The 72,089-nt window shown below is 31.8% G+C and overlaps 2 protein-coding genes across 2 annotated transcripts; one reads left to right on the forward strand and one right to left on the reverse strand.

Annotated features, from left to right (window-relative positions):
- Window positions 1-11,115: 11,115 nt before the first annotated feature.
- LOC101264552 (F-box protein At5g03100) lies at window positions 11,116-14,745 on the forward strand. The gene is made up of 4 exons (XM_004229224.5): window positions 11,116-12,144; window positions 12,518-12,682; window positions 13,069-13,412; window positions 14,116-14,745. The coding sequence occupies exons 1-4, from the start codon at window positions 11,206-11,208 to the stop codon at window positions 14,384-14,386; spliced, it is 1,719 nt and encodes a 572-aa protein (XP_004229272.1). The 5' UTR covers window positions 11,116-11,205; the 3' UTR covers window positions 14,387-14,745.
- An 18,903-nt stretch (window positions 14,746-33,648) lies between these two features.
- On the reverse strand, window positions 33,649-35,204 carry LOC138345656 (protein PXR1-like). Its single transcript, XM_069294739.1, has 2 exons — window positions 35,144-35,204; window positions 33,649-33,926 (listed from the first exon to the last, which is right to left on the reverse strand). Exons 1-2 carry the CDS (start codon window positions 35,202-35,204, stop codon window positions 33,649-33,651), a joined length of 339 nt encoding a protein of 112 aa, XP_069150840.1.
- Window positions 35,205-72,089: the final 36,885 nt, after the last annotated feature.

A 72,089-nucleotide genomic window follows, 5' to 3' on the forward strand; every position in this document is an offset into this window, starting at 1 on the left:
TAGACACTTCAATGTATTGTATTTTTATGTATTTCCAATGCAATTATATCGAAATGTTGCTATTATGAAATATAAATTTGTTTACATTTGTTTTCAATTATGATTGATGATTATTCAATAACATTGTCAAATTATTAACATTTTTAAATATGATAGAATGTACATGTAATGAATGATTTTGTTGAATTTTGATAAATAATGTATCTGATACATCATGTGTGTAACTTAGCTTTTTCAGTATCGTATTTCCATAATAATGCTTCATATGTTGTGTTAAGATTATCAACTCGAAAATCATTTGAAGTGATGTTGATTTCGTTACTAAGGAACTCAACAAAAGCAACTACAAAAAGTGAATCATCATGAGAAACATGTCAAGTTAATTATATGATACATAATTGTAACTACAAAGTATCTTAATGTTTAGTTGATACATAATGATAAAAAAAAGATTAACTAATTTTCATAAATTGATAAATTTGACAGATAATTATAATTGATACTAAACGTTCACTAGTTGAACATGATATAGAAATTGTTCGACACTTAAAAATACAAATAATGAATTATAGTAGTAACTTGCAATGTATCTTCTGTGTGTATTTGATACATTTTAATATTAATTTTGTATATCTGATATACACTCTAATAGTGCATGTTTTGAATGATACAACAATTAACATTATTTTTTGTATCAACAACTTCACATAATTACAAAAACTCCACATATGATACAAAAATGTCCGCTATTATTGAACATCATTTTTGTATCAGTAATTTCAGAAAATTACAACAACTCCTCAAATAAAGAATAATATTAGTATAATTTTCATAAATCTCATAGTGTAAGACCATAAATTACATCTTATCAATTAATTTGATATACATTATTTTATCTATAGAATAATAAAATTTATTTATCAAGTGTATTTATTGAGTAATGTGTACAACACATAATTTTCTAATTTAAATAAGTCTGAGCAAAAATTAAACAGCACAAATATATAAAAACAATTGATACATAGAAAATTATACAATTTGAACACGGCATATTGAGCGTGATGAAATTGTAATGTATCATAATATTGAAAAGAAAACATTGTACATTAATTTTTTTTTAAAAAAATAACTAGTACATTAAAAATATGAATCCATATAATATATATATATATATATATATAAAAGAATGAGAAAAAAAATCAACAATCTGATCTGTTTCTCCTTCTCCTTCTCCTTCTCAACATATCGATAATATCATATTGTTGATGCATTGTGGTAGTTTATTGAATTCACAGTAAAAACTTTGTCAATACATTGTCATAGCAAGTCTACGACATTTTGGAGGAGGACGAGATGAACCCCAAGTTCTCATATTAGTATTTAAAGAATTTAGTTGAGTAATCCCAATACTAAATGAACTCGTATGTATTAAGAAAATATATGAAAAAAAAGTTAGAAGAACACAATAATGGAGAAGAAAAAACCTTACCTATTCACATGTTTGAAATTGATTAACTTGAGAGAGACAATCCTTTTGAATATCAAATTAATTTGAAATTGTAACTGCTAAGAATGTGGAGTGAATTTAGGAAGAGAAAGATGAGTGAAAATAGGAGTAGTAAACGTGAGTTTTGGCTAATTGATTTTATGTATCTGAAAGTTTTAAAAACTGAGAGAAATAAGGGATTTATAAAATATTTCAAAAAAGTAGGGAAAAATAGAGAATAAGTTAAGTAAAGTTGTGTATATAAGTAATTTATCCTTATTTTGTATCAAATTTAACTTGACTTCAATTAACTGAAATTTGATAAAATGGAGACAAAAGAAATTATAAACTCAACTAATTATCTAAGCTTCTTAACTTTAACAACACAAAATAATTATTTCGAAAAGGTTTTAATCAAATTGATATCACTGTATAAGGAGATGGGATGCATACCTAATTAAAATTTTATTTTGTAGTAAAATGATTTTCTAAATATTTTAAAAAAAGAAAATTATATAAATCCATATATTTCAAGTATATGGAGATATATTTTATAGGGAAAAGGGAAAATCGCCCTGAAAACGATTTCTAAAGTATTTTTGATTTTTTCAAAATAATCACTTCAAATTGTTTGATTGTTTGAAGTTGGAGAAGTTTGAAAATTAATTAAATTGTGGAGTTCAAAATTGGGTGTCAACACATACTTATATTTATGAAAGTATCAATTAAATTTGGTAAGTGAAATAAAGTTATTAAGTGGATTTTGAATTAGTTATCAAATTTGTATCTGAACATGAATGAATGTGTCTTTATTAAACTGTGTAATATATATCAATATGTGTGCACAAATACTATTTAAATAAAATTATTTGTAATAATGTATTTTGTATTGTTCTTTTGTTTTTATTTATGTATTAGTATATTCAACCTGATCAAATGACAAAATATATATGGTGTAATTGCAGCTATGTATTAGTTTGTTATTCAGATGATTGTTGTTGGGTATTGAAGGTCTCTGTTAGAAAAAATTCAGACATATTCAAAGTGAGATACTTTAATAGTGAACATACATCTCTGTTGAGGGAGAGGGTATTAAGTAAGGTACAAGCTATTGTTGGGTTTGTTAGTAGTGTGACAAAACCAAAATTAAAGAATCATTAAAGGAAACATACTCCCAACGATATAATTGATGATATTAGGGTACTCTATGGTGTTGAAACTTCTTACTAGCAAGCATGTCGGGCTAAAGAACGTTCATTGAAAATGATTAAGGGTAAGCTGCTGATGGATATAGACAGATGCCAAGATACATATATATGCTGAAAATATGTATCCAAATTCATATATAAGGATGTACAAGTCGGAATACAACAAATTTATGTATCTTTTTATATCATTAAGGCTAATGATTAGAGGATTTGAAAACTATAGGCTTGTTGTTGTTGATGATGCTTCACATCTTAGCAGAGCTTATCGAGGGACATTTGTATCAGCAAGTACACTCGATGGAGCAGGTATATCATGTTGGTTAGGAATTTATTTGTTTATAACTAGACGAGGTTTAATCAATAATGTTTTGTGTTTCTATGTTAAGGTTGCATATTGCCTTTAGCTTACAGAATTATTGACACGGAAAATGATTGTTCATGGACATGGTTCTTTCAACAATTTAAAAATGCATTTGGTGAGAGAGAGAAAGCATAAAGAAGAGTGTAAGTATTGTTTATCCAAATGTTCCTCATTTTGCATGGATATGACACCTCTAGAAAAAAAATTTGTTCAAACTTTAGGAGAAGCAGGTCCATTCTAAGTGATCTATTTTAATTAATGGCAAAGGCTTATAGAAAAGAGGATTTTGAAAAATTGATGGCTAAATTGAAAAAAGTATATAGCAGAATAAAGAAGTATCTTTAAGATGTTGGGTATGAAAGGTGGTATATATCTCATGTTACAATGAATCGGGGAAGAAGGATGACTTTAAATATAGCTGAATGTATCAATGGTTGCGTTGTTGATGCACGATAACTACCTACTATAGACTTTTTAGAAGAAGTTAGAATTCTATTTGGTTCTTGGAATTGCAAAAATCGAGAAATAGCTTCTTATTCAAAGGAAACATTGGGGAGGAGATTTGAAGAAATATTGATTATAAACGCGTCAAAAAGTGCAAAAATGAAGGTACATATTTGTATTACAACTATTATGTATCTAACTTTACTTCTAATTATATTATTGTATATACCAAATGAAAAAACGTGTGATATATCTCTAATTTGTAAACAATTGCAGGTTGTTGCATCTTCTGAATTTATTTTTTCAGTGTATGAAGGTGGGATAAGATACATTGTTAGTCTTGAGAGAAAAAAACTTGTTCATGTGGTAGATTTCAACATGACGAGATACCTTGTCTGCATGCAATGGCCATTTTGAAGAAGAAAAATATTATAGATGTACATCCCTATTGCTCTTATTACTATAAACATGATGCACTAATAAATACTTATGCAGTTTCAATGGAGCCCATGCTAGAAAAAAGTGGGTGGACAACTCCAGATTGTGTTTTGGAAGAAGTCATCTTACCAGCAAGATACAAAAAAATGTCTGGTAGACCAAGAAAAAAGAGAAAGAAAAATTCAGATGAAAAGCTAACAACAAAAACGAATTGTTGTGGACAAGAAGGTCATAATATAAAAACATGTATCTTCTTTTCAAAAGATTCTTGATGAGTATTTTTTTAAAAGAATATTTATGCTTCGTGTGTACTACTTTTCTGGATATTTTGAATTTGATAATAAGATATTATCATTTGGTGTTATTTTAACTTTATATAAATGTTACAAGATACAAAATATTGAATGATACTAAATATATCGAATTTGATTGTTGTATATCAAGTGAAAAATATATTGCATCATATGTTGAAGTATATAACACTTAAGTTATTTAATAAGTGATTTAGTATTATTCACATTATATGTCAAATATAAATATTGTATCTGATAACAAATATTGTTAGTTATTATGATTTAGATCAAAGTTATATGATTCAATGATACTAAATATATTACTACATATACACAATTTTTTTTGTTAATAAAATATGTATCATATACTCAATAATTTTATGGATATTGTGTAAATGATAATAATATAGTATCGCATGTTGTGATTTACTTCAAAGCTACAGCATGTTAATATATACTAAATAAATTGAAAATCAATTTGTTTAACAAGTGTATAAAATATAATATCTTATATTTTATATACAATGGTTTTATTGTATCGGCAATATTGGTGTAAATCATACTTATAAAAAATAATTTATAAAAAGTTATTATATACTAAACTATATATTTGGAGACAAAATTTAAAATTGAAATACATTTCTTGACAAAGTATATTCTTCAAATTAAAAATTACTTAGCAAGATTGTGTTGAAAGGAGAAGGGATAATTTCAAACTACTAATAAACGTATCTTCAACACAATAAAAATCTAACTATTCTAAATTAATTATTCCACATTCTGATGATGTAGTGTAGCCACTCTTTTGCCTTGTAGGATCGTCAGTTTCGCTAACATACTCAGCCATGATTTTGTCCATATCATACTTCCATAATAGTTTTCCGTATCTGTTGCGAAGATAGTCACTCCGAAAACTAATAGATGGAATGTTGATTTCATCGCTCAAGTATTCAACAAAAGCAACTATATACATTCCACAATCATTGCAAACAAAAGTAGATACATTAAATAGTGAATTGAATGTGTAAATAAATAAATTATTTTATAATACTAACAGGCTATCATTTTGTTGTTGCATAGAGTCTTGAGCATATTCCACCGCAAAGGACTGTTGTGGACCCAACAGTTCACAGTTTCCTTGTCTTTGTACGTCTCCAATGATGCCTAACTAATTCTGTCCATTTTATCAAAGAAACCACTATCATGTAGATAGTATGGGGCATTACATACAACTGCTATATCTCTTCGAAATGAAGTCTTTTCCTTGATCCCATAGATGAGTCATACACTCATATTAACCTTTTCGAAATGAAGTCTTTTCCTTGATCCCATAGATGAGTCATACACTCATATTAACCTTTTCTTTAAAACAACCACAGTCAACACCCAATGAAAATCTCTACCACAATTAATCGGACTATAATCTCATCTACTAGATGTCACAGTAAAGCAGCAAGGATCACAAACCCATTTATGCTTTTATAGACCTTTCATAACCAGATACAGCAACACCACAGTCAATATGTTCTTCTGTACTAAGAGTTTTATTTGTGAGTGCAATAATACCTCTTGTATACAATGTTGATGTATGACTTGAAAAAATAGTAGACCATAGCGTATATGTATTGATCCAAGCTTCTTACTTTGACTTCTTGCGTAGATAGTAAAAAATTACATCTATGTGCTATAAAATAAAGGAAAAAAACATAATATATAATCTGCACAATCTGAAAGATAAGCGATACATTAAAGAAAAGAAAAAACCAACTAGTGATTTAATATCTATATTATATGATACATTTTAATATTGTACCATATACATAATTTGAATGCATAATGTACCTGGTCAATCCAGCATTTCACTGAATATGACATAGTATAAAATCAGTTCTTGTCAACAAGAAATGCGACAACAAAATTCATATAGTCAAAATCAAATTGAGCAGATTTCCTCTATATTTTTCCTCGTCATATTTCCTATTAGAGTTATTAAAGTTAAAATGAAAATAATTTAATAAAAATGATATTATAAAGATACTTTATTAAGAAAAACTTACTTATTCACATGTGTTTTTAGGAGTCCCTTTTGTTTCCACTCTAAGAACTCTTGTATTAAACCTGACGAAAGTTGATATGTGATGCGATAATCATCAAATGGAGTGTATGGCGGATGTGATCGTCTATTTTTTCCTTTCCCTAATCAATTGATCCAAAAGAACTCACGTAGAGAGACTACAAACCTTTAGAGACATTCTGTTATGCTGAGCTAGAGTTTTATTATCAATATTTGGTGCTGGATCATTGACTGCCAACTGAGTGGGTAGCTGAATGTTCGATAGAAAATCATCACTCGCGATTAGCTGGAGTGGGGTGACTACACTCAGTGGTTTGACATTAATTAACTGATTTGGAAGTCAATGTACAAATGCATCTATGACTGCTTCGATTTCGATTGAAATGGAGTCCGATGTGGTAGAATTCTATGTGATGTCAGAAAAATCACAAAAATATTACAATATAATAAAGAAATTATGCAACATCATGCAATTGTTATCATTTTTTAGTAAATAAATTATAACCATACCGATATATCAACAACTACTGAATTTGAAGCATGTTTTTTGACTTCTTGTTGAATTATATCGGCACCATGATCCTAATAAAGAGAATATCAGATGCTTTTCTATTTTTTTACTAAAATAATTAATATATAGTAATAATTAAACACTTTTTACTTAGCTTTTTCTTATCATGAATTATCACATTCTTCGAAGGATCGTTATGGTGTGTTGTGGGTAGAAGTATAATGGACTGTTCCATTGTCTGTTCTTTAATGGATGTATCGTCCTTCTGTGTTTGCAATAAAATTAAAGTATATGTTAGTATAAACTATTAAATTGCATGATACCTCTATTAAATATATTATCATACACACTATTAATGTATAAAGTACAGCTAGTGATACAAAAATAGCAACGTCTATTTCAAAAATTAAAGTATCAACTACCAAACAAGATACATTGTCAAAGTATTTAATGGATTGAAAAACATAATGACGCATGTGATACTAATTTAAGTATCAAATATCTACGTACCTTAAGAAAATTTTATTCATAAACCTTTTGATTTTCAACCTCCACAGGCAGCTTCAGCAACATTATCAACAGTTGCAAAATCCATTTGCATGGATGAAATGGTTTGTTGATCAAAGTTATCAGAATTGGGTTGTGGAGCAACATTCTCATTCTCCACTTAATCATCCATCATCTGTGGCGATGAAACGCCTCTATTTATCCTTTATTTTTTAAAATAATCAATGTGACATAAAATTCAAAAAGGATTTAAAAAAATCAAAATACAGTCTTTTCAGTTTTGTTATCTTTCACACCAATAGCTTCTAACAATTTTGAATGATTTCTTTTAGTTAACACCTTAAGATCTCCAATTTTATTATCAAGAGCTCCAAATTTTTTGTCAACCTAGAATCAAATTAAACATATTTAAAAAGAGTAAATAATGAACAAATAAATATTTAAATCTATTGTTTACTTATATAAAACTTCATGTAAATCTTTAGATCCTTAATTTCTGCACTGTCCAAAGTTATTTTTTCAGAGAATGTATATTAATAAACGCCAGATACATTATCAGCTTTTTTAAATTATGACATTGGAGTTTAAAATGACTGGTTTGGTTGCTCATGTGGTTGTGTGAGTTTAGTCAAATCATACTTATGTGGATGTACAATATTTACTCTTTTGCGAGGTGGTGGGGTAGATCCTGCAATAGAAACTCGTGTTGATCTTCTTAACAGTTGCTCTGAAGGTTTTGATGAGAATTTTTCAAAATCAGGAACCTCCTCTTGTTGCACATCATCATTGTCTGGAATTGTGAATCTGGTTGAGTTGGAGGTACATGATTGTTATCCGATAAATCTAGTGATGTTATTTTCTCGGAAGTTGACTGAATGTTAGAACAATCAATTTAAACAAACAAAAAATGAAACACAGTGACAACCAAATTAATAATGTATAGTTTACTTTAAAAAATGAAGTATAAATATTGTATTATAGTAATTAATTCAGTAAAAATAGATTTCATAAACATATCAAAGTTTGGGTTTTGAGCCATAACTTTCCAATTGCACATCCTATATATACCGTTTTCTTCTTTAACAGCAATATCGTTATTTATTACAGATACACATTTGAATCCAGACATTAAGTCCGTATGGGAGTTCATTTAAACGATAATTTTTTTTGTGGGTTTGTACTTTTTTATAAAAGATTTCATTAACTTTTCAAAGACAATTTCTACTATGAAGAAATCTTCAATAGGATTTGGTGCATTACCAAGTTGGAAATATACAAATGTATAAATAAAAAATAAGATATCCATCTGAAGGGCATCGTCGTTGTTGTCCCAATCACCTAGCATAAAACGATTTACCAGGCGTTCTTTATTTACATTATAAATAGGATTAGGAAAATATCTTTGCACTAGCCTACTAATTTTCAAATCTGGATAAGTAAAATCTTTGATATTCCCTTTACATCTCAAGCCAGTAATAATTGCAAACTCTAGGATAGTAAATATCAAGACATTCCCTTTGGCATGACGAATGTGAATTTCTTTATCAAAATTTCTCTGCTGAATCTCTAACAAATGTAAGCACTTTGTAATCTGACCTTGAAAGTTGCACTTGGGGATATTTAGGTATGGGGCAAATATAGTCTCGTTGAATAATTCATACCTTGATCCTATTGACAATACTACATGTTCAATAAAGTTGAAGTTGTAAGTAGGACCAAACTTTAGAGTGTTCTTTGGAATATGTTTTAATTATATAAATCATATTCTGCAATTAAATATATAATTTTTATCAATCTCTAACAGATAAACAATTGTTATATTATTACAGACATATAGTGATGTTTGCTTTAATTGATATTAAATAACAAGAAGAATAGTACAAAAAATCAATTATAATGCATCAAAAGTGACATTTGATACAAATATAAATTCTCGTAACCATTTTTATTCTTTTAAGTATCATATAGATAATTATCACTGAATATGATGCACAGTACCAAAACAAACCTACATGCCAAAATGAAAATTAAACAATTATCTTATATACATAAATGTTCAGGTTATTTGACACTAATTAAAAATAAAACATAAAAAATACACAAATTTCATTAGTTGTTATATAAAGTGAAAAAAATAGAAATCTAATTATTCATGAAATAATCAATACTTTATGACAAATTAAACGTGATTTGAGTATTAAGTATCATATAAAGAATTATCATTGAAAATAATTCACAGTACCAAAACCAACCTACAAGCCGAAATGATACTCAAACAAGTATTTTAGATACACTAATGTTCATGTACAAAACAGGTACACAAATTTCAATATTCCTTATGTACGTGAAATAGTTAATACTTTATGAGTTCTCTTCACTTTTGATACAATAACAGTAAATAAACGAATACGCAAATAATTAATGTATATTGAAAGATCTATAAGCCAAAATGATACTTAAACAAGAATATTAGATATATTAATGTTCATGTTATTTAATATTAAATAACAACAAAACATAAGAGATACACAAATTAAATTATTGCTTATGTACAATGAAATAGTTTAATACTTTATGAGTTTATTTTCACTTTTGATGCAATAACAATAAATAACAAATACACAAAGAATTAATGTATCTGAAAACAACTGCAGATTTTAAAGATGATATTTAAATGAAAAATAAGAATCATCAGATTAAAATAAAAGATACGAATATGATAAAATTGTATATCATGGGTAGTGTTCGTCAAATAATGGGAGGGGCAATCTTTCTACCCCCTTTCTTTGGGGTTTTCGAATCTTTTGAAGTAGATGCATGTACTTTTTTTTAATTGATTTTCGCTTGCTAGAACTTTGATTTGTCATAAATATTGGGTCATGCAACCTTTTAGAACTCAATTCTTTGATGTTTGCAATTCTGAAAGCAAGCCGAGACGGTTGATATACAATAAAAGAAAAAAAATATGTGAAAATCACAATGGAGAAGATGAGAAAACCAAGTTTGAATTCTAAATCCGATTGAATAGTGATACGATTCTTTTGAAATTCAAAGTTATGGGAATTTGATAACTGAAATGTTAGTGGGATAGATTAAAAACGAATTTTTGGAAAATGAGAAAGGTCTGTTTTTGCTTCAAAAGTAAAAAGTATCCGGTTAAGTATCATTTGGGGGAAAGAAGGAACTTTCGTATTTTAATTAAAAAAAATAGAAAAATCAGAAATAGGTTTAAGTAATATTATGTAGTTAAGTAATTTGTCTTTTATTTTAATAAAGGGCTTAATGCCCAATTTTAATCCAAAAAAAAAGGTGTGAGTGGGGTAAGAAAAAACTTAAGGAAGAATTAGAGTTTCGGAAAATAATTTTCTTAATTTTGGAAGAAAAGTCGTTCGAAGAAAATTTCAAACGTTTAAGCTAATCAAACATAAAAAAATTTAAAAATATTTTTCAACAAATATCTTCTTTCATACCAAACACACCAACAAATATTTTCTTGGGAAAAGGGTAAAAAATATCCCTCAACTTTGATTTATTGTTTGATTTTATCCTTCCGTTAAAATGAAGTTAAATTTATCCTAGCCGTTAAATTGAAGTTAAACTTATCCCTCCCATTACTAATTTTACCAAAATTACCCCTCTCATTACTCATTTCACCAAAATTACCTTTTATTATACGAAATCCCAAAATTAACCCAATTATTCGATTTTTTTAAAAAAAATCCTATTCCCTAATTTTAGCCTTTACCCTTTTTCCTTTTCTTTTATCATATGGCTAAGCGGTCATTAGTATATAAATAATTTTAATTTTAGGCAAAATATAAACATATAACTGCACGAGTGAGAAGGGCTACCGAAGCGGGAGTAGAAACACAAAAGAAAAATCATGGCGGAAGAAACCCTAGATGATCGTCTGAGTGACTTGCCGGACTCACTTCTGCTTCAAATTCTGTCTCTTTTGCCGACGGAGGAAGCATTCAGAACATGTATTCTCTCTAAAAGGTGGCAGTATCTCTGGACTTCACTTGATTCTTTAATTTTCTCTCCTAGACGCTTTTGGGGAAGAAACAAAGGATTTCGATCATTTGTTGACTATGTATTGTCTCATTCTACTGCTCCCAAAATTACTAAATTTGAGATCCACTGCAGTGGCCTGCATAGCTACAAGTCTCAAATAAGCCAATGGCTTACTTTTGCTGTTAAAAAAAATGTACAACATGCTGTACTCTATTCTCCTCCTCCTTCCATCATGTCTCAATGTTTTTTCAATTGTTCGTCTTTGATATCATTGTATCTTGCAGAAAGTTCCTTGGTTTCTACTGTTGTTATAGCTTGGAAGTCTCTAAAGACTATAAAATTGGAGGAAATGGTGGTAGTTGATGCTGAGATTGAGAATTTACTATCAGGTTGTCCTGCATTGGAAGCTATAGTGTTTAATAATGTTGGGGGCTTTCGTCATTTGAAAATCAATTCGTTAAAGGTAAAAAGCTTGAAGTTGGAAGGTTATTGGGTGGATGATGGTGGTGAAAGTGATCACTCATTTGAAATTTGTGCCCCATATCTTCAGCATTTGGAGCTTTTACATGATTTTCATGATTTCAAGTGTAGTCTTGTTGATGTATCCTCTGTGGTTAATGCTAAGATAACTTTCGACATTACATGTATCAAACATCTGCACGATGATTATGCTCAATATTCTGATTCTGATGAAGACGATGAAGACAGTTGCAGTGATTATCATCAAACTTTTAAGACCCTCATCCAAGATTACCTTCAAAAGCTATGTCGGGCAACTGAATTAACATTCGGAACTTTCTTCACTCAGGTTGGTGATTTTTAATTAGTGCTCTGCATACAGGGATGCTTTTGCTTAGTGTTGCAAGTTATTAAAATTACATGATCTTTCTAGAGCCCTTTATTTCTCTGATTGAATTTTAGCAGACAGTTTCAGAGTGTAAACATTATACAATGGAGAACCTTTGTGCGAATTTCATCAACCAATCTGGACAAATTACAGAAACTTGTGGGGACTTTTGTGCCTTTCTGCTATCCTTTGTCAGCTTTGGAACTGTGTTATTCTCTTTATCTTATCCGGACCTAGAATTTTTGTTAGATTTTGTAACATCATTTCTTTGCTGTGAAGTGCTTTCTTTATTGCTTCCCCATTGTTTACTAGTTTCATTGGGTTATTGTACCAGGTCCTATGCATATTGCTGTTCAAAGGAGTGCCAATTCCAGAATTGGAATGCAAACATATAGTGCTGAAGTTGCATTTGGAAAAGTTTAGTTTGTATGGGGCAGCTGGCCTTTTGCGAGCCTCGCCTCTTGTGGAGACACTCAACTTAGAAATAGAAAATCAGCCTGTAACTTTCTGGAACTTCTTCTTTTCGTCTTACATCTATTCATTTAAACAACCTCTCTCCCCCCTCCCTGCAAATTGTTTTTGAAGGATAACTCAAATATATCCCTTAATTCTCACTAAGAAGCTTTGCTTTTGTCATTGTAAAGCTACGCTTTAATATGGTTCTTCTTGCTTTCTTTGAGGCAAAGGCACTCTGAAATGAAAGGGATTGCTGTGCTATCACTCTTTTATTGCAGATATCTATGCCACAAAAAGTTATGATACACAATCATTTCCAAGCACCATTCATGTCTGTTAGTTTTGAAATTTTTCTGCACTAGACGTACTGTGAAAATCATATTTTTAGGTTGGCTTGGATTGAGTCCTGACTATATTCTTTCTCTCCAGTTTCATGATTCCAGGTGCTATTTTGAGAGAAAATATTTGGTCAAAGGTGATAATATTGATTTGCAGAGTTATAATTCAAGCTCTGTGTGTCCCAACCTAAAGAATGTTGAGATTGCCATCTCCTCTGGGATGTGCATGAAGGAGCATCTCAACTGGGAATATATCAGGAAGTTTTTCAAACTTTCAATGTTTTTGTTAAAGAATGCAGTGGTTTTGGAGAAGTTCGTTATCGTTTCAAAAAAACGAAGGTGTGAGTTTTGTGGAATCAAGTGTCTGTCGCGATTTTTATCACGATTGGCTAGTAATCTGAGATCCTCTGCTGAGTTTGTGATTACCTATCAAGAGTGAGCTTTCTATAACTAGACTACAAGTATTTTCGTTACCAATGGATGGGAATTATAATTGTGTTGTCCTCCAAATCCTGTCTTTTCTTTGACCTACTTTATTTACGAAATTGGTGCACTATGGCCAATAAAGTGAATCTAATTTTTCGTAAGTGACAACTGCGATCTTACTGAAAATAATCCAGGCTTCTTCATAACATTGTTTATGTGATCTGTTCTTTGAGCATCACCAACTAGAAAAGCTACCTCAGGGAAAAAGAAAAAGGAGCTGGCTCAGTTTTGCTGTGAAAAAATGTGGAACATCTTATAGTCTATTATGATCCTCTTTGTCTATTTACTGAATCTTTCTTTACCTGTCCAGCATTGAGAACATTGCATCTAGTAGAAAGTTCCTTATTTCTAATATATATCATAGCGTGAAAGTGTCTAAAGTCTAAAGAGCATAACTTTGGAGGATATAGTGATAGGGGATGCCGAAATTGTGAAATTACTGTCAGTCTGTCCTGCTTTGGAAACTATTGAGTTTCTTAAGGTTGGGGATTTTTCATAGCCTGGAAATTAATTCTTTCAAAGTAGAAAGCCTGAAATTGTAAGGTTATTGGATGGATGATGATGGAAGCGAAAGTGATAGTTCCTTGGAAATTTTTGCCCCAAATATTCACGATTTGCTGCTTTCACATGATTTGCATGATTTCACGTGTAGGCTTGTAGATGTATCCTCTGTGGTTAAAGCTAAGGATAGTCCTTGTCAAGATTCTGATGATGAGGAAGACAGTTGCAGTGATTATTATCAAGATTCTGATGACGAGGAAGACTGTCCCAGTGATTATTATTATCATGATTCTGATGATGATGAGGATAATTTTGATCTAGATTTTGATGATGATGATGAGGATAATACTGATCAAGATTCTGATGATGAGGAGGATAATACTGATCAAGATTCTGATGATGATGAGGAAGACGAGCCGTGATTATCATCAAGGTTTTAAGACCCTCATCCAAGATTACCTTCAAAAGCTGAGTTGTGCAACCGAGTTAACATTAAGAACTTGTTCAACCAGGTTTGTGATGTTTGTCATTAGTACCCTGCATATCAAAACAGGGATGCTTTTGCTTAGTTGTACATAACTTGGTGCTGTCAAGTTATTAAATTACATGTCCTTGCTAAAAAACTAGAGTCCTTATTTTTTCAGATTTATTCTAGCAGACAGTTTCAGAATGTTACTATTATCAGATTTAGTCATTTTCAATCCCCACCAGAATGTTCTCATTTTTTCCACCGAGTCAGATGTTAGTCACTTGGCATACAGCTTGGAAGTCTTTTGATTTACATTCCTGTCATCACAGCCTTGCTTATATTTCTCTCTTTTTCTTCTGTACCAATGAATTGTTAGTTTTCTTGTGTTGCCCCTCAAATCTTGTCTTTCTTTGATCCACTTAGGTGACAAAGTTGATATAAGATAACCAGGATAATGAATCTAATTTTTCACGAGTGACAATTCATGACAATAATTTAGGCTTCTTTCATAATATCGTTTTGCCATCTGTTATTGAGCATCATCAACTAGAAAAATCACCTCCGGGGAAAAGAAAAAAAGATCTTCTCACAAGTTGCAGTTTTCTGCCCTTGTCAAATCGAACAGGGATCCTTTATCTTTTTCTTCTTAACCCAAGTTTAGAGCTCTTTGAGTTTGACATCTCCTTATACTCGCAACTTGCATATCTTTTATTTATTTATTTATTAGGTATAGTTCTATTCATAAAACTTAGCAGTAGAAATGCAAGTTCTGATCCAGTGAATTTGAAAAGCCATGTAATTGAAATGTTAGCTTACTATTTATCGTTGATGAAATCATACAGTCCTGAACTTGTCAATGTAACTACTGATTAGTCTTTTTATAATAATCCTACCTTCATTATTATGGGATCGTTGCATAGATGTATGAAATAAAACTCTTACATACAATAGTTTACATTACCATTCCAATTTTAAAAAAGGACAACAAAATCTTTACATAACCTATACAGCCTCCAACAAACCTACAAAATAAGGGGCTTTAACGATGTTCTCTTTCTTCTTATCTTCATCGTTATTGTATGAAGTTGACCTCCATTGTTGGGTATTTAAGCTTGCAAATTTGATATATAAAATAAAGGGTTATGAAGCAATTATTTGTGGCCTGGGCTTGTCAGGCTTTGTGCCTGAACTGCTGTTTGTGCAGCAAACTTTCTTGTGATTGTGAGCTCAGGGTAGTGGAGGAGCTTACCAGAATTACTGCTCTTGGAATTGTTTGACAAGAAATTAGCACACAAATTCAGTATTCATGAATCCAACAACAGAAGCTCTTTTTATTTCATTCTTAATTTTTATAGAAGAAATACATGTTAGCCAGGACGTAAGAATTAGCTTGCGAAGTTGTATCGAAAAACGATTTAGATATCATACTAAAGAGTTCAAATTGCTAAAACCCAAGTTCATGAGAAAATTCTCAATTTTAGAATGTTAACTCAATGATTTGATATTAAAATCAGAAAATAATAAATGGTTAATGAAGGGTTGATTGTAAAATTACTTATATTTTGGGGAATTAAATTCTGCCAAGGTACTTTGTTCTGTGGCAAACCACACGCGATCACGATTCACAAAGAAAGAATTAAGTCAACTCGCTTTGACCTCCACGGTTGTGGCAAAGTGTAAGTGCTCACGATCAGCGGTAGCTCGACAATGTCAAAAAAGATATGTGTTTTAGATCCTAAAATTTAAGCGGATTCCTTTTTAATAATAGTAGGTTATAGGTTATTGTTTTTAACAAATATTTTAATACTATTTGTAGAAAAAGTAAATATTTCATAAAAAATAAAGGGATAATTGAATGAAATTTGACATACTTGGAGTACTATATCTCATGAAAAAATAATTTAAAATAAGAATGATTATACTATGAGATGAAAACTAGAAGAAATCAATTATATAAGTTATTAACAATTTAAGTTTAAGACACCGTTTGATTTTTGCCTTAGGCCACTAATACACTTGAGCCGCCTCTGATCATGACGTGTACGTGATCGCAAAAGAAGATCAAGACTCATAATTATTTGAATGGACCCTCGAGATTTGTTTGGAATCATGTGCACACAAATTAAATATGTTACCCCACTAAACTCGACATTTCTGGCCTATTGGAATTATCAGAACTTGGATACGAGGTTTTGCTGACCCAACACCCATTTGAGCACCACTAACTAATTTTCACCAAAAAGACCTAAAGGCCCTTAGAACCCTCGAAAATTGAACCAAGATCTAGCTAAGCCTAAAATCATCTCCAGAATCTAATGAAGTCGATAGAAAACGAATTCGAGCGTCCAAACTCTAACTGTTGACAAATTCAAACGCTGGTCTAAATTCGCCTAAATTTTTTAATCATGGGCTCAAATCCAGGTAAAAGCTTTGGAATTGAAAACGACAACACTACTTAACCAATTTTGCATTGTAGAGCTGATGAAGCTAACATAATTTGATTTCGAGACTCGTATCTCTGAATTTTGACAAAAATAACATATATTAACTTAAAGGCATAATACATAAATATACCGTTTAAGTCGACATCATTTCACATTTATATCCTTCAACTTCGGGTGTGTACAAGTATACACTTAAACTTGTATAAAGTTGAACAAGTAGATACATGATTTCTATGCGACATAATACACATTGGACACCACGTATGATACAAATTGTTATGTAGGATGGTAATGTAGGACGTGTGTGTTTATTTGTTCAACTTTGTACAAGATTAAGAGGTCGTTTGATAGAGTGTATTCGCAAAACAATGCATGCATTAACCTTTTGTATTAGTAATCCTTTGTTTGGTACATTATTTCATAGTATGTTTGCATTAGTTATACACTCTATTGTGAATTGAAGAGTGTGTTTTTGGAAAAGATTGCAAGAATATAGTATAAATTAATATAGGTGGGACCATGAAATTTTATTATTTTATAGAGATATTATTTAATCGATGAACTAATATTTATTAATTTAAAGAATAGTTTGCGATTTGAGGAAGGTTAATTTTGATTATCTCAATACCATTGTATCTTACTAATTTATGTATCATGTTTATCGATTTCAAATTAAAAAATATCATACATAAAGTACAACGAATACATCAAAATCATTGTATCTTATTAATTTCAAACGTTGTGATAATAAGAGCTATCATAGATTAGAAGGCTATGGAGTGGGAAAAAATGGTCCAACAAAGATCAATGTTTTGGATGGTATCAATTATGCAATTCCTGTTTGAACAATAAATGTTCAGACAATAGCAAATTATTTTTAATACTGTAAAAATCATTTGGGAGATGCAATCTCAGAAAATTTGAATGAACCTACTTATGAAAATGTCATTCATGAACTTGAGATCATAATTAATGATCTCGGTTACCATAGCAAAATGTATGTCAATAACATGTTGAATTATTCGAGTGAAAGTGATAGTTGTTCAGAGGTCTAGAGTTTAGAAGAAATTGTGGATACAATCGGAAAAAACAATATTGATGATGAAGTTGAAGATGATATTGTATGTTTGGAACCAGATACCCGTAAGGAAATACTTATCGCATCTAAAACTCTTCACAATTTTATGGTGTAGTACGAAAAGATAACACCAAAGCTCTTGCATGCAATAAGAAAAGTTAGAGATAAGCTTCAACTATATTTAAATTTTAATAATAAGCAGAACACAATATAATCATATTTCATTAAATTGTCTTAGATATATTTGTACTTTAAAGAATTATTAATTTATGATATTAATGGGATCATATATTTATATAGGGGTCTTCTGAAAATATATTATCTTATCGAAGTTGGTAATTTTTTTCATTGCCCAAGTCGGGACCGGAGGAAAATATTATTTTAGAGAGATTATTAATTTATAGAGTATTAATTTATAGAGGTTTTACTGTACTTAACTTAAAACTTTAATTTACATAACAGTAGTCTACATTTTTTATTTACAATATTAACATTTTATTAACAAAGCATACTACATAAATATGACTGTTAATTTGGTTTCAGCGGATAACTATGCTCTCCAACTTTGAGTGTATACAAGTGGACATACGTGTCATACATACATAATACACGTAAGATGCTACGTAGAAAATAAAATTGTCATGTAGGGTACCGCATAGGACAAATGAGTTTATTTATTCAATTTTATACATGTTCAAATACCTACTTGTACACACCTTAAATTAAAGATTATAATTATCAAGCTGACGTTAAATTAAAAGTTATGTTTATGTATTATGTATGACAACTTATTAAATATGTATATCTTCACACATTTTATACCTGTTTGCTTGGGTTAGTGACTGATATTTTGGAACTCATAATTTATTAATTTTACCATTAAGATTATCAACTACAATTATAAGTGAACACATTTTTTAAAGATTCTTTTTTCTCTTTTTTACTTAATATAATTAGTACTGTAAAAAATATTTTCCTCTCTTCAATTACGTTTTTTCTTATCATCTTTTTAGATTTTGATGTTAATTTGTAGGGAGTGAAAATGTATCATCTAATTAATATGGTTTCGATCCTTAGCTTAAACACATTTCTTATTAATTTCATTTTATACCACTACTATTGGAAAAACTTCTTTCTCTCTCTCTTTAGTTTCATTTCAATTATTATGAAAATATCTCTTTTTACTTCTCTCTCTTCAATTTTGGTCGTTATTTTAATTCACTGATTTTTATTTTTTTAAATTTTTTTGTGAAAATTATACAGCATATGATCAAACTATTGTTACAGAGGACTTGTTTAGGTAATTAAATTGTATATTTTAAAGTTTTTTTACCTGTATTATTAATACCATTTATCTAGGAATAAAAATGCAAAGCGATTTAACAGATGCATTAGTATGGTCAAAGACTCAATTATACCTAAAAATCACTTTTACATCTTTTCCATCATATTGTGGAGGGAGGACAATTTTATAAATAAATATTTTTATACAATGCATATTATATTTTATACACCAAATTAAACAATGCATAAGAAATAATCTGTGCATAATACAAGAAAAATTAATACAAACATTACTAAATACATTCTACCAAACGACCCCTAAGAGTCTATTCACGCATACAAAAATTAAAGGGCATAAATATAAAATGACCAAATTAAATAACATATTTATGTATTATGCATAACTTAAAAGCTTTCGAAACATAAAACTTCCAAAATTCTCAAATTTGAATCTATCTTCAAAACCAACCTCATAAACTGATTAAACATAACTCGAGACAACTATTGAGAGGAACAAAATAATAATTTTTTTAAAAAATTACAAAAATGACCTTCAGAGTTATTACATTTTACCTAGTGGGGATAAATATTGTATTTTACCTTAGAGAAGATCATCCCTTTTCTAGGGGTGTACAAAATCGAACCGATTAATAAATCGAATCGAAAAATATTATTGGGTTATTGTTATTGAGTTATTGGATTTTAATGGGTTTATAAAAAAAAAGATATTTGTTTATTGGTTCGATTTCGATATTTACTATTGGGTTATTGGGTAAATCGATAATCCATTAAGACGGTAATAATACTTTACCCTTCCTAAATATTAATATTTAATATATAACTAGTCATTATAACTATATCAAATTATTAGTACTCTACCCACTTCACACTAGACCGCTTTACTAGTCTTTACTATTTACTTAAAACCTAAAGTTCGTAGTTATAGTTATTTGATTAGTTTTATTTTTATTCTTCTTGAACTATTTAATTTTAGTTTTACTTTGTAATTGTAGGTTGTACCTTTTGCAAGTTTGTAAAGGTCTGTAATTTGATTAACATAATTTTTTTAGGGAAAATGCACAAGTACCCCCTCAACCTATGTCAGAAATCCCAGAGACACATTTATACTACGCTAAGGTCCTATTACCCCCTGAACTTATTCTATAAGTAATTTCTACCCCTTTTAGGCCTACGTGACACTAACTTGAAAAAAAGTCAATCAACATTGGGCCCACAAGATAGTGTCACATAGACCGAAAATGGGTAGAAAATTATTAATAAAATAAGTTCGGGGGGGGGGGGGGTAATAGGACCTTAGTATAGTATAAGTGTATCTTTGAGATTTTGGGCATAGGTTAAGAGGGTACTTGTGCATTATCCCAAAATTTTATACTATGTTTTTTGCGGTGACATGTAGTTATAGCCTTCGTACTATATTTTCTTTTATAAAATGCAAAGTCTCATTATATTTCTTGTTCCATTATATCAAAGCATATAGAGAAATGGGAAGTCATATAATATTTTACAAATATTTTTCTTATTGGGTAAATCAAAAATCAATAAATGAAAATCAATAAAGAATATCTTATTGATTTATTATTGAGTTAACATATTAAATAATCAAATACTAATAAACCGAATCGATAATACATAAAATCGAACTAAATCGATCGATACACACCCCAAAGAAAAGCTCTTACCAGTTACCTCCACGAGTTTTAGTTAAAAGGTTATAGAAAAATAGTAGAAGATCACAACAACCTCAGATTACTTTATTTTGGCAAATTGTGCAAAAGTTCAACATGTTAATTTTCTAAGTTGTTCAAAAGATTGGTGATCTTGAATGATGCTTTTGTTGTGTATATTTTGACAATTGATATTAAAGCCTTTTTATGTATATAACTAGGTTTTGACATTATCACAATTATAAATAATGCTTCTAAGCTTTGGAACAACCTTTTCAATAATCGACTGTTGTAAGAAAAGAAAGTAAATTTTAGTAGGTTCTAAGAACATTTCAACATAAATTAAATGATTTGACATTATCACATATCTCAAGAATTTTAAATATCTAATGAATCATTAAAAATATCTTGAATCATTTTATCTTTTACATAATTTATCATATATATGTTTGATGATATAATTGTCTTGTTAAAATCGAGTGATGTTATTATGTAGCGATTAACATATTTTTTCTACTTTCTTGTGGATGAAAAATATTGAATTAATAATTTTATGATTAGAATAACGTCTTGTTAAAAACAAATTACGTAAAAGTTTTCGATAATCAATATTAGTTATGAATTAGTTAAGACCGTTAAAAATGTACACCCAACAATATAAATAATTATTTTTATAGACAATCTACTTGTCTAATGTCAAACATTCACCACTTGTCGTTATTATAACCTTGTTACTCTAACAAAAATTATAGAAGGAGAAATATAATTCTGAAACAAGTGCAAAATAATATTGTTAACCCTTTTAGAAATTAATTTTTCATTATACTGTTGCTTTGCAGGCTAGATTCTTCATCAATTCAACTTTACGACTTTTTCAGAAGTATGTATATATTGTTGTTGCATTATGAAAGTACAAGTAGATCGAAATGCTAGATTCTAAACTCATGTGAAAGAAATATTCTCGATAATTAAAAAATTAAAAATGAGTCTAACCGATATAACACAAATTGTTGAGCAATGACTTGAGATATAAAGTACAACAAATTTATGTTAATAGACATTTTTTTGTAGCTTAAGATGTTACTTTTATTTAGAGCAGACTTTGTTTCATATTCTTCAAATTAAGCTTGCTGAAAATAGTCAGAACTCACACCAAATATATTTATTAGAGCTGACTGAGAAGGAAAAAAAGAAAACATTAAAAGGACAAAAGCTTTGTCCAAGTGAGATCATATACTTAGCAAACGTAAAACTATCAATACAATTTTAAGGAGACAACAAAACACCGAGAAGAATAAACATTAAAGGGAGTAAAGTATGAGATATCTAATGATGATGACAAATCATTCTAACAAGAAAAGTTCTCATGTATACCTTAAAAAATTGACTAACACTTCTATCAACTTTCAATCCTTAAAGTACTCATAATATCCATTGATAAAATGTAGTAAAATAGATAACAAAAACATAAAATCAAAAAAATATGGACACACAAAGTTACTATCTCACAGAGGATTTTCTAAAGAACACAAAACTCATCCTTGTATGTGAAGAAATGACATTGTTGACGAAAAAAATTAGAGATTTGTATGGTATTGTACCTTCAACAATTCTATTAGCAAAAACATACTTGAATACTCAATTAATGTTTATTATTTAATATGTACTAACAAATACTAGTAACAATAATATTGCAGAAACATAAACAAAAAAATTTGAATTATGTACCAATAATAATAATTAATAATCTAAACATAAATTAATGACGGTAAAAACATGCCAGGATCTACAACAATAGAATGAAACAGAATAGAAAAATTCTAATTCACTGAATTCACAATGTCTCCTTAAGACAATAATTCCCCCAGTACCTGAAATTTTAACAAACCTCTCAGAAAACAATGGTGCCAATGAGTCATTCAACAGGAGCAAAGAACATAATTTCTTAATTGTCAAGAAGAAGAAGAAGAAGAAGTTCAATTTTTTGGTTGTATTAAAATGAGAGGAAATTGTTGTATCTATAGACAAAAACGATAGTGTAAACAAATACTTATTGTGTCTTATTGGAAAGGTCACAACCTTTCATAAAAGTCGCGATTTTTTAAAAAATCATAACTTTTCGTAAAAATCACAACTTTTCATAAAAGTCACAACTTTTCATGAAAGGGAAAGACTAGTGTTGAAAAAATAAATTACAAAAAATCCTGATTTTTAATGGCACCATGTAGGTTGGTCTAGGGCGTAACTCTTCGTAAAAGGCGTAACTATTCATAAAAATCACAATTTTTTATGAAAAGGGAAGACTAGTATTGGAAATAAAATAAATTACAAGGGAATCCTGGTTTGTGGTGGCACCACATAGGCGGGTTTAGTGTTCTCTTTTATATATATAATGATAATTTCTTTTATAAAATATAAATTTATGATTGAATTTTTGTATTTGAAAAATGTGAATTCATGATATGAAATTTCAAAATAATTTTTTTTGAAAAATTTGAGATTTTATTTTGAAATGACATCACATAAATTTTATCTCATGATTTCAAATCACGGAATGAAATCACATATCCAACAAAATTTATGAAATATCCATTACTTTAACCACTTCTAAATCATCTTATCAGATATAATCATTACTCCCAACAAACAAAACTATTATTACTTAATAATAATAATATCCATTATTTTAACCACTTTTAAATCATCTTATCAGATATAATCATTACTCCCAACAAACAAAGTTATTATTACTTAATAATAATTATATATTTTTTAAAATGAATAGTAGTGTACTATAACTCATATTCAATTTTTTTTATTATTGAACTAGAGTCTGATCAATAAAATATTGTATTTTTGCTATAATAACTTAGCCCTTAGGGATAGTTTGATTATTTAGTGCTACCTCCGTCTCATTTAATATGAGGTGATTTGACTCGACACAGAGTTTAAGAAATGAAGGAAAAATTTTTAAAACTTGTGGCCTAAAATGAATAATAGAAAGTTGTATGAGTATAAATCATTTTATTAAGGGTAAAATGAACATTTTAAAGTTAAATTGTTACTTATCATAAAAATGTGTCATTCTTTTAGAATCATATATTTATATAAAAGAGAACCCTAAGCCTGCCTACGTGATGCCACCACAAGCTATAATTTTGTTTTAAATTTATTTATTTCCAAAATAGACTTTTTTAAAAAAATGTGAGTTTTATGAAAAATTGTGACTTTTAGGAAGACTTACCCAAAAATAATCATCCTCTCTCATGAAATGATGTGACATTTATGAATAGTTGTGACTTTTATGAATAACTACGACTTTAATGAAGGGTTGTAACTTTTACAAAAAAATTACTTTTATGAAAAGTTGCGACTTTAATGAAGAGTTGTGACATTTATGAAAAGTTGTGACATTTCCAAATAGTCGTAACATTTTGGACAAGGCACAATAAATATTTGCTCACACTACCATTTGTTTTCAATAAATAGAGATGTTTCCTCTCATTTTAAAACAACAAATATTTTGAACCTCTTTTACTTTTTCTTCTTCTTCATCACAATTATATATTTGTGTACTTAGCTCCTGTTGAGTGGCTCAGTGACACCATTGCTTATGTTAGAGATCATGGTATGTATTTTACCATCATAAATTTATTCTTATGACTCTTCTACAAAGTAGTTTATATTTTTCTATCCTCTATTTTTAATTTAAAATGTACCCTAGGAACTCACAACTATTCTACAACATTACAATGATATTTTGAAATCGAAGAGCAAACTAGAGTTCATTACATGATTTGCTATATGTCTGATTATGTTTACGCAATTTTCATTTTTTAATTTTTTTGCATTGCTACAAATCATCTAACTTTTAGGTGTTACTGCTATGCTTATTGCTGCGTAAGTGTAGGAGATGAGAAGTTGTTTTATTACCTCCTTTGCAATGTGATTTTTGTAATTTTTCTTGCGAATAATGTTGATAATAATCAACTTCAGCAAGAGGGAATCTCAACTTTAGGAACAAGTATTTGAGAATGTATGTCATATAATTGTTATACGAGACGAGGTATATCACATACATTTTGCATCGTCTTCGGCTATACAAGATACCTTTACTGTAAATGGTGTACAAAGTAAAAAACATAACCATCATGAGTAAACTTAATAAGGATCATTACAAAGTCTGTAAACATGCATATGTAGTGAAGAATGATATTTGGAGTTTCTTAGTTTACGTACTCTTTTATAAGTTTTGCTCTGTCTGAATTTTGACAGTTGATGCCTCATTGAATTATGAAGGCAGATTGCTCTGGTTGATAAGTGATTTTCCAGGACGTAGTTCTGGACTTGGAAAAGCATGGGATAGTTGTGGTCAGCTGTAATTTCAGACAATCAAGCAAGATAACAAACAAAAAGAAATGAAGGGCAGTGAAATAGTGGTTGGCATATAAGCTGACATATGCAAGGAATTTAAACAGTGCACTTGAACCTTTAAAATTTGAAGGAATAGTCACATTTCATGAATCTTGGAAATTTTAGTATCCTCGAGTGACGTATTGACTATTTACTTTGCATTATTTTTAACAATTGTAAGACAGGTAAAATGATATGTTTATTTCTCTTTGTTCAATGTTGAAACAATGAAGGGTAGTTAGAATTTCTCTGTTTGTTTGCTCTTTTGTAGTCTTTGTTATAAAGGAAGTTACAATGTTGGAATCTCATTAATTTATTAGGGCAGATTGTCGCGATAATAGGTGAATTCACATGCCGTAGGTTTTTTTATTATAAGACTTATTAATAATTGTTTAGTTTTGTTTGCATGTTTTTTTCGTATTTATGTTGCAAGTTCAAATAAAGTCATAGTTATTCGATATATCTCTCTTCTCAAAACAGTATAACCAAATAGACTAAGAATGCAACATATTGGCAAACTTTTGTAAATTCTGGTAGAGTTGTCATAATCATTTTCACCTATGCAACCACACACAAACATTTGTGTAGTAAATTAAGGACATTATTTCCAAATTAACTCATATATAATATAGAGGAAGATAACGAAAACATTTAAGGCAAATAAAGTATTTTAGTAAGTGAAAATAGAAAGTATTTGTATTGTTTAAGTTTTAATTGAAATATTTCTAGCAAATGGTATTTTCGGTTATATATGAAAAGAATTAAGATATCCAGTGCTTTACCACATTTTAAAAGATTCATTTGTTGCTTAATAAAAAAAATATACACTACAAGTTGAGTACTATTTTACAAGTGGGAGTGTTTAATTAACATGGAGGAGATGAATTAATGCATTTAGATACAAAGACTCCAAATCAGAGTATTTATTAATTTAGCATTTGAAATCAAGCTTAAGTGTTTGTCTATATATTATCCCGCAAAAAAATAATGACGGCAGTGTGATAACATTCTAATATTCTATCAAATAAAGGTCACAAACATAATGCAGATTGTATTTTTGTAGTCTATTTTCATGAATCCGAATTAGTCAGACCCAACATAAATAAACATGTTTTTTAAAATTAGATTAAAAATTGCAAAACTTTACATGTTTTGAATGTATTGCTTGAAACCAAAACAAGTAAAAATGTCTTTTGACAATACAAATTAGTATCATAAATGACTTTGAAGGACTTGTTGTGACGTCAATTCAAATGGTCATACGTTATTTTATTAAACTCAAAAGATATGTAAGTTAATAGAGGTAGTTTACCACCGCGCTAAGCGAGATTAGTTTACCTAGTATGTGTGTGTGTGTGTATATATATATATATATATAGTTATATATATATATATAGTTATATATATAGTTTTCGTTTTCATATCAAGAATAGGATTTTCATTTTCTTCCTCGTCGCTTCGCTCTCTCCCAACCTTTCCTCTAAGCTTCATATTTTTTATCTCTCTCTCTCTCTCCGGTACAACCTCTCGCTTCGCATGAATCTCAGATCTCTCGAGTTCATGGGATGTATTGATGTTATTTTATTTCATTAGTCTTTTCTATTCTTTATTTTTATGATGCAACTAATTTGATTGATCTTTGGTTTAACCAAATTTTGGGACTTTATCGTATCTTTAAATCAATGAAATCATTAATTTTACAATATACTGGTTGGGTAAGAATGTGGTTCTTTGAAATATATATCAGTACTCTAGATCTAATGAATGAGTTTTGTTTGTTTTGTTACTTTTGATATGATGTCAAATGCAATATTAAATAGAATTTGTAATGATGAAAATGATACCATGTTGGGTGTGAAAAACTATTGCAAACATGGAGACTTACTTTCAATGCAAACTTTATGGTAGAAAGACAATCCAGGTTGAAGATTTTGATCTTGTCCACGCTATCGTGTTTGTACATTTCTACACCTTAGTGTTTGGAGACTTGAGATCTATTTGTTTTATTTTTTTAAAATTAAATCTCTTTCTTTGTGATGTGTATTTTAGGATAATGCATGCAATTTCTCTAGATAGAGAAATCGTGAGAGATGTTGATATACGATCCAAGTTCATTATTCTTAGATTGGGGAAAAGAATTAAGGAGTCATATTAAAAGAAGTAACGAATGAGTAATGAAGTGGAAGAAGAAGATCAAATGTTGTAACATGTGGAAGCTAATCTTGGTGTTTTTTTGTATTATTAAGCATTAATAAGAAGAATATTGTGGAGGATGGAAAATTCTAATGTAGTTGTGTACAACAATAAAAATTATCATAGCTGTGGAAATAAATAAACGTAGTTTTGCATTCCTGATCCAACATTTACTTTTTCTTATCATAGATGTTTAAGTAAATAAATGTAGTTTTGTATATGTTGATACAAATGACCCTTATATAGCAATGTTTGACCATATGAGGCATATGTTGCTACACATGAGACATATGTTGCTACAGATGCCTCAAATGTTGCGACATATCATTCCTATGTAGAAATATTTGATAATTTGAGGCATATGTTGCTACATATGATCCATACGTTGCTACATATGACCCTTATGTAGTAATGTTTGACCATATGAGCCATAATGTTTCTACATATTAGACATATGTGGCTACAAATGCCTTAAATGTTGCGACATATCACCCTCATGTAGAAATTTTTGACAATTTGAGGCATATGTTGCAACATATGTCCCATATGACACTACAAATGACCCTTATGTAGCAATGTTTGACCATTTGAGACATATTTTGCTACATACGTTACTACAAATACCTCAAACGTTGAAACATATCACCCTTATGTATAAATGTTTGACAATTTGAGGCATATGTTGCTACATATGTCCCGTATGTTGCTGAAGATGACCCTTATGTAGCAATATTTGACCATTTGAGACATATTGTTGCTATATATGAGACATATGTTGCTACAGATGTCTCAAATGTTGAAATATATCACCCTTATGTAGAAATATTTGACAGCTTGAGACATGTTGCTACATGTTACTACATATGTCACATATCTTTCTCTCAATATAACATTATGTACTTCCTCTAAATATACGATAAAATAACAAAAGTGATAAAATAAAGAATTATCTTTAATTACAAAGGATGCTATAATCTCCAAATTACTATCCCACATCCAAAACCCTTTGTATTCGAGCAACTATATTGTCACACAATAGGGTAGTAGGAGGTTGAATTTCTACCCTGGAAGTTAAAAGCTCAATGAGTGCAAGCGAATATGAACTACACACGTAGTTGGTTTCATTTTTTACCATGGGATCCACTCGACTTTTAAATTCCCATGGTTCATTGAGAAACTTATCTGGCAAACGCCTATCGGCTTGCTTCAACAATCTGGACAGCAACTTGAAGACAATTTATATGTGTGTCAAAAACTCAGATGACAATCATAAACATTCATGAGACCTTTGTGCAAGGGGATCTCAAGAGTCACAAAATGAGTTTTGTTCAGGTTCATGACTGTCTAAATCCTTTTTGCACCAATCCAATCTATGTCTCCAGGATATTTCCTAATGCCCCTGACATATTCAATCATATCTTCATCCAATTCAAACACATTAATTAATTGGGTCATGCTTCTGCCACCAACTATTGTTGCCTCCTCGCTCAGTTGCTTATATATTTTTTTGAAGTCGGTATAGAAGCTGAGATTTTATCTTTAGAATCATAGTACTTCGGGTATGTCACATGTCTCTCCCGCATGATGGTTAGGATTTCATCAATATACTGAAATAGAAAATAATGGTGAAGACTAAAGAAGAGTAATCATTCAGAAGATAAGCAAACGAGCATCATAAATTGCTTATCATGTTCCTGATATCTTCTCCACTAAAAGTATGCATGACTTATTATCCTTCCGTCTTTTCAAGTCCAACACCATGGTTTTATTGGCTACAGACACACACTTATAAACATTAAACTTTGTGTACTCTAGAACTTCCTCACATTCGGCCATTGGCAATACTCCAATGATCTTCTTTTCAAATTTTGTATTGCTTTGGCAAATAATTTTTTCCTCCTCTTGGCCCGTGGAGTTTATGGATGCCGAACATTCTTTGATAGAATGCCCTTGACCTCCCTCTTTTTTTTATAAATTCATTGACGACTTGACAACGATAAAATCTTCATCTTTTTCTTGCACTTCTCACAGAGAAAGCCACAACATCTTCTACAAGAGGTAAACCCTTGGTCTTGTCCAGCACCAACACCATCACTACCACCACCAACCCTATCAAAAACAAATAATTTATTAACAACTCTATCTCTTTTGATGGTTGTTTCTCCATCCAATTCCATTTTAACTCTGTCCCCAACAGGATCAAATAAGGTTTCAAACAACCCTAGAGTAATTATATATGACATTTGCAATTCTATTGAGACAAGCCATGGATGCACGACCTAAATTATAAAAATAAGTCATATGTAAGAATAATTAGGTCATATGTTGCCACAGATATGTCATATGTTGCTACAAATGAGTGATATATTGCCACAAATGTGCCATATGTTGCTACAGATGGGTGATATGTTGCCACAAAGGTGTCCTATGTTGCTACAGATGTGTGATAGGTTGACACATATGGGCATCATAGCAACATTTATGTCACATGTCGCAATAGATGAATCATCTATAGTAACATTTTGGGTGTAATGTAATAATAACTTACTGCATCATGAGGAGAGTTATAAAGATCTGAAATATCCCCATCTTTGGTAGTTTTTGTTTTTGATATTAACCATCTCAATATCCTTGGAGAGGAGATTTATTTTTCTGCAATTACTTGATGGGTCAAGTGTGGAATGACTTCAAATGCCAAAGCCTATAAAAAAAAAAAGAAAACATGTCACAAATCAGATGTTGAATTATTCAATATAATATAAAAAGATTGAGAACATTTAGCTTTATCATGAAAGCCCATGGAAATCCAAATAATTTACTGGTCTTTGCTCCTAAAGGTTTCAACAAGTATTAAGAGTTAATTCAAAACTCTCATGACCTCAAGGATAGTTGTTGAGAGCCTCAATATCCTGACAAAAATTCACCAGTTTAAGTTGTATGTTGTTATTGAGATCTTTCGCCAAAAGTATATTATGTGTAAACTAAGGTAAACACAATGACTCCCCTTGGTGTATCCTTGTGTTCCAACAAATATATTAAGTCCGGATTTTTCAAAATTGTTCCAACAAGGGACATCATGTCCTTCTCCTTAGTTGATTGTGACTGTTCTCTTGCTTCTTCTTTTACTCTTTTCATTCTTCATTGTGGTTTTTTTACAATGTATTCTTGTACGGGCTCAAAAGGAGGATGACATTTTAACCTTGAAACTATGGCAAACTCTCTTTTCGAAAGAAATTTGGCATGCCACAATAATTAATCAAAACCTCATTCTTCTTTTCAGGTTTTTGAAAAATGAACCTTTTTTTTCCAGAAGTTCGTAGACAATGGTCATTTGAAAACATGCATTATTATTCTCAGGTAAATCAAGAAAATGAACGAAACAACTATCCCTAAAAAAAGTCTTCCAAACCATTTCTCTTGAGGATGGCCCTGAAGGTGTTGAAAGGTTTTCCACGCCTGACCTCATAATGTTATCACCAGTAGCATTAGGCTGCAGATGCACATGGAATATGTCTGCATTGATAATTTTTATCCCATCATCATCCTCAACTTCATTTTCTTCTTCTTCTTCTTCTTTTTCTCTATTTTCCCTTCTTTTTCCTCAACTACTTATATATTCTTTTCCTTGTTCTTCCTCCATTTTGTTTATTTTCCTTCTTCTTCCTCAACTACTTTTGTATTTTCTCCCTTATCTTCCTCCTCAACTTCTTCTGCTCTTTCTTCATCATCAACAACTTCATTTTTTTTCTCTTTCTTCATATTATTTTTGTGAAAATTCTTCTTCTACTTGAGAAGAAGAAACAACTTCAGATGTGAGTTCTTCTAAAAGAGTGGTATTTTCATTCTTTTTCCCAGGAATCTTAGTCCTAGTCTTCTTCTGGATCTTTGTTGTGTCAGTTTTATCAATTTTTCTTTTGACAGGAGCCATTATATTTGTATCCGCAACCAAAAAAAAAAATTTGAATATCACACATGATCTACAAATGAATCTTTTTGAAACACACAACACAATACACAATAATGCAAACAACAAATACGATTCAATGTCATACATGAACCAACAAACAACCATAAAACCCTCCCCGAACCCTATCCAACAAATTACAAATGATGCTTTTTGAAAATAAAAAATATTTCAAAAAGAATAACTATCCAACCAAAAAAGTGATATAATCACTAAAAACAAGGCAAACAAGTATCAGTAAGCATTTCAAACCCTAATTAAATGTCATCTGCGAAGATATCAACAATAAACTAGAAATGATGAGGACAACGTCACCTTATTGTAGAAGAGGATCTCAACAGATTACCACTTATGTTGTAGAACATCTTGCAACAACAACCTTGATTTGTGAAGAAATAATGGAGCGAGAGGAGGAGAAAAAAGGAAACAAGAGAAAAGAAAACTGATAGTCATAAAAATAAATAAAATTTGAAATATGAAACGACTTTTATAGAAGAGAGGATAGAGGAGGGAGGGAAAATGAAGTGACGATTGCATTAAAGTTGTTTAAGCTGTTTTTGAATTTTTACAATTTAAAGTGTGACATACGTTGCCACATATATATGTTCTGTTAGGGCGCATACCACCTTTCTGTGACATATGTTATATAGTATAATATTGTCACATATCTCCTTTGTCTGGCATATCTTACCGCATATCTCCATTCTATAAAATATGTTGCCACATGTATCCTTTTTGTTGGTACACATGCAAATAATTATGTGATGTTTTTAACAACAGAAGTTATATATGTTACCACATACACTACATTTCTTCCTTCCTTCATAATTGACATTTGTTCCAACAAAATCAAAATAATCATAAAAATCATTTGTATTAATATTATTCGCAAAAATTAACACTTCACCAATTGTTTTATACAACTTATCAACAAAAAGGTAATTCACAATGATATACATAACCACTTATCTAATCAATGGTGGGTAACCACAACATTTTCATCGATCTTTGCTTTTTTAAGTCTAGGCCTCTGTGGGTCTATATTATTACTAACATAGCCATTCTGAGTTTTTAAAATTCCATAATTCCATAGGAGTGAAGTATCTCTCATACGAATGGTTTCAACACCAAGTCCACAAGATGGTACTTCTAGTCCATCACTATAAAACTCAGCGTATGCAACAATAAAAAGTCCACAATCTTCACATGGTATATCATCAATTAGAAAATATAATAACATCACATTTCGATCGTTGTATGACAAAAAAATAATGTGATACTTATAGACTACTGCTTTCTTGTTGGGCAATACAAGTAACATGTTTGACTTCGAATGAGTGAGATTTGTTCTTTCCATGGTAACATTAAAGAACTGACCGGTTGGTTCGCTCTTTTTGCTAAAAAAATTCGCTTAACTCAAGGTACTTTAACAACATTGTAGACAACTTTTGAATCTTGGAGGACAATTTTCTGTTAGACCTAGATGAGGACATCGAAGTATACACTTTTATGCATTGTTTCTTTAATGCAATGCCTATCAAGACCTAATGGAAGTCCCCATTACTATTTACACGGACATAAATATCATATGTCAAGTGCCAAGGCAGTCCACAAGCTATACCAAACCCTTTCATATTCAGGAACAACACAAGCATCGTCAATGTATGTTATAAAAAAGCTAGTAGTGGTATATCGATATTTAGAATTACTCTTTTGCTTCGACTTCTTACGCAAATAGTAAAAGATGACTTCCACATACTGCACAAATGCCTCAAACAAGTGTATCTTTGTATTAATTTATTTGTATATGTTAATTTATTAATCAAAACATAAAAGTGCGCATGAATTTACCTCATCAGTCCAACACTTATTGGGTTGAGACATTACGTAGAACCGGTCCTTATTCTTTGGAAATGCAACTAAAAAAATAAAGTTTTGAGTATTGGCTAACTAGTGACCCTCCTTGTTTCTTCTGTAATTGTGGAATCATTATAAATAATTATTTAGTGGACAAGAAGAAGAAATACTAATAATAGTTGAACGACCTTACTTTTATGCACGATTCCTGTAAAAACCCTCGCTTATCCATTGCGAGAAGAATGTCATTATTTCAGTTGGACCCTCACCGTCAATGTTAAAACCATCAAATGGATATTATCGCTTCACATCACAACTTACGTCTTCGACTTTCTTCTCTTTCTTTTTCGCTTTTGCTTTTTCTTTTTTCTTCTCATTCTCGTTCTCTTTCTCCTCATTCTGTTTATGCTTCTCCTTCTTCTTATCCTTATCCTTCTCCTCCTTGTCTTTCTGCTTCTTCTTCTTCTTCTTCTTCTTCTCCTTCTCCTTCTCCTTCTCCTTCTCTTTTGACTCTTTCTCCTTCTCCTTCTCATTCTCTTTTGACTCTTCTCCTTCTCCTCCTTTTCCTTCTTCTCCTTCTCTTTATTTTCACTAATTATAGAAAGTGTTTTGAGAAATAGATTTTTTTAACCTCCTACACTTCAAAGGCTGTGAAATATTCTTGGATCTTTGGATATCAATATTATGATATATTTACTTAAAAATATCAGTAAATTTTTTTAACACTACTAATGAAATAATCATGTTGCTGCTCACATTCTTCGCATAGACAAAAAGAGCATTTGATGTTAGAAGAGGAAGCAACACCAATAAAAGATTGAGCTGTTGTCATCGACGAAACTTCTTGTATCATTTCATCTATAAGGTAAAGAAAAAAGATTGAGATTTTACGATTCATTATAAAATAATAATATCATTATGTTGCCACATATGGATGTTCTGTTGCCACAAATTAACGTTATGTTGCCACATATGTACCTATTGTTGCCACACATGAAATTTCTGTTGCCACATATAAATCTTATATTGCCATAGATGAATCATATGTTGACACAAATGTACCTATTGTATCCACAAATGAATTTCTTGTTGCCAGATATGAATCTTAGCACTAAATTGATGAGAGTGTGTCTGCCTCCCATAGACAAATAGACAAATATTGAGCTTTCCATCTTGCTATTCTCCTTTCTATTTTACCCACAATGCCATCCCAAATTTGCATGCTCTTATATCCATTTCCCAAAGGCATACCTAAGTAAACTGTTGGCATATTCTCCACTTTGCACCTCCAAAATCTTCCAGATCAAAAATGTTTGTCACCTTCTTGATTCGAAATAAATTTCTTTTCCCCAAATTCACTTTCAAACCCAAAGAAGCTTAAAAAACAGTATATGTTTTTATGAATCTTATTTTTCCTCCCGAGGTTCATAAGAAACGATAGTGTCATCTGCATATAGCAAATGATAAATTCCTTTAACTTGTCCAGTGCTACCCTTTATCTGAAAACCTTTGATCCATCTGTTTTGTATTGCTATTCGCATCAAGCTATCAAAACCTTCAATTGCTAAGATAAATAGAAAGGGGGATAAGGGGTCACCTTGTCTAAGTCCTCTTTCTAAAGGGAAGAAGCCTACTAGTTCACCATTCACTAGAAAAAAAGACGAACGGTGCTGATGAAAAATGAATCCAACCCAACCAATTTTCTCTAAAGCCCATTTGTCTGAGGGTGTTCAACAAGAACTTCCAATTACATGATCATATGCCTTTTTAATGTCCAATTTGCACATTATACCAGACTCAACACCTTTCAATCTTGAATCCACACATTCACTAGCTATAAGTGTAGCATCCATTATCTGTCTCCATTTAATGAAGGCCATTTGATGCTTGTTGACCAACTTATCCACAACCTTTTTCAGTCTCTCAGCGGTATCTTTTCTAACACTTCGTATATGAATGAGACTAGACTTATAGGTGGTTTGAAGTCCTTCAATTCAGAAGCACCTAATTTCTTGGGGATGAGAGACACAAAAGTTTGCATTGAATTTTCTCTCTGTCTTTTGATTATTATAGATCTCATGTATCATACATTTGATGTCTTCTTTCATTACTTCCTAGAATATAATATAGAAGGACATGAGAACCATCGGGCCCAGGAGCTTTCTCCATCGCTCAAATTTTAATGCATTCTAGAATCTCCTCCTCCTCAATTTGTTTCAGTAACTCTTCCTTTTCATCCTCATTAATACGAGAAATCCCCTGCAACTGTAATTCTGGCTTACAAATTTCTGTCACCTTGTACAAACTTTCATAGTAACTCTTGATGGCCTCCTTGATATCACCAGTATCAGTGACTTTTACTTCCCTCTACATTCAAAGATTCTATGGTGTTGTATCTTTTGCGAGATGTAGCTATTCCATGAAAAATTGTGTTCTTATCCCCCTGCTTCAACCATTGTATTATATATCTTTGTCTCCACCTCATCTCTACATTTTTGACAACTTCTTCAAAAGACATTGCCAAATTTGATTTTTGGCATTAGTTCATCATCTGTAAGTGGTCTTTTCCCCTTAAGGATCTCCCATTAGGACAATTTGTCAAGTATTTCTTCCTTTTGTTATTTCCAGTTTCCCCTATTATTGTTGCTCCATTCCTTTAAGTTCCTTTTAGGGAGTTTAAGCTTTTTAGCTAAGACAAAACCTATTATACCAGTAACTATAAATGATACTCACTTTTTCCTTGAAGCCTTCAACCCCCATCCACCGGTTATCAAATTTGAAGTATGACTTCTTGAAGTTCATGTCTCCACAAGTCAGTAAAACTACGTTATGATCAGATACCAACTTTGGAAGAGTTGATTATCTAATGTGGGTAAAGAGTTCCTCCTATTGATAAGAATACATTATTTTGTTAATCCTTGATGCATTTGTATGGTTCTTTCCTCTTCTCCAAGTGAAAGACCTTCCAAATAAAGAAGGGTCTATAAGCTCTACCTCCTCAAAACAACCCATTGATAGATGAACATTTTGTTCTTTCTGATGGATATCTGATGACATTAAAATCACCACACACTACCCACGACCCTTTACAGAGACTTCTCATGGCTCCAAAATTCACACCAGAGATCACTATTTCCCATTCTTTTGCACTTCGCATAGACAACCATCAGGTACCATGTTAAATTCTGGTTCTGACCTATTAATTTGCAAGAAATGCGTCGCTCACCACTCTCTATTAACTCCCTTTCCCATATCCTTTTGTCCCATAGTATTAACATCCTACCACTACACCCCACTACTTCCAAATGCATCTCCCCCACACATCTATTGTTCCAAATAGTAGGCAACAAATTACTAATTTTACCCGTCATTTTAGTTTCCACTAAGACATGAATATCTTCCCTCCATTGACTAATTAGATTTCTAACTAATCCCCTTTTATTTAGTCGTTTAGACCCCTTACATTCCATCAAACTTATTTCACCCTCACTGTTCCACAATAGTTAGGCTTCTCCCTCTGGTTCTTGGCTCACCATCATTGAAATTCATGTAGAAAATTAAATTCCTTAATTCACTTGGGACACTGTTGTTGTTACTGCTTGATGTCTTATACTTTGATTTATGATTCTCCCTTGGGTTAATTTGCTCTAATTTCATGATTAAGGAATAAAATTCTTTTTCATACCCTTTGGTAAAGATTCCAAAAAGCCGACTAAGTTTGTGTAGATTGAGATGAAACCGTAGTGGTTCTTGTAATTTTACGGTCCTTTTCAATACTATTAGACATTGCTAATGGTTTAGGGTTCTCATACTCCACCATTTGTTCTCCGAAGAGCTCTATAACACCTTCTTCCCCTCACTGTTAACTCCCTTGATGCTATCCATTTGTCTTGAAACTAGATTGTTTGTTTCTTTGCCTTCTTTGATCTGCAAATTGTCTATGCTAAGGATCTGAAAGTTCTTGGGAGTAGTTTCTATTCAGATGCAGAATTCTGTGCCCTCATTAATGATGGAATGTTCAAAGATTTTTTCTAATTTTCCCGACTCTCTTAGAATGGAATTTGGAAAGGTTTCTGTGAAGCCATTGAACTTCTTAATCGAAAAGCTCATCTCATCATTTGATTTTTGAAAAAGGATTCGATCCTTGATAAGTCTCTTTTGACCTGATAAGCTCAATAAACGGTTTTGCTGTGGGCTTTGGTCTGGGAGTTAAATGAAGAGTCCCAAACGGACTTTATGGTCGGTCCATGTGTGATGGCAAAGTGGAACTTAAAAGAATTGGGCCAGGCCCCACAAATTCTTGTAAATTCAAACATTCAACACAACTGCAAGCCACCTGCTCTAAAGCTAACACCACCTCTTGCGTGTCAGACCCCACAAAATCTGTTGGGTAAGGACCTACAACCTCTTTACCTTTTTCATGAATAGTCTTCTTATACTTTCCACAACCCAGAACTACTCTTGACTCTTCTTTACCATCTATAGTCACTTGTCTAGGGTTAGTAACTATATCCTTTCTCTTGTACATCACCGGTGACTACCCATATAGTCATAGAGAAGATCAAATTTCCATTATCAACATCAATGGACAATGGCATTGTCTCCCTCAGGCCCTTAACCCGAATTCGAGCCCATCCGAGGTGATTTTTAAGTTTCATTTTCTAGCCAACCCCCACATTTATAACCCACCTTTTTCATGACAATTGTGGATAAGAGGTGTAGAGGAAGACCATGTACTCTGATCCAAAACCAACCAAACTTGGTTTGGATTGGGAAGGAGCCCTTCGTCATAGACCACCAGTCAAGTGGTAAGATGAACCCTTGTCTTCTCAATCGCCCATAAGAATGTGCTCAGTTGCTTTCCTTGATTGGAACTTAAAGTGAAACTGAAAACCATTCATGTCATACACATATTGTATATTCTTAGTCCGTTTCCATGTCTGTGAGACCATTTTCTCACCTCATTGAGAGTAGAACTTCATCCCCACCACTAAATCGACCAACAAGACATCTGCGCAGAAGATCATTGTCACCCTCTTAAGTTTGCACATAAAGTTGGTTCTTAACAACATCAACCTTTGTAACGTCAACTTCCTTTAGAGTCCACTTTCACTTATTAAGAGCATCTTTGAAACTGCCCTTCTCGTTTATTAGTTGTTAAATTGTACCTCCATTCGTAATAAATGCACCAGGAGTGCTAGTTTTATTTGTAATAAATTCCTCAATCATTGTAACCACCAAGCCCCATCCCTCATCATAAGAAATTTCTGAAAATGATGATCACAACTCTGTTATATCCCATAACTATATTAATGGAAAAGAACCTCCCGTACTAGTTAAACTTTTGAGAGTAATAAATATAAGTAGAGAAATCTCTACATCTCCACGATTTAAAGTTCAAGCGCCCTATTTTGTATGCATCATTTATTCTTCTACATAGCCAGAGTAAAGAACCTTTACACACAGTTAACCTTCTAATGGAATTCCTAGCATTTTCCACCCAATTAAATAAAAGTACTGACTCTGATGAATACGTAGTAATCTCATAAGATATTTTCCCAAATATAAAACAAGGTTTGTCGTCCATTGAAAGAGGGTAGCCTATAGAGTGCAGAAGAGTAGAGTAAGGTATGCAAAGTGGATTCTGGTGATCAGATTAATCAATAATCACAGTGGGTGATTATTGTTAGATTTGAAGAAAAGGGTTGATTCCGGTGGGGGTAGCAAGAAAAATGTGGGTTTCTCTCACCTAGAAAGTAGGGGAGAGTAGGGCCATTGGGGATTGCGTCTAGGAGCTTTTTAGCAGTAGATTTTACCTTTGCAATTCAGCTAGCATCCATTATTATTTTATGTAGAGCAAACCAAACAATCAACAAGAAATAAGGTCAGCATAACTGATCCTACCACAATTAATCCCATCATAACTTATCCTAGCATAAGTTGTATTCAAACCAAACATCCCCTTATGGTATATCAAATTGTATAGTGGCTTGGTTTCTCACAAAGTTTTGGTTTGTTACATTTTAGATGTTGTGCATGTGCATTGTATCTCGACATATTTGAATTTTAAGAAGTAGAACAAAAGTATTCTTACTATGTACTTTTTTTAAAAAGTTTGTTTTTATATTAATAAAAAGGGTAGGTGAGAGTTTGGAAATTAAAACTTGGTGTGTGGAATTGATAAACATACATCCATACCAAACACACTTTTAAAGCAAACACATAAACCAAGATTTTTTCTATTTATAAATATCATTGGAAGAAACATTCCATAGTTTTCATTCCTACGATGCGGAGACAGACGTTCATCATAAAATGCAAAAGAAAATAAAATAGCCTTTACAACCACAATTGGTCATCCTTTACCAGATGAACTACAAAAGTAAATAGAGAATGCCTAAATATGACACACAAATAAATAAAAAAAGTAAATAAAACAGACTTTAATGCCACAACCATTCATCCTCCACTGGATGAACTGTGCTGATCTTTACGACAACAGCCGTCCATCCTCTATAACCGGATGAACTTTAATTTCAAAATAAACCGATCATTTGGGGGTTGCTAGCTGGATTCAACCTTTCTTTCACTGGGAATGCTTCTGAGAATTGAGCTACGCTACTTCCACCTTTTGCCTGAATGTACATTGATCAAATATGTTTTTAGATCAAACAATAATAATATGCTCAGTAAAATGCAAAGAGAGTAATATATATGTATACACATTATCCATATGATCTTGTAATATTAGAAATATTGTATATTAACTTGGAAATATTCGGGGTCTTTAACATAAATATACAATCTTTTACTTTTACAAGATAATATGGATAATGTGTGTACCTATATATACTCTCTTCAGATTTTTTCGAGTATATTATTATTTTTTGGTTCTAAAAATATGTTTGATAATTGTATATTCAGGCAAAATGTGGAAGTGACATAGCTAAATTCTCGGAAGCATTCACAGTGGGAAAAAGGTTGATTGGTGCTGCAATTGAGACAACGTCATTGGCAACCCCTAAATGATCAATTTGTTTCAAATTAAAGTTTATTCGGTTATGGAGGATGGACGACTATTGTCGTACATACCATCATAGTTCATCCAATGGAGGATGAACGCCTTGGCTGTAAAAGCTATTTTATTTACTTTTGCACTTCTTTTTGTGTCGCCGTTTAAGCATTCTTTATTTACTTTTATAGTTCTTCCAGTAAAAGATGAACAGTTGTGGTTGTAAACACTATTTTATTTTCTTTTGCATTGATGCAGTTCTGTCACCGTATCGAAGGAACGAAAACTATGGAAAGTTTCTTCCAATGATATTTATAAATAGCAAACATCTTGGTTTATGTGTTTTCTTTAAGGGTGTGTTTGATATGGTTGGATGTTTATCAATAGCATGAACCACGTTTCAATTTTCCAACTCTCACCTACTCTTTTTATAAATATAAAACGAACTTTCTTTTAAAAAAATTACACCGTAGGAGTACTTTCGTTCTACTTCTTAAAATTCAGATATGTCGAGATACTAAACATGAATCATATTTGTAATTATGATTTTGCTTAAAATTGAAGGTGAATTATTATAAAATTAATTCGACGTTAAAGGGCTTATAATTAATATTTTTAGATTAATCCTCGACTATCATTCTATAAGTATTTTTCTAAATTATGATGTAAAAATAGTTTTGAGATTTTTAAAAAAATATCATACCTACCAGATAGCATAAATAAGCAAGAAACTGAAATTACTAATATTTACTTCCTACCAAATAAGCCTTAAGAGATGAAAAAAAAAAGTCATGTTTCTTAGCTTTTCTTAAGAGCGTTAACTAAGAAAGTTATTTATATTTTGTTATGTAAAGAGGTATTCTCTTTTTACTGGATCGATCTTTAATTGAACTACAGCATTATGAAATTAATCTTTAATCAGCCAAATCTTTCTACTTATTAGTGTTTCCCTTTTCTCATCTTGTGGTCCTATGAAGACTGATACATTAGTTGTTTATTGCGTTAGTATTTATTTTAAGGTTAGTGTTTCACATTACCGGCCCTACACTTAATTCTTTGATTTGAAGTGCTTTTTTATTGCTTTCCCCATTGTTTACTAGTTTCATTGGGATTATTGCACCAGGTCTTATGCATATTGCAGTTCAAAGGAGTTCCAATTCCAAAATTGGAATGCAAAAACTAGTGCTGGAGTTGCATTTGGAAAAGTTTAGTTTGTATGGGGCAACTGACCTTTTGCGAGCCTCGCCTCTTGTGGAAACACTCAACTTAGAAATAGAAAATATGCCTGTTACTTGCAGGAACTTCTGCTTTTCTTCTTACATCTAATCATTTAATGAAGTTTTAACAATCTCTCTTACCCTCCCCGCAAATTGTTTTTGAAGGATAACTCAAATATATCCCTTAACTATCACTAAAAAGCTTCACTTTTGTCATTGTAAAGCTACACTTTAATATGGTGTGTTACTTTGAGGCAAAGTCACTCTAAATTGGAAGAGATTGTTGCACTATTATGCTTTTATTACAGATACCTATGCCACAAATAGTTATGATACACAATTATTTTCCAAGCACCATTCATGTCTGTTAGATTTGAAATTTTTCTGCACTAGTCATAATGTGAAAACCATATTTTTAGGCTGGCTTGTATTTACTCTTGACTATAATTTTTTTCTCCATTTTGATGATTCCAAGTGCTATTTTGTGAGAAAACATTTTGTCGAAGGTGATAGTATTGATTTGCACAGTTATATTTCAAGCTTTATGTTTCCCAACCTAAAGAATGTTGAGATTGTCATCTCCTCAGGGATGTGCATGAAGGAGCATATCAACTAGGATTACATGAGGAAGCTTTTCAAACTTTCAAAATTTTTGTTAAATAATGCAATGGTTTTGGAGAAGTTTGTTGTCATTTCACAAAGACGAAGGTGTGAGATTTGTGGAATCAAGTGTATGTCCCAATTTTTATCGCGATTGGCTAGTAGTCTGAAATCCTCCGCTGAGTTTGTGATTGCCTATCAAGAGTGAGCTTTCTATAACTAGACTAAAATTATTTTTTTCTTAGGATACAAGAAATTCCACTTATATTATGTTTTTGATCAACTTCATGCAACCGCTAATCTTAAACTTATCTATGTTATTAATTATTGTTCTTTTGAAACTTGATGTTGTTCCTTTTTTCTCAGGGATCAAGTCCCTTCTCCTGTTCTTATCTCCTCCAAGTCTTGTATTTTCAGCCTTAATCATAAGACAATCTATGATAAAGTGTTCAGGCTTACCACACTTCTGACATAGATCATTTGCAGTGGCATCCTTGCCTGAAATTCCACCTTTTCGAAAGCGTCTATGTTTTCTCACAAATTTTTGGAATCTCCTTGTGATGTAGGCCATGTCTTCTTCTTCATCAGATCTGTTCCTTGATGCCTCCTTGAGGGATAGAGATTTATCCTTCTTCACTTCCCTTTTTTATGCCTCTTGATTTCTATTCATTTCATGATTTTGAAGATTTCAAATAAGATCATCCATTATGAGCACTTTTAATTCCTTGGCCTCACTAATAGCATCAACCTTGCTCGACCAAGATTTTGGAAGAACTCGAAGAATCTTCCTAACATGTTTGCTTGTGTGAACAGTTTAACCCAAAGTCCTTAACTCATTCGTGATAGAGGCAAATCTAGTGTTCATTTCACGAAGTCTCTCCTTCTTTCATAGTGAAATTTTCATATTGGGTCATTTGTAGGTCTACCTTTGATTCTTTGACCTACTCTTTCCCTTCATGAGCTGTCCGGAGATAGTCCCAAATCTCCTTTGTGGACTCACAGGCGGAGATACGGTTATATTCTTCAGCATCAATCCCACACACTAGCAATTTCTTGGCCTTGTAGCTTTTCTCTATATTTTTCAATCAACTTCGTCATATTGTTGACGTGTTTTTGGAACAAGTCTTGTGATATAACCTTCATTAATCTCTATTGTAGGTATAAAGGGACCATCTAGATAAATGTCCCACAGCTCACTATCTACAGCCATCATGAATTTATACGTCCTCGTCTTCCACTAACTATAGAATTCGCCATTGAAATGAGGTGGTCTTGTAGACGATTATCCTTCCTCCAAGTTAAGTAGAGCATCCATTTTACACAAAAACCTCTCTTAGTGTTAACCAATATAGAGAGATTCCACTCTGATACCAATTTTTAGAATATCGACGTCCACAAAAAGTCATTGGACCAGCTCCCTTGACAAGTTAAGAAAAATAATGCAAGAAACAATAATATGATAAGAAAAACAACAAAAGAAAAACACAAACACTTAACGTGGAAACCTCCTTTCTCTAAGGGAGGTGAAAACCACGACCTTTCCTCACATGTTTTTTCAAACCAAACTCCATTTCTTCTAAATAGAGCAACGATCAGATTACAACAACTAGCAAACTAGGAATTTACCTCTAAATCCCTTCCCCCTAAAACTAATATTTCCACTAAAATAGAGCAACTAAGAAATATCACACTCACAAGATAACTTAGAATTCACTAAGCAACCCACGATTGCCCACTAACCCACCTAACACTAGATGACTTAGGATTTGACTAAGAACCAAACGATGGTTCCTACTAAATCAGTTAGACACAACTGATTTGGACTTTTAGACGAACTGACAAAACATCTAATTCCTTTACAGTTTAGGATTACATTTACAACGATGAGCACTAAAGTAAGAACCTAAGACAACTAAGACACAATCTTCTCTATCTGATCCCTATTTCTCTTTGGTAAATATATCTCGAGAGGAGTGGTTTTTGCCTTTTTGCTCTGAAAAATCTATGTTGTAAAAACAAAGATTGTGTATGTGTGTGGAAGTCCTTATGAATATTGACACAACCTTCAAGGAAATGCGATTGATCGAGGTTTCTGCCGTACTTGAAGATCGTGCACCAATATTTTGTACTTTTTCAGCTATCAATTGTACGGATATAAATGACGGGGATCAGGTCCCTTACATGATCCTCTGTTTTTCAAATCATCGAAACTGCAAATAACAGATTGCATAGTTCATTTGTGTGCATGAGATCACGAATGAATCTCGAGCACCCCGTCATGGAATTTGTGAGCTTGTTTTCAAGCTAATGCATCAACATCTGGTGCCTGTAAAATCCTTCATCACAATCTCGATGAAACCTCCACGATTGCGGTGGGCACTGCATGACCTCGCGATTGTGCGACCTCTAGTCTGCGATCGTGATGGACATTTCATAAGTTTGACCTTTATTTGTCAATGTAATCGAAAAGTTTGACCTCCACAATCGAGGTAGTCATTTTATTTGGAGGGTCTCCATCAGGGCCACATACTTTGCGATAGCAATGAGTATTTTGGATGGTCTTTTAAGTAAAGATTGTCATGAATCATCATTTGATTTATAATTCTTGTCGTTAAGGACTGCCCAAGTCTCTTTAATTTTGTTTTGGCATAATACATATATTAGACGCTAAACTTAGCTTAAATTTTAACTTTGACCTTCAACTTTCATAATGCATAAAAAGTCACTTTAACAATCCAACTTTTGAATAGATTAACACATGAGTCCTATATGACAAAATACACGTAAAACACCATGTAGGATAAAAAATGGCATGTAGGACATGTGTGTCTGTTTGTTCAATTTTATACAAGTTTAAGTGTGTACTTGTGCAAACCAAAGTTAAAGGGCATAGATGTGATTTTAAGCCAAGTTAAAGGGCATATTTATGTATTATGCCTTTCATTTTTGTTTTGTTTCCTTGCAAGTGTTTTTTCCAAGCTTGATTTATGCACATTTTGGGGCACCAGTGCTTTAAGGTAATTAGGATCCATTGACAGAGTGAATTTCAGGATTTCCGATGTGGGTCCCACAATTCCATTTTTGTCTTGATTTTTTGAGTGTGTCTCCAGTTGTTACTATTTTGATGTCTAAACATATGTGTTGGCGTTGTGATCGTATTTTGATGTCTAAACGTATGTGTTGGCGTTGTGATCGTATTTTGGGTAGTAAGAAAGCAATAGAAGGCCGTCTGAAAGAGCAAAGCTCCGAAACTCTAAATTTTGCGTGCATGCGGATTACATTAAGGTAGGCTACGACTTACCGGTCTTTAGATTGAGCTTGTAAATGTGAATTCAAGTTGAATAGAAAGAATTGGGTTGGGTTTGTAGTTCAACCTTGTTTAACTAACTAGTCATTGGGAATGTGCGTTGCACGTTTATTCCTTAACACTATTATAGAACTTTGATATATTTAAAAAAAATTAATAAATTCATATAAATATTTGTAACTAAATTTTCAAATACATGAACATACGAACAAATAACAAAAAGGTAAAATGATTAGACTGAAATTTTATCATAGTCACAAAACTAATATGAATCTCCATTGACTAAAATTACACACTAGCTCTAAATTTATAATCCAAATGTGTTGACAACAAAGTAGTTAATTGTATGACAACACAAGAGTCATACACTTGACCTAGATAAAATGTATGATCTCCAAAAGGGTCATAATATTATATTATATGAGCAAAGCCTTTTAATTCACATTTCTTCACACTAATGAAGACAGTGATAATTCATTATCGATTTATCATATTTACAAATAGCTCATAAATCGAAAAACTAATTTATAAAATTGGATTGAACATATCAATATGCAACCCTAATAAAAATAGACGTTACTGAAGGCTATTTTAAGAATAAAGGCAGAAAAAGACTCTTGGTTGATTCCAACACTTTGTTTACTCATTATAATATAAAACATAAAAATTAATTTCTTACAATACTTATCCCAATTATCACAATAAACTATAACTGGTTAATATATTCTTCAAGATTATAAGAATCAATACCCCATATAATTCTATAGTTTTGCTTCTCATAATACATGATACAACATCATGTTAACTCCTTAGAGTTAGTTAATTTTGACAATTTACATCTAATACTCTACCAACGGCTTTCGCAGGCCAAAAAATTAAAAGGGAATGAAGACACAGAGGCACCACCAAGATGGAAGGAAATACATGATTGATTCCCATAGAATCTGTTTAAAAGGAAGGCCAAAATCCAAGGAATCAAATCAAATATACAGATGGCTCAAAATTGGCAAAGAAGCTAAATTAAAGGAGATCACCGCTTGACAAGATCAAGCCAGAGGAATTAGCAGATCAAAGAAACTAAAAACATCAAGCAGTCAAGGAAAGAAAAAGACGAGAATCAAGAAACAGATTCGAGAATCTGATCAAGCCAGAGAATAATAAACAAGAGTGATTTACCATGCACATATATGATATGGACATGGATCTGCAAATCGCCTCTATCGAAGAGTATCCCACTATCCTTGATTGAGAAACATCTCCCTTGGGTTTTCCTTACAAAGAACACGGGTTTACGACTATATAAACTATCCTCATATTTAAGGGTGAAACATGCATATCCACTTGAGCTTATAGTACAATCTTTTTTTATTTTTCATACGGGCGTAAAGATAAGAATTTCTGATTTTCACATCAGACAGGATCACAAAAAGTTAATACATCTGAAGTTCTCTTTGAAAGCTCTAAAGGTACTTGATTAGGTACCACATTAGTGATCTAAATCAGTATAAATTCTCTGTCTTCATGTTCTGCAATTCTTTATATCTGTTTATCTATTCTATTGACTTGCACGTGAGTCGACTGGACCTTACAGGTAGTCGACTAAAGGAAAGTTTTAACTCACCCACCCCTCTTAACTTTCGCATCATATGTATATTATGAAAAATTTCTTGTGATAACTTTTTCATTCTTGCAAGTACAGTTCACTTACATACAACAGGGATGATGATCCTACAAACACATTGTATATTTTTATGAAGTTCAATAATTTAATAGATGAAAATCAATTAAGCAATTAAAATCCTGATAAATAAATTACAAAAAATACTCAAAAGAAAAATACTTGAAATTTCTATCTATAAATTTTGTTATTGTTTTCCACCAGGTTGATGACTGCATAGGATACTCTTTACTCAATGTGATATATTATCACTAAAAACGCTCAAGAAAATTATCAAATATTAAAAATAAAAAATATCTGTAAGAAAAAAGAAATCACCACAAAATATATGAAGTCTAATTAACTTGATAAAAATAGGGTAAATCATATATATATATATATATATATGCTATATTATAAAAATATTTACCATCAATAGCAATATAATTTTTCTAATTTTTTTTTTTAAATAAGAAACTATACCGCCTTTTTCTTGGCCTTTTTTTCTCTTCGTCCTCCCTTTCTTTTTGTTCTTTTTATTCTTTGTCTCTTTCTCTCTCATTAATTATCTTCTCCCTATTTTATTTTATTTTATTTTATTATTCTTCTTGGTTGAGATTTCCATTTAAATAATTATATTTAAATAATATTTTCCTCATATTTTATTATTTTTAATCAAAAACATGAAGGGAAGAGAAATAGTAAAAATTAAATATTTGTACATAATCATGTTCTCAATAGAATTTTCAAATCTTTAAAATTATAGTAACAAGAGTTCACTTTTAATTGATGGTCACTATAATACTTCAAATTTTGAATTCATTATTTGAATTTTACGAATTTGTGATTAGTTTGGATAGATTGTTCACATAAATAATTAAAAAAATATCGTTAGGAGAAAAATTAGATTGAAACTTGAAAAACGCAATATTTATGGAACTGTATCGCGACTGTATTAAAGTTGTATTAAATATTTTTCATAATTGTATTAAAATTGTATTAAAATCACGATATATTACAAACTTCACTCTTTTTTTAGTGATATCAAGAAAAATAATTTAAGTAACACATTTGTAATACATTTATGACATATGCACAATACATTTGTAATACATAATGCAAACATCACCCAGGTTCTTAGTGATACAAACCAAAATAATATATAAGACATATATAATGCATATTTACTCATAAATAATACAACTTTAATTCAATATTATTTTCTAGTCTTTCATTAGTTACGTTTTTCATTTATTGTTAATTTTCTCTTCTAATCCAATTTTAATATTGTATAATATACCTTTAATGCAAATTTAATTCATTTTGTAGTTTATTATTTGTTACTATTATATTACTTGTCTAATTCATTATTGATATGAGTTTAATTCATTCTATCTAGTGTTTCATTAGTTATATTTTTTTTCCAATTAAACTTTAATATTTGGATAATGCACCTTTAGTAAGTTTATTCATGCACATTTGTAATACATACACAATACATTTTTAATACATATTGCAAACATCACCACGTTTTTAATGATACAAATCAAAAATAATTTATAAGACACATGTAATACATGTTTTATTCATGAATAATACATTTATAATACATATTGTATATTTCACTCATTTCTTACGGATAACAACAAGAATAATTTAGGCAACCCACTATAATACATTTACAAGCAATGCACGATATATTTTTGAAACATATTGCAACTATCACACATTTTGTCAATGATAAAAGCAAATATAATTTATCAGATATATATGATATAAGTTTTATTCATGAACCATATGAGTTTAATTGAATTTATAGATCGTTGTCTTGTCTTTCATTAGTTACGTTTTTCATTCATTCTTAATTCTCTCTTCTAATACAACTTTAAAATTGTCTAATACAATTTTAAAGCAATTTAATTCATTTTGCAATTTTTTGATTTATTTGTTACTATTGAGTTATTTGTTTAATTCATTATTGATACAAATTTAATTTACTCTATGAATAATTGTTTGCTTTTCCATTAGTTATGTTTTTATTCATGCTTAATTCTCTCTTCCAATGCAATTTTAATATTTGTGCAATACACTTTTAAATATAATTTTAGTTCGTTTTGCAATTCTTTTATTAATTTGTTACGATTGAATTACTTGTAAAATTCATTATTGATACATATTCATTCAGTTTACAAAACATGAAATACTCTTTCGTTTGCTACATTTTGCATTCATACTTAATTCTCTTATAGTTTAATTTTAATATGTGCGTAATACGTTATTAATCCAAATTTAATTTATTTACAATTTATCATGCCTTAAATTATTTTTCTAATTAATGAATTAATGAGAAATAAAAGAAAAAAAGCTACAGCAAGAGAGAGAGGAAGTGAACAAGAAAGAAAAAACAAAACAAAAAGTAAAGAGAGAAAAAGAAAAATTAAAAAGCTTAGAGAGAAAAAAGAAAAGAGGCGAAAGAGAAAAAATTTAATAAAATATATAATATTATTACATATTGTTATAAATGGTAATAATTAAAAAATATATCTAAAATGAGTAATTATTTTCTAAAAAGGATTCACTCAAATAATTAACCCATAAAAATATATAACACTCACAATACCCATCAATTGGGATATTGTGGTAAAGGCTGCACATAAAACTAAAAACAAATAAATACCACTGAAATTGTTAAAAACATGACTTTTGAGCTTCTCGAAGCCAAGTTAATAAAGAAATAAAATATAGTAGAATAATTTAAAAAGAGATCTTCTAAAATATTAAATAAATAGACTTAGGTCATCTATTAACCCTTAAAGTTGTTTGTATATATCACTTAGACACCTCAATTAAAACTATTACCAATTGAATATTTTTATCTATTCAAACTTGTAACTATTAGACATTCTTTCATAATCAGTAAAAATTATAAAGTATGTGTGATACACACTCAATTACATGATAAAATAATTAACGAAGATAGCACATATGACAAGTGAGCCCTGAAAATTATTGAAAATAATTTTTTATTTAAATTAAAAGAAATTGTATTTGTTTAATAAAAACATTGAATAAAATAATAAAATATCTACCAAACCCCACAGTACCCACCCCTTTCTTCATCTTCTTCCGTGCAACATTTTCTCCCTGCCACATTTCTTTTCCCAAACCACAAAACTCAACATCGTATTCAATTATTTATCACTTCAACTTAAAGAAAAATAATAATTTCATACCTAGAGAGAAATATATAGAGAGAGAATCCAACAAAAGTGATGAAGAGATAAAATCGATGATAAAAGAGAAATCACGAGGACCCGAATTAATTTTATCAAATTCTGTGATATTAATTTTTATAAATTAAATGGGTTTACATTTTAACTTAAATGGTGATTTTTATTTGGAGGTGGTCGGCAATGGAGATGGATGAACATTGGCAAAACTTTTTACTCCAATGTCCAAAGATTTTATTTCTTCTTTCTTTTTGTTGATCTAATTAGTTAATTTTAAAATGGAAAAAATAGACACAACAACCCTTTAGTTTCGAAAACCCTTTTGAAGTGTAGAAGAACATGCATGTGGGGGAAGAGAGTTTGGGGGGGGGGGGGGGGTTTCTTCATTGGATTAAAAAATTATTATTTTTAAAATTATTTTTTAAAAAAATTCTTTTTAGTTATTTTAAATGCCAAGTGTCAATAAAAGAAGAAAAAATATTATATGATTTCATATATTTTCATGCGCTCAAAGGAAAGTGAAAAACACTTTTTTGTCATATCAATATTTTGTGTTTGATAGATACATGTTTTGAACTATTTAGATTATCAACATGTACTAGTCTTAGTTGACGTGTCTAAGTCAAATATGCAGACAACTTTAAAGGTCGTAGATAATTTAAATCAAATAAATAATAGAAAAATTAATAACAAAGATAGATGAAGCGACATTCATGATTTTTTGACTATCAAATAAATAATAGAAAATTAATAACAAAATAGAAATGAAAATTTTAATACACAGCAAAATAGAGTTTACCACCATTTTATTCCTTCAGACGCATTGAGTCATTACGGTCATCATTGAAAATTGAAATGAAGATGCTTAAGAGCACATTTAATATTATAATTAAGATAAATGATTGTTTTGAAGTTCTTTTACTCTAGCATAATATATGGTATATATTCACAATAAGTATTACACACAAAAGTAACTCTGGAAAATTTAAAAGGCTACGATAAATTTAGTTTCTCAACTAAATAATTCATTCTAAAATATTTATAGAAATAATTTTAGCTTGAGAGTCAAATGGTAATCAAACTTTTCATTTTGAGTCTTTCCACTTTTAATAATATATGATATGATTAGACTTCATGATTTAGGCGTGCTTCAGGTATTTTATCGAGTGCCCAAGCGGCCTAGTATTGTTGTGTGATTTCGTCTTGCGTCATAGTTTTTGTATTTTTGTTGTTGTTATTGGTAGGTCATTTTGGCCTTAGCCTAGGTGTGGGCTAGTGATTGCCTTAGACATGGGTTCTGGAGCCGATAGGCTTTAGAGATTCCGCGACATTGCTTGAGACGGCTTAGGTCCCTATAGCATACTTGGGTTTAATAGTGTGATCCTTATCTAGGCGAACCCTCAACTCATATGTGTCACGATCCGATTTCACCCCCTAATCGTAACATGGCGTACTCGACCTCGAAGAGGTCTTATACAAGCCTCATAACATTCATAACATTCGACATAAGGAAAAATAACAAGGACACAACATTTAAAACCATAGCGGAAGCCTATATCTCACATGGTCATATTACCAAGATATGGAACCTAAACATAGGGTCACGAACCTTCACAATCGGAAGACTTAAACAGAAATAGACATAACCTATTACAAATTAAATACAAGAAACTTCTAAATACTTCTCCCCAAATCATAAGGACATACACTTGGTCTTGGAGAACTCTTCCCAAGACCTTAAATCTAGAGAACTCCATCTCTTGCCAAAACCTACACTTTTAGTAAAAAGTAGAAGAAATATGGGTTAGCACAATTAAGTATTAAGTATGATGACCATAAAAAAAACATGCTTAGAAAGGGACATTTCGTTTGAAAGTCATGCATATGTCATTTTGGTAAAACTTCATGCATAAGAGCATATTAGGCATTGTTTGGTGTAGCGAAGTGTGAATAGAAAAAGAGAAGAGAAAAATGGAAACTTGAGGGAACCACTTTGGAGGGAAAATGAAAAGTCATTTGCAAAGTGCAAATGAAAAGTCATTTATCCCATATCGATTAAAGAAAGGAAATTGATGTCCTTATATTAGAAAACACCTCATTTACTTCTTAAAGATCTAAGAAGAAGGTGCCCCCTCGCGCCGTCGTTGCTCGCTCGCTTGGCCTCGGATTTGAATTTGGATTCGGCAAATGATGTGATTGATAGATATTTTTGGAAAAACTTTATTTCGTTAATCTCATTAATTTAATCTTTTTCCTAATTTCCTTTCTTATAAATTAATTCAGGATGTTAGTTACTCTTTCCGAAAAATTATTACTCCTCCTAAAAGACACAACGGTCTGGAAAAAATGGTTCTTAACAAAAATTTTCAAATAGACGCGTCCCTTGCTGAAAATGACTATAAATAAGAGGTTTTTCAAATAGTGAATTTTTTTTCTTCTCTCTGCATACATTTTCTCTCATAAACGAAATTGCTGATCGATTGAGTGTATGTGTGGCTTGTTACTGTTCTTAAGTTCAATGAAGTTATTGAAGTTTGAGGTATGACTACTTCTTTAACAGGATTAATCTGTTTTATCTTGGGAGAAATTATTCTGTAACCTCGTGTACAGTGAGGGGATTAAATTTCTTAAGGAGACACAATAGTTTCTGTGGACTCGGATCAAAAGTGTATTTTCTGTCTATTTCATGTTCTTTCTGTTTCTGTATTTTTTACTGACCTTGATACAAGTACTAACAATCTTAAGAAATTTATAGTTTCCGTATGTGAGGTTTCTGGCGATTCAAAACCTTTATGGTTTTCTATTCTGTTTGAATTTTTAAAATTCATTCGTTTAACGATTAAAAGAACATAAAAACTTTATCGTTAAATCAGAAACAATCTGTGTAAAGATTTATTCTTTACTATTAGTATTTAATATACTAAAGTAATCTGCCATTTTTGACAGAAAAAATGACTAATTCAAGACAAGTAAATATTGAAACAGTGAGTGGTGAAACAACATGAATTGCACACAATCGTTCAACTGCTACCTTAGCACCGGCTGAGAAACCTCCAAAGTTTTATGAAGTCGACTTCAAGAGATGGTAGTAGAATATGTTCTTCCATCGCACTATGTTAGATCTGCAGAGGTTCATTAATGAGAATGTTCCTGTTATTTCAGATGAAACTTCGCTTGAAGAACTATTCTTTGTAACATAAGCATGGACACACTCATATTTTGTGTAAAAATTATATTCTTAGTGGCCTGCAAAATGATCTGTACAATGTGTACAACAATGTCAAAACCTCAAAAGAACTTTAGGATGCTTTAGAAAAGAAGTACAAAATAGAGGATGCCAGAATGAAGAAGTTCATTATGACAAAGTTTCTGGACTATTAGATGATAGACAGTAAGACCATCGTCACCCAAGTTTAAGAACTACAAGTCATAATCCATGATCTCCTTACTGAAGGATTTATTGTGAATAATGTCTTTCAAGTGGCTGCCATTATTGAGAAGTTACCTCCATTGTCGAAGGACTTCAAAAACTACTTGAAACATAAACATAAGGAGATGACTGTTGAAGATCTCATAGAAAGGTTGAGAATTAAAGAGGATAATAAGGCTACAGAAAAGAGGTTACGTGGCAGCAATATATGGAGTAAATATTGTTGAACAAGATCCCATAAAATTAAAGAAAAGAAAGAAAGCATCTGGTCCAAAAAACAATCCTCCTAAGAAGAAATTCAATGGAAGTTGCTTCAATTGTGACAAACGTGGTCATAGGGCTACTAAATGTCGGGGTTCCAAGAAGGACAAGAAGAAGAAGGATCAAGCAAACTTGGATAAATCCAAAAGAGAAATGGACGATCATTGTGAAATGCTTTTAGAATGTAACTTGGTTGGAAATCTAAGAGAATGGTGGATAAATTCTAGTGCCTCATGCCATGTTTGAGCCAACAAAGAATTGTTTTCATCATATACTCCAGCACCTACAGACTAGAAGTTGTTTATGGCAAAATCCGTTGTTGCAAAGGTGGAAGAAATTGTCACGGTCTTATTAAAGATGACATCAGGCAAGGCGGTGACTTTGAACAGGGTCTCGTATGTTTCAGAATTGAGAAAGAACTTAGTTTCTATTCCAGTTCTGAGTAAGAATGGATTCAAACGTATATCTGTTTCTGATAAAGTAGTAGTAAGTAAGAATGAAATGTATGTAGGAAAAGTCTACCTCAGTGATAAACTTTTCAAACTCGATGTAATTGCAGTTAATATGAATAAAGATTCTGCTTCTTCTTACTTGCTTGAGTCTCAATGTTTATGGAATGAACGTTTGAGACACGTTAATAACAATACCTTGAGAAAACTGATTAACTTAAATGTTTTGCCAAAATTTGAGTGCAATAAATCAAAATGTCAAATTTGCGTTGAATCTGAGAATGCTAAACATCCTTATAAATCTATTAAAAGGAACTCAAATCCATTAGAATTGATTCGCACTAATATTTGTGACATTAAGTCAACACCATCACAAGGTGAGAAAAAATATTTCATAAATTTTATTGACGATTGCACTAGATATTGTTATGTCTATTTGCTAAATGGTAAGGATGAAACAATAGATGCATTTAGGCAATATAAAACTGAAATTCAAAATCAGTTTGATAGAAGATCAAAATGATCAGAAGTGATAGTGACGCAGAATATGAATCTTCATTTGCAGAAATATGTTTGGAAAATGGAATAATCAATAAGACTACTGCTCCTTACACTCCTCTATCTAATGAGACTGCAGAAAGGAAAAACCAAACTTAAAAAGAAATGATGAATGCATTACTTATAAGTTCAGGTTTACCACAGAATTTGTGGGGGGGAAGCTATCCTTAGACCTAATCGAATACTCAATAGAGTGCTTCACTCAAAGACACGTGTTATTCCATTTGAGAAATATAAAGGTAGAAAACCAAACTTGAAATATTTCATAGTGTGGGGGTGTTTAGCCAAAGTCCAAGTTTCTATACCTAAGAGGGTTAAAATAGGTCCTAAGACTATGGATTGTGTATTCATTGGATATGCCAAAAAAGTAAGGCATGTCGATTTTTGGTTCATAAGTTTGAACATCCGTATATTCATGATAATACGATAATGGAATCAAATAATGCTGAATTTTTTAACCATATCTATCCGTATAAATCTAGACTTGAGTCATCTAGTGGGGGGGGGGGTTTCTAAACAACCCCGAGAGGAACCAAAAGAGAATGAAACCAATGAAGAGAGTCCAAGGCATAGTAAACGTCAAAGGACAACTACTTCATTTAGATTCGATTTTGTAACATTCCTTCTTGAAAGTGAGCCTCAAAAATTCAAGGAACCAATGTTTTTTAGCGACTCAACCTCTTGGAAGGAGGCTTTCAATAGTGAAATTGAATCAGTCCTAAGCAATCATACTTGGGAGTTGGTTGATCTTCCTCTAAGGAACAAACCCTTGGGTTCAAAATGGATATTTAAAAGGAAGATGAAAGATGATTGAACTATTGAAAAATATAAAACAAGATTTGTTGTCAAAGACTTTAGACAAAAAGAAGGTCTTGATTTTTTTGACACATACTCGCCAGTGACTAGGATTACATAAATTAAATGTTAATTGCCCTAGCTGTAGTATACGGTCTTAAAATCCATAAAATGGATGTGAAAATCGTCTTCTTAAATTGAGAGTTGAAAGAAGAAATTTATATGGAACAACCTAAGGGTTTTGTAGTTCCTGGTAAAGATAAGGATATTAGTCACTTTATGGACTAAAAGAAGCACCGAAACAATGACATGCAAAGTTTGATCAAACCATGTTGTCAAATGAATTTAAAATTAATGAATGTGATAAATGTGTTTACATTAAAGATACTTCGAATCAGAAAGTCATTGTATGCCTATATGTGGATGACATGTTGATAATGAGCAAAGGACATCTCCAATGTAAAAGATATTAAGTGTATACTCGCTAGTAAGTTTGATATGAAAGATCTATGAGTTGCTGATATGATATTGGAAATTAAGAATCTCAAAACTCCTAACGGTCTAGCATTGTCTCAAACTCATTAAATTCATAAAGTACTTGAAAAGTTCAAGTATTTCAATTTCAAAAGGGCATGAACCTCAATTGATGTGAACCTTTATCTTGCAAAGAATAAGGTGAAAGTCAATCTCAATTAGACTATGCTAGAGTATTGGGAAGTTTGATGTTTTTCATGAATTTTACACGACCAAACATTACTTGTGCTATCAGTAAACTAAGTCGATGCACAAGTAATCCCAATCAAAATCATTAGTTGGCAATGAAAAGAGTTTTGGGATACTAAGATAACACCCAAAACTATGCTTTGCATTACAATAAATATCCAGCTTTCATGAAGGATATAGTGATGCAAATTGGATTACTGGGTCAACTTAAACAAATCTACAAGTGAATACGTTTTCACTATTGGTAAAGTCTAAATTCATATCCTTAGATAAGACAGGTGAACAAGCTGAATGACTCTGGAATTTCTTAGAAGATATTCGATTTTGACCAAAAACAATTGCCCCTATATGCATACAATATGATATTCAAGCTGCAATAGAAAGGGCTGGAAGCGTTATGTATAACGGCATGTCTCGTCACAGAAGATGAAGACATAACTTTGTGAAACCGCTATTGTCTAGTAGAAGTATCACAATTGACTAAGTAAAGTCAAATGATAACGTGTTGGATCCACTTACAAAAGGCCTAACTAGAGAGGGAGTTGAGAAATCATCGACGGGAATGGGACTATGGACAAGAACAAGTAATTATGGCGGTAACTCTACATAGAAGACTGGATATCAGATCTAGGTTCAAGGAGATAAAACAAAGTCATTGATGACGGTTCAACATTGTCAAAAAATATATTTTATGGTCCATTCTCATGATGAGACAATGTTCAGTAACCAGGATAAAGGCATAAGGACTTTTAATGGTTTCTACGTTTGATGCAGGGTGTATCAAATAGTGTATCTACGAGATAACATATTTAGAAACCACCTATGTGAGTATGAAGTATAAGCTGCTTCAAGGAGAGTTTGGTAAGGCTAGTTCTCTAAGTACTTACTAACCGAGATGTGTTCATTCCTGAAACTAACAATTCAATGAGAACTAAGAATAGTTCAAGGGTTGATTGTGTGACTATGTTGTATAGGTATACACCAAAACTCGACACCTCAAAGATATCAAATCTACCGATTGACCGAGTATATATGATATATGTTCACAACGGAAAGTTTAAAAGGAAACCTACTTATCCAGATGCAATTAGCCCTTACTTACAAGACAGACAAGTTTTTCATGCATATATTTAACAATAGTCATTCCTCATTCATGTGAGGGATTGTTAGGTTTAGCAAAGTGTGAATGGAAAAGAGAGGAGAAAAAATGGAAAAGTGAGGGAACCAATTTGGAGGAAAAATGAAAAGTCATTTGCAAAGTGCAAATGAAAAGTCATTTCTCTCATATCGGTAAAAGAAAGGAAATTGGTGTACGTATATTAGGAAACACATCCTTTACTTCCTAAAGAGCTAAGAAGTAGGTTCCCCCTCACGCCACCTTCGTCCCTTGCTCGGCCTCGAATTTGGATTTGGCAATGATGTGATTTATTTATAATATTTTTGGACAAAATTTATTTAATCAATCTCATTAATTAAATTCTTTTTCCTAACTTCCTTTCTCTTATAAATTAATTTAGGATTTTAGTTTATTAGTTAATTAACAGAATTAATATAATTTAACAGGATTTTTAATTTGTGTGTAATGGTAACGTTCTGGAAAGTCGTTACTCTTTTCAAAAAGTCGTTACTCTTTTCAAAAAGTTGTACTCTTCCCAAAATATACAATGGTCTAAAAAGATGGGTCTTAACAAAATTTTCCAACAATACATCCCTTGCTGAAAATGGCTATAAATTAGAGTTTTTTCCAGTTTTCAAATATTGAAATTTTTTTCCTTCTCTCTACATACATTTTTTCTCATAAACAAAAAAATCGATCGAATGAATCTGTGTGTGGCTTGTTACTGTTCTTAAGTTTGCTGAAGTTATTGAAGTTTGAGGTACTGCTACTTCTTTAACAGGATTAATTTATTTTATCTTGGGAGAAATTAATTTGTAACCTCGGGTAAAGTGAGGGGATTAAATTTCTTAAGGAGACAGTAGTTTATGTGGACTCGGATTAAAAGTGTATTTTCTATCTATTTCTTCTACTTTCTATTTTTGAATTTTTTACTTACCTTGATACACGTACTAACAGGCATAATCGCCAAAACTAATAAACATACAAATCATATCTTTACATTAAGATATATTCAACATACAAGCTTTAGACAATACATATTCATAAGGAACATAAGCATTACATACTTCACATAAACACATTAAGGCTATCCCCTAAGACAACTTTAAGTCATACTTGTGCAATGTATGAGTAGCATACCATAATACTACTCACACTAAGTATTCCTCAAATCCACCCTAGACTAGGCCCATTCATATTCATCACGTCAAGACAAGGAAATAACTTGTAATACAACCCAAGCAAGACATACACTATCATATATTTTTATAAGCATGAACCTCTTAACCTCAAAGGTGATTTACCGTTTTAAACCTACAGTATTATTTTTATATTAATTTATTAAAAATATTAGTTTAATATTAATTTATTTTAAATTTAATTTACTGAGAGCCCTAATTTAATTGTTTTGAAACGTCCATCGTTGTAACAGTCGTTGTAGTTGGTGTCGACTTCTTTTCTGCAACTGTCATGAAATTTTATCTTCCTTTATCCAAAACCTTTTCAGATACTCTCCTGATCTGTATAAATGTCTCGAATCGCATGTTATTGTCCATTAAACTATTTCCCTTTTCTCTGCCTGGATGAAATACAGGTAAATACTTTTGGTGCTATGTTTTTGTTGCATAATAGTTACTGTGAATTTTCAATTTTGGTGGTCTGTTTTTGTTGCATAATAGTTAGTGTGAATTTTCAACAGAAGTGTGTTCATGAACGAAGGTGAGCAATCTGTGATGAAAAACATATATTGTAGTTTTTCTGTCTTTACGTCTGAATTTTAATTCCAAAATATGAGTTCATCTAGCCTTTTGGTGACATTGCCACCGTTCCCATAACCACGACGACGACTATAGCAGGTAGGCACAGACCTTCCAGTAGCAGCACCAGTTATTGACTGTCCTAAATTAATTGTTTTAAGCAGCTAGGTTATGTAGAGACATTGTTTGAAAAGTGTGTTTATCGGCAACAACTGCCTTGGCACGCGTTGGCTGTTACCTTTTCTTTCGCTGACTGGATTTATTTATGATGGTTTTTCTGGTTGATAGATGGTCTTGGGTATATTTTCACAAACACCTTTTTGTTCTTTCCTTGAGCCTTGTATATTGATTCTCAACTAGAGAAACACAACATAGTTCTGTTTCTTTTGAATTTTTCTCACTTTGTGAGTAAATGATTGCTCATTTTACTCATAATCAATTTCTCCCATTTCAGCAAAATCTTACATTCATCTACAGTATTGTTCTGAGTCTGGAACACCCTCATATTACACAGCTTGCCACAATCCCTCCTCTTTGGATTATCTGTCATATCTTATTCCACCCAAGTACTTTTTTTTCCTACTTTGCAAACTTGATCTTGATGCTTATCTTAGCCATGTAAGCTTCAGTTGATATTTCCCTGAAAGAATGTTTGTGATGGATCATATAAATTTGTATTTTATCCAGTGCAACCTCTACTTGTTTTTTTCATTAATGTCGTGTTGTATCGTCCTTTTTCTAAAACCTTTTCAGATACTCTCTTGATCTGTATAAATGTCACCAATCGCATGTTATTGTCCATTAAACTCTTTCTTTTTTCTCTGCCTGGATGAAAAACAGGTAAATACTTTTGGTGCTCTGTTTTTGTTGCATAATAGTTACTGTGAATTTTCAATTTTGGTGGTCTGTTTTTGTTGCATAATAGTTTGTGTGAATTTTCAACAGAAGTGTGTTCACGAACGAAGGTGAGCAATCTGGGATGAAAAACATATATTGTAGTTTTTTCTTTCTTCACGTCTGAATTTTTATTCCAAAATATGAGTTCATCTAGCCTTTTGGTGACATTGCCACTGTTCCCATAACCACGACGACGACTATAGCAGGTAAGCACAGACCTTCCAGTAGCATCTCCAGTTACTTAATGTCCTAAATTAGCTGTTTTGAGCAGCTAGGTTATGTAGAGACATTGTTTGAAAAGTGTGCTTATTGGCAACAATTGCCTTGGCACGCGTTGGCTGTTACCTTTTCTTTAGCTGACTGGATTTATTTATGATAGTTTTTCTGGTTGCTAGATGGTCTTGGGTATATTTTCACAAACACCTTTTTTTGTTCTTTCCATGAGCCTTGTATATTGATTCTCAACTAGAGAAACACAATATAGTTCTGTTTCTTTTAAAATTTTCTCATTCTGTTAGTAAATGATTGCTCAATTTACTCATAATCAATTTCTCCCGTTTTAGCAAAATCTTACATTCATCTACAGTATTGTTCTGAGTCTGGAAGACCCTCATATTACACAGCTTGCCATAATCCCTCCTCTTTGGATTATCTGTCATATCTTATTCAACCCAAGTACTTTTTTTTTCTACTTTGCCAACTTGATCTTGATGCTTATCTTAGCCATGTAAGCTTCTGTTGATATTTCCTGAAAGAATGTTTGTGATGGATCATATAAATTTGTATTTTATCCAGTGCTACCTTTACTTGTTTTTTTCATTAATGTCGTGTTGTATCTTCCTTTTTCCAAAACCTTTTCAGATACTCTCTTGATCTGTATAAATGTCTCGAATCAAATGTTATTGCCCATTAAACTCTTTCTTTTTTCTCTGCTTGGATGAAATACAGGTAAATACTTTTGGTGCTCAGTTGTTGTTGCATAATAGTTACTGTGAATTTTCAGTTTTTGGGGTTTGTTTTTGTTGCATAATAGTTAGTGTGAATTTTCAACAGAAGTGTGATCCTGAACGAAGGTGAGCAATCTCTGATGAAAAACATATATTGTAGTTTTTTCCGTCTTCACGTCTGAATTTTAATTCCAAAATATGAGTTGATCTAGACTTTTGGTGACATTGCCACTGTTCCCATAACCACGACGACGACTATAGCAGGCAGGCACAGACCTTCCAGTAGCAGCACCAGTGTTCCCATATACACAGGCGCCATTACTGCCACCACCTCCATATCCTATGTTGCCCTCATCATTCTAGCCTGTACTACTGCCATAACATCTACCAGGACCATAGTAGGTAGACACATAGTTAGTTATGGGTCATCAAAATAGAATATTTCTCAATTTTCTACAGATCTTTTTAAAATATCTTCTTTTATCTATCGTTTTAAGTACAGTAAACTATGTCATACTGTCTTATTTTATTTTCAACATTTGTGTGCACATGTGGTGTTCTTAACTTTTTAGTTGGAAGATTTGCTTTCTGATGTAAGTTACTTTTACAAGTTTGAGTAAAAGTAAGAGAAGGCTTTTGGTGCATAGTAAAACTATTAGACTTGTTGCAGACATAAACAAGTATATTGATGAGGCTTATTACCAACAATACATGTTACCATTATAATTGAAAATCAAGTTTTCAAGCCAGCAAGATTTGTCAAGCCAAAAACCAATCGAGATGTGCATTACAATGAAAGTATTTGATAAGAAAAAAGAGTTTACGCAATGATCACATACTGGATAAAGCAACGATTGACATTGTTTTTACTGAGGTTTTGTCAAATTCAAGATAAAAATCCAACAAAGGAAAAAGATATTTAAGTCTGTTACATAGGGCCAACAGTTATAGATTATATTAGCTTCTCTTGTAAGGAAGTTACCTTGTCTTACCTTCTTTTGTCATCTTGAGGTGTAAAGGAATTCATTGTGCTTATAATGTTAACCGATGTCTAAGGCTGCTGGGTCGACATTGACATTGAGAGTTTCAGATATTCCTTTTCATTTCTCATCAAATGAATGACAACTTCTTCTGACTTTTACTCAAATCTTTTGTCTTAAGACCTGATTTTATGAATGATTCATTACCTTTCTACGACCCAGACTGCCAAAACTGAGAGTGGACAGCTAATACGTTTGGTGATCCCTGGATGCCGAGGGCGTCCTTGGGGTGATCTCATAGTTCCTATACTGTGGAGATGATTGGGTCGGTATATGGATATTCCTAATTCCTTTTCTTTTGCTGCATTTGCTCAAAGGGTTGAAGGGAGATAGTGCATCAAGCTTTTTGCAAGGGACAACTTGATCTTCTTTACACGGATATCAAATCTTTAATGCTGTGATTGCTGCACAGGCTTGTGGTTGCAATACAGGTATTTCAGATAAACAAGTATAACTTTTTTTCGCTTCTCTTTATAACTTCGGTTGGATTTCTTATTCGGCCAAAACTTCATCCCCGACTTGAGATTTGAAGTATTGAGGAAATTATTGGAGATATTTTATAGTAACGAACTATCAAGACACTCTTTATAACTTATGAGCAGTGTGATTATGCTATGGAGATGATATGAAAGTATGCCTTGTGCAAGACCAAATCCTCAATAGTTTATTGGTAGTGCTCAAGTAGATAGTTTTATCCATGATGATATAAACAACCTGTGATGGAAAATATATATTGAAGTTTATGGAGTCTTCTGTTCCTTTTTATCTTGTTCACTATTTTTTTAAAAAAAATTAATCATTCACATATATTAGATGTTGTTTGTGGTTTTTAAACATGGCAGGTGTTTTACTTTGCTGTAAGGGACAATAGGCGAGGATGCTTTGTTAAGGTAATTCTATTTTTCTGAACTTAACTCTTTGCTTTTGCTGCTAATTGCAAATATATATACACCTTTAGTGTTTTGATGATAATCGAAAATATATGTACACCTTTAATTTCCTTGCACGTTCCGATCAATTTCACTAGATAACTATTAGATGGTCTTATATGAAAATGGGTTGACGGGTTGATTTCTTACTGCTACCATAATATTTTACTACTGGTGGTCACAAAACATAAGAACTTATCCTTCTAGCCTGCATTACTTTGAAGTTTAATGACAGGGTACACAATTTTGCAGGTATTAATTTTTAAGTGTCTTATACATGAGAAACAATTTGCCAAAATAAAGATTGCAAAGTGTTATCTATTTAACTTATGGAGTCGAAATGATCAGTGAAACAACCTGTGTAACGTTGGTGGTTATGCTATTACAAGAATCGGTTTTGTCACTTTATTTTTTTTGTGGAATTATTAACTTATAGCCTCATAGAGGTTATGGTTGTTGGTGTGCTGAGTTCTTCAGAAAATAGAATCTTCTCATTACATTTTCTGTGCTACAGTATGAATTTTTAGACTTATTCTTACGGAATTAATTGATGTTTCAATCAAGCATTTTAAGCCTCATTTCTACAAATTGTAACCTGTGAATTGGTACATGTGAAAGATAGAATAGATCGACATAACATATGCAACTAATAAGAAATATTTGGTACATGAATCTAAGAAAAGACAATATCAATAAGAGCATTAGAGGTATAATTCAGAACTTGTACATAAAGCGTTGGAAGAAAATGAATAACAACTAATCAGAAACTTCCAAAGTTACTCTAAATGTAATATTATCATGGTAGAATAGAGGCATACGAGTCTCCAAAATTCTTCTACAGTTCAGAATAAGATTTTGATCACAATATAGTAAGTGACTGCAACTCAACTTTTTTTTAATCTTTAATTTTATTGTTTCAACTAGTTAGGACAAGTAGCGTGATGAATTTTGTCAACAATTATTCATATGAAGCTATTAACCAGTGCATGTTTGATAGGACAGAAAATATTTTCCTATAAGTAATTTTGTGGAAAACGATTTTCTAAAATATTTTGTACCAAATCAGAACATTTGCGTCAAGTTAAGGTATTATAGAATAAAGTTATTACCATAACATGCAAACAGATTGTCTAACAAGGACTTTTCCATTTTGAATTCTATACGTTTGCAATATTTCCGTTATAGTAACTTGTTACATTTTTATTGATTTACTTCTATATGAATCTACGTTTATCATCTCTTCATGTTCTAATAATGTTAGTAGGTTTCTTGCTTTTGGAAACACAAGAATAGGTACCATTTCTCCTCCCTGGAACTTGCTTCAATTAATGTGATATTTATACTATTGTTAGTTGAAGTTGCTTGCTTTTAAAATTTAAAAAGAAAAATAGTTTGTGTTTCGTGGATATTGCATTCTTGATTATCTTTATTATTAGAACAAAAGAACACTAATTATATAAAAACAAATAGCATTTACGTCACAAATATATATTGTATTAGTAAATCCTGAATACTAAATGTAACACCCCGTAGCCAAAATAGATCAAAAATTAGTTTTTCAGAAAAACCTGCAGGTGCTACCAATGGTGGCATCGATGGACCGTAGCCTGAACAATGGTCCGTCTTGCACAAACGTCGATGGGATCAGAAACTCCCAAAACTTTTAGCCTAGAAAAATTGGTTAAGTTTTGGACGAAGGACGGACTTACGGTCCATAGGTAAAACGACGGTCCATAGTCCGTGACCGTCGATCAACACTCCCTTCAACCACTCTCTGATAAGAGCTATGGATGACCAGCATGGTTCGTAGGTAGAAAATTTGCAGCCAGTTAAGGGGAAATTCAGTTGGGTCAACATAAAATGATCATAAATCTTATCAAAAAATAAATTAGGTCTTCAATTACCTACCCACAGATAGATAATTGAATTATCTTTCCATTGACACCAACCTTGCTAAAATCAGACCTTCGAGTAACACGTTATGCCCATTTTAGTAAAGGCACGTCGAATAGGCCCTCACGACGGGGCGTCGGGCGCAGACGGACCGTCAGTCCTGGCCGTCGTGAGGCCCGACAGCAACCTTCCAAGGGGTCTTTTTAACCTTTTCCACTCCGTTTAAACCCTAAGTTACGTCGTTTTGACCCTGAATCATCAAATTTTAGTCAGTTTAAGCCTAGAAACATAATTAAAACATATCTAAGTCAAATCATTCAATCAAAACTTAGAAAATTAGAAGCAAGAATGGAGGAAAAAACTCAAGAACCCTAGTTCAAGAACACCACAAGATCCAGAGTTCCAGCCCTGAAACTTAAGTATATTTATGTGGATTTCATCACCAGGTATGTGGGATTTCACTAGTGGGTTCCTCTCACCCATTGGGTCCTTAGTTTCAGTCAGTTCTTGATTCTCCTATCATGATTAAACCTAGGGTTTCTAGAACTTTGATATAACTTCATGAATTTATTAAATATATGTTGCAAATCAGATTATCATGTTATTACTTAGATTATCGCATGAATATCAGAATCCTAGCTTTGTATTTCTTTAGTTATTGAATTACACATGCTAGGTCATATATTTCAGACACTTCAGATATACATGCCTCAGTTATAAATGCATAATTACCAGATTAATTATTGCATTCTCAGTTTGCATGTTAAGTTTCGAGCTATCCAGTATTTACAGAAATTTAGAGATAATTAGTTAATTTACAAAATTAATTGGGAGTAGCATAATAACGAGTTGGACTAGGGTTTACCCAGTAGTCCCAGAACTACTAGCCGAGTAGGTTGTAAGTCCCCTCCGTGGGCAATCAGTTTAGTGATCACGCCAACATGCCTTTATACCTTTGGCAGGGTATATTAGGTCCTACCAATGGGGCGTATACATTGGACTCCACATTTAGCTCATATGATTTTATTATCGGCTATTAGTAGCTCCCACGGTTCAGTCAGACTCTCTGCATCGACCATTTATCAGTATATTCAGTATTCAGTTTCAGCATGTCATCATAAATTAGTCATTGCATCAAGTTAGCTCAGAAATCTGCACATCACGTTCACATTATTATACTTGTTTTTGTGCTTGTTCAGTTATGTTTTATTTCAGCTTTACTCTATCCTACATGCTCAGTACCTTTCAAGTACTGATGCATACGTGCGCTATATCTTCTCTTGATGTAGGTTCAGGTTCTCAACATCCAGATCACGCATAGATCAAATTCCCAATCTCTAGTTCAGCAGATTCAGTGGTAGGTCTTCATTCTCCGAGGAAAACAGTCATGAGTTTCATTTCACTCTTTAGTGATTTAGTTTCAGTTTTTGCTAGATTTAGCTGGGGCTTATCCCAGTATTTCTAGTCTAGTTGAGAGGCTATTTTAAGACATAGTTAGATTCAGCTTAGTATTGAGTTAATATTTCTTTTGTATTAAACTCATTGTTTCAAATATCTCAGTTATAGAATATGGGTATTCCCCATCTTTTCATTTAAAGTATGATTTAGCATCCGCAACAGTTTATTATCTTTAGTATGTTCATGATCATGCTAGCAGGGTTAGCTTGGGATCACTTGTGGTCCTAGGTTCCGTGTCCGCGTCTCGTGGGTAGCTCGGGGCGTGACACTACAAAAATACAATGAAAAGTCTAGAAGAGCTCGAGAACCAGTGCTTACCAATTAGCAAGTTGAAGAAATATGCAACAGAATGGGTTATTAAAGTCTTAGTCATTCGACGGAGTTTAACAAAAGATTATAAAAATGCAAATGGTGAAGGTACTCGTTGGCAACTGATATTAGTCGACGAAGAGGTAACTCTATTTTAATATTTTGTTATATACATTACTAGGTAAACTAACTGCGCTTCGTACGGTGATAAACTTCATCTATTAACTTGCATCTCTTTTGAGTTTAATGAAATAACATATGACCATTTGAATTGACATCTCAGCAAGTCCTCCAAAATTGTTGATGGTACTAATTTTCATATTCAAAAGACATTGTTACTTTTTTTTTTGAATAGTACATTCAAAACATGTAAAACATGTTTATTTATTTTGGGTCTGACTAATTTGGATCCATGAAAATAGACATTTTAACTTCAATACAATATGCATTATGTTTGTGACCTTTATTTGATAGAATATGGGAATGTTATGAAACTGCCGTCATTATTTTTTTGTGGGATAATATATAGAAATACACTTAAGATTGACTTCAAATGTTAAATTAAAAAATACTCTGATTTCGAGTGTCTATGTATAAATGCATTAATTCATCTCCTCCATGTTAATTAAACACGCCCACTAGTAAAATGATACTCTTGTAATGTATATAATTTTTTATTATGTAGCAACTGAATCATTAAAAATGTGGTAAAACACTGGCTATCTTAATTCTTTTCAAATATAACAGAAAATATCATTTGCTATAAATATTTCAATTAATACTTTGATAATGCAAGTATTTTCTATTTTCACTTACTAAAATACTTTATTTGCCTCAAATGTTTTCGATCTCTTCCTCTATATTAGATATGAGTGAATTTGGAAACAATGTCCTTATTTTACCACACAAATGCTTGAGCGTGGTTGCATACATGAAAATAATGACGAACTCTACCGGATGAAACATCTTTAATTTACAAAAGTTTGTCAATATGTTACATTCTTAGTATATTTGGTTTAACTGTTTTGAGAATAGAGATATCTATTGAGTTAATATAATTTTATTTGAACTTGAAACATAAATAGAAAAAAACATGAAAACAAAACTAAAAAATTATCAATTAGTTATATATAATATTTCCTCATAAATTAATGAGATTCGAACATTGTAACTACATTTATAACAAAGACTACAAAAGAGCAAACAAAGAGGGAAATTCCAACTACCCTTTATCGTTTCAACACTGGACAAAGATGAAATAACATATCATTTTTTAAATGCCTTACAATAGTAAAAGATAATGCAAAGTAAATAGTCGATACCCCCGTGTTGAGTCAAATTAAGCCGCAGACTCCACTCCTGGTGGTGCCCTTCCATCAATTCCTTTAAGTTTCAGCCTTGCAACCATACTCCCCCCAATCCATGCTGGTCCACGCCCCGAGTCGATCGGCGGACCGGCTCGTCACTGTTCCATGTACGGTCAGACGCTATGATGGACCGGGCGTGGGCGGTTCCCCTGTGTGAACCTTGGTCTTCCTCCAACAATATTTGCACTGATTAAATTCTTAACTCCTTTGGGCACGAAAACCTCGCAATGGGTCTTAGTTATCGGACAAGTGTTTGACCGTCGCAGAACGTATAGATCAACACTTAGTGGCAGACTAGTGAACTTCACTTGACATGTTAAGATAGTAAAATTGCCAAGCTTCATGCAATGCGTCTATGCATTGGAATTTTAAAGGTTCAAGTGCACTACTTCAAATTCCTTGAATATGTTAGCTTAAATGCCAACCACTATTTCTTTGACCTTCATTTCTTTTTGCTTGTTATCTTTCTTGATTATCTCAAATTACATCTGACCACAACGATCCCATGCTATTCCAAGTCCCAAACTATGGACTGCAAAATCATTTGTTAACAAAAAACAATATGCCTTCACAATTCAATGGGCTTCAAAAGTGAAAATTCAGACAAAGCAAAAGTTATACAAAAGTAAGCAAACTAAGAAACTCCAAATATCCTTGTTGTTATTCTTACAATAACCTGTATTTATAAGGTTAATAAACAGAAACAAAAATAAGATGAAGCAGAAAAAATATAAAATACAAGAATTAATCCGAGTCCACAGAAACTACTGTGTATCCTTAAGAAATTTAAACCCCTCACTGTACCAAAGGTTATGAATTAATTTCTCCCAAGACAAAACAGATTAAACCTGTTAAAGAAATAGCGGTACCTCAAACTTCTTTAACTGCAGCGAACTTAAGAACAACGACAAGTCACACAGACTTAGTCGATCGACACTTTGATTTTTTATTTGAGAGAAAATAAATGCAGAGAAAGAAAAAAATTTCAGTGTTTTAAAAATCGAAAATTTACCTCCTTTTATAGGCATTTTCAGCAAGGAACATGTCTGTTCAGTGAAATCAGTTTAGATCCATTTTATCCAGAAAGTTGTGTCGTTTGGAAAAAATAACAACTTTTCAGAAAATTGTGCCTGTTAGGAAAATAACGACTTTTTTGAAAGTAACGACTTTTCGGAATGTTACCGTTACCGTTACCTGCAAATTTATAAGAGATAATTTTTAATAGGATTTATTTGATTTAACAAAAAAACTGATTAAATAAATTTTGTCCAAAAAATTTATCAATCAATCACATCATTTGCCAAATCCAAATCGAAATCCAAAGGTGAAGCCGAGCGAGCGACGACGACGACGGCGCGAGGGGACATCTTCTTTCTTAGCTCTTTAAGAAGTAATTGAATCGTTTCCTTCTATAAGGACAACAATTTCCCTTTCTTTTGCCGATATGGGAGAAATGACTTTTCATTTGCACTTTGCAAGTGACTTTTCATTTTCCTTCCAAAGTAGTTCCCTCACTTTTCATATTCTCTCTTTTCTTTTCCCATTCACACTTGATAAATCCCAACAATCCCCCACATGAATGGGGAAGGCTATTGTTAAAACATATGCATGAAAAAACTTGTGTGTCTTGTAGGTAAAGGTTAATCGTATCTGGATAAGTAGGTTTCCCTTTAAACTTTCCATAGTGAACATATATCGGATATACTCGCTCAATCGGTAGATTTGATATCTTTGAACCGTCGAGCTTTGGTGTATACCTAGACAACATATGTCACACAATCAACCCTTGAACTATTCTTAGTTCTCATTGTTTTGTCCATTTCAGCCATGAACACATCTTGGATAGTAAGTGCTTAAAGAATTGGCCTTACCGGATTCTCCTTGAAGCGGCTTACACTTCACACTTACATAGGTGATTTCTAAATGTGTTATCCCATAGATACACCATTTGATATTCCCTGTATCAAACTTAGAAAGAATTTAAAATCCCTTATGTCTTTATCCTGGTTACTAAACATTGTCTCATCATGAGAATGAACCATAAAATAATAATTTTTTCTTTTCCTTTGACAATGTTGAACCGTCATCAATGAATTTGTTTTATCTCCTTGAACCTAGATCTTGGGATCTCCAGTCTTCTAGGTAGAGTTACCGCCACGATGACTTGTTTTCGGCCATAGTCCTATTCCCGTCGATGATTTCTCAACTCCCTCTCTATTTAGGCCTTTTGTAAGTGGATCCGACACATTATCTTTTGACTTCACATAGTCAATTGTGATAATTCCACTAGAGAGTAGTTGTCTCACAGAGTTATGTCTTCGTCTTATCTTGACGAGACTTGCCATTATACATAATGCTTCCAGCCCTTCCTATTGCAGCTTGACTATCACAATGTATGCATATATGGGCCATTGGTTTGGGCCAAAATGGAATATCTTCTAAGAAATTCCGGAGCCATTCAACTTCTTCACCTGCCTTGTCTAAAGCAATGAATTCAAACTCCATTGTAGAGCGAGCTATACATGTTTTTTTGGATGATTTTCAAGATATTGCTCCTCCACCAATAGTAAAAACGTATCCACTTGTAGATTTTGTTTCAGTTGACCCAGTAATCCAATTCGCATCACTATATCCTTCAAGAACGGCTGGATATTTGTTGGAATGTAAAGCATAGTTTTGAGTGTCATCTAAGTATCCTAAAACTCTCTTCATTGCCAACCAATCATTATGATTAGGATTACTTGTGTATCGACTCAGTTTACTCATAGCGCAAGCTATGTCTGGTCGTTTATAATTCATGACATACATTAAGCTTCCCAATACGCTAGCATAGTCCAATTGAGACTGACTTTCACCTTTATTCTTTGCAAGATGAAGATTTACATCAATTGGAGTCTTTGACCTTTTAAAATTCAAAAATTTGAATTTTTCAAGTATCTTTTGAATATAATGAGTTTGAGACAATGCTAGACCGTTAGGAGTTTTAAGAATTTTAATTCCTAATATCACATCAGCAACTCCTAAATCTTTCATATCAAATTTACTAGCAAGCATACGCTTTGTAGCTTTTATATTAGCAATGTCTTTGCTCATTATAAGCATATCATCTACATATAGGCAAAAAATAACTTCCTGATTTGGAGTATCTTTAATGTAAACACATTTATCACATTCATTGATCTTAAATCCATTTGACAACATGGTTTGATCAAACTTTGCATGCCATTGTTTTGGTGCTTGTTTTAGCCCATAAAGTGACTTAATAAGTTTGCACACTTTCTTTTCTTTACTAGGAACTACAAAACCCTCAGGCTAGTTCTATGTAAATTTCCTCTTCAAGCTCTCCATTTAAGAAGGCTTTTTTCACATCCATTTGATGAATTTCAAGACAGTATACTGCAGCTAGTGCAATTAACATCTGAATTGATGTAGTCCTAGTCACTGGCGAGTATGTGTCAAAATAATCAAGACCTTCTTTTTGTCTAAAACCTTTGACAACAAGTCTTGCTTTATATTTGTCAATTGTTCCATCGTCTTTCATCTTCCTTTTAAAGATCTATTTTGAACCCAAGGATTTGTTCCCTGGAGGAAGATCAACCAACTCCCAAGTATGATTGCTTAAGATTGATTCGATTTCACTATTAACAACCTCCTTCCAAGAGGTTGAGTCGCTAGACAACATTGCTTCCTTGAATGTTTGGGGCTCACTTTCAAGAAGAAATATTACAAAATCTGATCCAAATGAAGTAGATGTCTTTTGACGTTTACTGCGTCTTGGACTTTCT

The sequence above is a fragment of the Solanum lycopersicum genome, chromosome 1, assembly GCF_036512215.1.
Source record: "Solanum lycopersicum chromosome 1, SLM_r2.1".
NCBI lineage: Eukaryota > Viridiplantae > Streptophyta > Magnoliopsida > Solanales > Solanaceae > Solanum > Solanum lycopersicum.

What these genes read in the sequence shown, in the direction of transcription:
- LOC101264552 (XM_004229224.5), top strand. Translation starts at nt 11,206, where the DNA reads ATGGCGGAAGAAACCCTAGATGATCGTCTGAGTGACTTGCCGGACTCA. An exon ending in TCGGAACTTTCTTCACTCAG is followed by an intron (nt 12,145 to 12,517) that starts GTTGGTGATTTT and finishes TTATTGTACCAG; the next exon opens with GTCCTATGCATATTGCTGTT. An exon ending in TAGAAATAGAAAATCAGCCT is followed by an intron (nt 12,683 to 13,068) that starts GTAACTTTCTGG and finishes CTTTCTCTCCAG; the next exon opens with TTTCATGATTCCAGGTGCTA.
- LOC138345656 (XM_069294739.1), bottom strand. Translation starts at nt 35,204, where the DNA reads ATGGATGCTACACTTATAGCTAGTGAATGTGTGGATTCAAGATTGAAA. An exon ending in ATTGAAAGGTGTTGAGTCTG is followed by an intron (nt 33,927 to 35,143) that starts GTATAATGTGCA and finishes AATAAAGAGAAG; the next exon opens with GAGAAGAAGGAAAAGGAGGA.